This window comes from Osmerus mordax, chromosome 25 (genome assembly GCF_038355195.1).
Source record: "Osmerus mordax isolate fOsmMor3 chromosome 25, fOsmMor3.pri, whole genome shotgun sequence".
In the NCBI taxonomy this organism is placed as follows: Eukaryota; Metazoa; Chordata; class Actinopteri; order Osmeriformes; family Osmeridae; genus Osmerus; species Osmerus mordax.
The window spans coordinates 4630655-4702743 of NC_090074.1; the positions used below are offsets into that span (position 1 = coordinate 4630655).

The 72089-nt window shown below is 48.2% G+C and overlaps 2 protein-coding genes across 2 annotated transcripts; one reads left to right on the forward strand and one right to left on the reverse strand.

The window, feature by feature from the left end:
• Window positions 1-1664: 1664 nt before the first annotated feature.
• On the reverse strand, window positions 1665-6488 carry yipf5 (Yip1 domain family, member 5). Its single transcript, XM_067228952.1, has 6 exons — window positions 6419-6488; window positions 5744-5854; window positions 5378-5550; window positions 4686-4831; window positions 3712-3893; window positions 1665-3573 (listed from the first exon to the last, which is right to left on the reverse strand). The coding sequence occupies exons 2-6, from the start codon at window positions 5842-5844 to the stop codon at window positions 3411-3413; spliced, it is 765 nt and encodes a 254-aa protein (XP_067085053.1). The 5' UTR covers window positions 5845-5854; window positions 6419-6488; the 3' UTR covers window positions 1665-3410.
• A 7086-nt stretch (window positions 6489-13574) lies between these two features.
• Window positions 13575-48273, forward strand: kctd16b (potassium channel tetramerization domain containing 16b). Its single transcript, XM_067228635.1, has 2 exons — window positions 13575-14418; window positions 47786-48273. Exons 1-2 carry the CDS (start codon window positions 13575-13577, stop codon window positions 48271-48273), a joined length of 1332 nt encoding a protein of 443 aa, XP_067084736.1.
• The last annotated feature ends 23816 nt before the right edge of the window (window positions 48274-72089 follow it).

Genomic DNA, 72089 nt, shown 5'->3' on the forward strand with positions numbered 1-72089 from the left:
CATACACGGACTGTTTGAATGTGGGCTCCTAAGACACCTCCGGTAAAAAAGAGTCTCCGAAAGTTTCCAGTGTTTCCCTCCATCGCTCACCATGGCGGAGAGAACACGTCAACAAAACACCGCTAGCTGCCCAGATGGATAGGGTATTATACAACGCTTAGATAGCATGGCCTACATACTCTCCTCAGCCAGCAAGGAGTGGAACGTCACGTCGACAGGGCCGTTCACGTCTCAACGCTGACATCTAGTGGTACACTTACAACCAAGCAAGGTTTCGAAGACTTGTTTTAAATCGTTTTTTTTTTTTTTACTACTACACAGCCCGAACGACAAAAACTCTCAAAATAACATCTGACTATGATATCGTGTATTATTAAGACCGTGCCTCGTGGCAATCGTTCTGAGATGTTTGCACAAGATGTTTCTTACGCCATCGTGACCTGAAACAACTCAATGACGCAAAGTGAAACTCGATTACATTTACATTTTACATTTAGTCATTTAGTAGACGCTCTTAACCAGAGCGACTTACAGTAAGTACAGGGACATTCCCCAAGGCAAGTAGGGTGAAGTGCCTTGCCCAAGGACACAACGTAATTTTGCACAGCCTGGAATCGAACCGGCAACCTTTTGATTAGTAGCCCGATTCCCTAACCGCTCAGCCATCTGATTCCCTCCCGATTACTCAGCAACAACAGAGGAGCACGACCTTGGACTCCTGCCCTGGTCCTCTTGGCTCCTGGTCGGGCACGCCCTGGATCACAGGGCTGAGCGCGGGGGCCCGGGGCCCAGGCCTGGTCCACGGGGAGGTGGGTCAAGACTTAGGGTCTGGGGGGGGGGGGGGGGTCAGGGAGCTGGAGGTGAGGGCTCGGGGGCCACCGAGGGCTGCCCAGGGCAACTCAAGAGGGCTGCGAAGGGGAGAAGAGAATGTGGGGTCCTGAGTAGATCCAGATGTTCGGACCTCTCAACCAACTCAGAACAGGCTGGAGTCAAATATGTAAGGGGGGTTTGGAAGGTATCATATGACAACAGAATGTTTTCTCTTTACTACAACCTCCTCACAACCTCCTCCCCCCACAACCTTCCGCTTCCTCTATGTGAGTGAAGGATGCTGTGAAACACACTTCCTGAAACATTCCTACAGCCAACCAGGAGCATACTGTTGCAGCAATAAATCACACTGCAGGGTTAGTGCTTCATACACGCGACAGCTGGCTGCATTTCATGTAAATAATGTCTTGAAATGCGAAACCTCTAAAAAGGGACACTTGGGTCCAGATTACAAACGCCTCATGTTTTCAGATACGACTCCCAAAGCTCATCTGTCGGACAAGCCGGTCCATCGGACGTCAGTTCGCTTCCACTCAACAAAATGGAGGATTATTTCTTGGGACGTGATGGTCCAAGCCGACCCCAGTGAAGCTCCACTGATGTGGAGAGAAGACCTGTCTGTCTGTCTGCCGGTCTGTCAGTTACTGTCAACTTCCTTATAGGCCCCACGAGCCGTCTGACCCACTTCCTGAATTAGGATCAGACCTAGGATTCGCCATCTGACTTCATTACAGCTGAGCATCTGTGCTTATTAATTGTTGTTCGTAAAAGTATTTGGGTGGAGTATGGGAGTATTGGTCATGTGACTTTCGCAATGACAATCAAACCAGGAGTTACGACATAAACGACCAATACTTTATTTCGATTGAGTGGCTAAGACGCCCATCCACAAGCATGCCTACCGGCCTCCGAATCGAGAAATTCCACATGACAGAAAAGAGTTGGACTTATTTCGATGTACAAAACAAATGATAACAATTGATATAAATACTTGGCCATCTTAAGGGTACTGTGCCTGCTGTTGTAAGTTGTCGGGAAATGCTAAGTGGTTCCTTAAGGACATGTTGGATTAAAAAAGCACTTCGCTTTCACATTTTGCATTATTCATGACTCCCAAAACGGAACATCTATGTGAGGATGTCTTGTACATGCTTTGTTCCGGTGGTCTAGCACACTAAACCATTGCACAAAGGGAGAAGTCACTGTCATAACCACAAACTTGTTATTATTATTCTCCCCAGAAAAAAAATTAAGTCAAGACTTCTGCGAAAATGTCAACCTTTAAGCAAAGCAAGTCTGGATTCATTGCGATCCTGCAATTTCAAGGAACCAATCAAATCGATCAACGCCGAAGCTTCTCTCTGTGCACTTCTACCACAGGTGTGGCAACACTTAAGTGAAACTCAACAGTAGCTCAGAAAGACGTCAGACGCGGCGTCGGGTTAAAGGTTTGGGTGAGCCGTGACAAGACCGGGACATGTGACAATGGTGACGTTGAGGCGAGCCGTCGAGTCGATTCAAATGCATGAGGAGATGAGGGGGAAAGAGAAGAAGGAAGAAAAAAGTTGTGTGATTGTGTGTTTACAGCTGTGGCAGCCAGCAGGCACTGTTTACTGACCAATGTTTACAATCACACAAGCTGGTAAACATGTTGCCAGGTAACGGGGACCCATTAAGACCCGGAGCTGATCTAGAGGAGCAGTGGATTCTGGGAGATGCAGTGTGTTTGCCATTGCCACACATTTCCCAGCTCTTAACAGGTTAATCACATGATGCATCAATAAAAACAGTTCTGTTATATGCGGGGGGGGGGGGGGGGGGTCAAATGGAGTGGACGCAATTCCAAGATTAATTAACCCACTTTGTTCCCATGGGCGACAAAAGATAGTGAGACTGTGCTTTATAGGTTACCCACTTGTTTTCAAGTCTCCAACCTCTCATTCAATCTGCTTCTGTTTTTGAAGGTGAGAAACGGTCCCTGCGCAAAACCATTTTTCTCCGAAGGCCTCGAAGCTCAAACGTATCTCAGGGAGAGAGAAAAAGAAACCGAAAACATATCACAGACAGCACAGAGGACAAGTCGCTCCTACACTGAATAAGGGGGTCGAGTGTGCCACGGTTCATGGATGGGTCCTCCGTCCTGGAGAGCGTGGCGGGGGTGGGGGTGGGGGGGCGACGCCGGGTGGAAAACGTGCCGTGCGGAGCCTCCCTCCCTCGTCCTGCAGTTCTGTTGGTTTTGCCGAGGTGCCGCCCGGCGTCCGAGTCTGTTCTGTCCGTGCGTCCCGATACTCTACTCCTGCATCCAACGTGCACGTGTTCACCCCCCCTCCCCCCTCCCCTCTCTCAACTCATCTGATTGGTGTGGAAGCCAAGCAACGGGCTTGGAGGTCGTTTCAAGCGTCCGACTGGCGTTTTCACACCGATCCTTTGGCGTTTCAACCCATGGGAGGGGGGGAGGGGGTGAGTGAAGGAGTGCACACTGGGGCTGGGGGGCCGGGGGAGAGGGCAGCAGGGGTGGGGAGTGGGGGGTAGAGGCTTGGGACTCGGGGACAGAGGGAGAGGGGGCGCGTGGTGACCCTTCAGAAGACGGAGATGAGGGCGAACACGCCGTACAGGAGGGCGCAGGGGTACGCCACCAGCACCTGCTGGCCGTCCATAGCCAGGGCCGAGATGAAGATCTTGGAGGCGGAGAAACTGCACCAGCCGATGATCGCGGCCGTGATGACGATCCCCATCATGCCTCTGGAAAGAGAGAGAGAGGAGAAAAACAAAACCAAAAAAAAAACAACGACGGTTAATCGAACCCGGGAGAAAGCGGGGGGAGAATGTCAGCGACCCCGGGATGACGGGACGGGGGATGGGCGCGCCACGCATACGTACTGCAAGGAGATGACCACGCCGAAGCTGGAGAGGAGGATCATGGGAAGCAGGCAGTAGCCCAGGACGCTGGCGACGCAGCCGAAGGACACCCCGGTCATGCTCATCAGGTTGAGCAGGCAGTACATGCCCAGGCAGCCGATGGCGCTGATCCCGTACACGTAGCCAAACTGGATCTTCCCTGTCTATGAGGGGGGAGAAACAGAGGAGAACATCAGCCAATCGCTACTACCGCTCCTTGTGCTCTAAAACGAGGGAACTGCGGAAGGACGCAATGTTTACGGGTCGAGACGACAGCTTGGTGATGCGTTTGGTCAAATACAGTCCCTGTATACGGGTTGTTTTATTTGGAGCCGTGGGTAGATTTGGTTACTTGGGCACTCCAGGGTCTCCCGCAGCACTTTTCAGTTAAGGCGGCCGCCTAAGCGACACACGCCCGCCGCCTTAACTACGTCGTAATTTTGTGATATCCGCCGTTGTCCTGTTTTCTCACTTCCATTCCAAACATGACTAATGCCAGCCTCCCTTCTCTGCAGAACTCATTGGAGGAAAAACTTTTGCCCCCCCCCCACCACTTTAACGGACACATTTTCTGGGGGAAACCCTCTGCACTTACTGTCGATACTTTTGATTTTCTGCTGCACTTAATGTATGCACTATCTGTCCGTCGTTAGAATAAAAGTGTCTATTCAATGTATGAATATGGATGTGTAGCACTGTGCAGAAGTCTTAGGAATCCAAGATTTTTCACTTCAATAGTGTTACATTTTGACCTCCTGTGTTTGAGCGGCAGAATAAAAGTGGCACGTTCGTTCCGTCTATGAATTTCACCGTTTCGTCACGTTTTTTGTTTTTTTTTGCATTACTTCTCGAAAACGTTTGAATCGTGCCTTTTGGCCCAGAGCTGGATCCGGACGCGCCGTGAACAGCGTGTGGACCGAGTGTTCCACGCAGACGACTCAGGAGACGGTAGTTACCAGCAGTAGCGTGGCCCCGAAGGCCAGGCAGAAGACCATGGGGCCGGCCAGGTCCGTCTCGTTCATGATGCTGCCGTCGGCCACCTTGAGCGGATGCAGCACGGTCAGCGTCTTCTGCCAGATGTGGTCAAAGTTGATGCCCAGCTCTGCCGCGAGCAAGCGAGGGGGGGAAACACAGGAAGCCACACGTCAACAAACGGAGATTTAACTGGAGGAGGCCATTTATAGACTAAGCAGCTTTGGCCCAGAGTGAGACAACACATATACACAGGGTTGTCGGGAGTTCAAGGATTGGCCCCCTCAATTAAACCAGGATTTAGCCTGGGTAAGAGCATCAAAAGCAGTCACTAGCCTAAACGGGCCGGACGGTTTTAGAACACGGCTTGTCGTTTTAGCATCTCATATCCTTTTTGCCTTCCCAAAAATCATAAGTAGGCTAATGTAGCTGTGTCATACACCACCGTATGAATCCTACCCAGGTTGGACCAAGTAAAAACTCAATTCACGTCAGCATAATTTTAATTTACCGGCCCGTTTAAATGAACACTTAACGGCCAGACTTACCCCTAAATATAAAACCATTTCAATGAGGTGACTTGAGGTGCACATTGACCTCTGTATTAAGAGGCTTATCGAGAGTTCTTTATCATTTCTCCCCAACACACCCACACAGACAACCAGGTGGTCCTTACCCTCCAGCAGAGGTGGTTCGTCCTCAAAGCTGCTGCTGTACATGGACTGTGTGGGGGTGGGGGTGAACGTGGGGGTGGGCTGGTATATCTGGCCCGTGTAGGGCTGTTGGGGAGTCATCACCCCTGCGGCAGCGTAGCCCATGGGCTGGGAATAGTCATACTGGCCATATTGCCTGACAGGACAGAACACGAACAGAAATATCTCACACAAGCATTGCGTCTTTGGAATGTGTACATGTAATTTAGCGCTGGGAGTAGTGAGAGCGAGATGCGATAAGCATTTTGGGGGTACTCTGCGGTCCACAGATATTTTGTGATGGTTGCGTTTTCGGAGCGAATAAGCTTGTTCGCTGAATTAGCACTTACTTGTTGTAGGGGTCTTCCGAGTTGCTATAGCCATATCCAGCTTGGCCTTGGTCGTCTACACTGTAACTTGACTGGTAGAACTCGTTGTCAAACGCTGACATTTCTCACCGTCTGAGAAAAACAGAATGCTTACTACAGTAGCAGTAACAATACAGTTGCCTCTAACTATCCCACAACAATTACAGTTGTTATTATTATGAGCTAGTTTTCTATCTCGCACTACCAGGTACCAAATTGTATCGGCACCTGGCCTTAAGCTAAGTAACGGTACTGTACGAGTAGTACAGTATACCAAGCTAGCAGCGGTAGGCTATTAGTTATACAATTATTTAGCCAGTGTCAACAAGGCAGAGGTAACTGGCTTTTTCTTGAACTAGTTGGCAATATTATCAGCTTAAGATCACAATAGCAAGTACTAAAGTTAACGTACTAGTGAATGCTAGCTAGCAAGCAGGCTAATTTGTACAAACATGGGGTCCGGTCGGCGAAGTTATCTAGCTGGCTAGCTGTTGAAGCGCAGATTATGGTAGGGTTAGCTAGCTTGCAAGCTAGCTAGCCTAGCTAGTTAAGAGTACATGTAACATAATGAACATGCGGTTTAAAAAAGACGAATCAGTTTTGAATTATACATATACAGTTCCATGCAAACTTATCGGACACCCTGTTAGTTATTACCTGGAATGTAACACAAGTTAACTCTGTACTATGCCAACTCCGTTGCTACGTGTCAAGAGAAAAATAGAACTGTATTTTCCGGAGGGTGCAACGTTGCATACGGGTGGGACAAAGGGACAAATTGGTATTTTACTTTGCGAAATAATAATCTAGCTCCCTCCTAAGGCAGTTTACAGCACTGTATGATACATTTTCTTACAGGCATTTCTAATAAAAACTGTATACTGTTATTCAATAATGTTACCGTTTTGAGGTGGATATTAATGTATTTTTATATTAATGTTTCCTGTTCCCTGAGGTGTAGGCATCTGTTGTGCCATTATTGCCACCGTTGCATTGTCACTATTGTCTCCCTCTTATAGTGCAGTTTTTTTCTGAATGGATCGATACTCAAAAAGCAACACAGGAACAACAGCATCAAAGCATATGGGTAGGAATACAAGCAGCCATGGTTTGATAAAAGATTTTCCCTTGGATAGGCAATGACAGACAATACTCAGGGTCAACGTAAAGTGATCAATTGCTCTGTTCAGGGGGATTTTGAGGGGGTAAAGTGAGCATGTGATTTGGGAGGAAAGGGAACCCCTGCAGACTGTGGGTGGATACATATTTGACGATGTGAGACACGGTGAATTAATGACCTGGAAGCAGGAGTTTGACAGGAGACGTTATACAGCAGAAAGATGACAATGTGGAGCCAGAGAAGGAGTATGAGAAGGAGGAAGAAAGAAAAGGCAGCGATATAGGGTAATACAATTGAAATGTGTTGATGACCTATCTGGATAGAGGTACTATTTAAAGGAAATGATGCATGCTCTCCCCTCTCTGTCCCCCCCTCCGCACATCCCCTGTGGTGTGGGGGGTTTGAGCTGTCAGCACCTGCCTGGTCGTCGGTCTGCCAACGCTGGACCTGTTCGTCAACAGGAAACCGGTCTCCATGACGGGCAACAGCGAGTTTCCCGGTCCCTTCCTACATCTACCAAGTCGAACAATAGATTTTGGTGTTTCAAAACCCATTGACACTTCCCTGCTGTATGACTATGTTAAGCCCGTGTTCCGCTCCTCTCTTTCACCAACCGTCTCTGGAGGAGGGGATCCCTCAGTGAATTGCTCCTCCCAAGGTCTCTTCCATTTTTTCTCCTGTAGTGAGTTTTTCTGGGAGTTTTTCCTTGTCTTCCTTGAGGGTTTAGGTTGGTTGAGGGGCAGTTCTATGGGCGTATGTGAAGCCCTCTGTGACATGCTTGCGTGTAAAAAGGGCTATACAAATAAATGTTGATTTGATACACCACTGAACCACTGGTGTTTATCGTACCGTTACTATGTTTCCTCTCAAAAAATCTGAGGTGTGTTGCTCTTAATCAGATATCCCTGTTCCTAACCAGCAACAACCTACAAGCCTGTTAGCTGAGATGTGGTGACTGTTTGTGCACTATTTAAACGTCGCTTTGGATAAAAGCGTTTGCTTAATGAATACAAATGTAAACATTTACACCCAGAAGGGTCGCCCCAAACAATTTCAGCGCAATAAAAAATAGAATTCATCAGTTCCTATTAGCTAACCTCTGAAGTGTGGACCAAGACACGGATCACTTCTCTTCAGGGATGGAAGAAATCAATTTACGCTGATTCATTTGCCAAACACCCGTGACTAATCTCAACGCTAAAAATGAATCTGTCTACTAATCATTTTCAAACTTTAAGAACACTCCTCTCTTTTATCCACTTAATGAGAGAAAATTGAAAACTGTCAGAGAGACTGAAAGGGAATCTAGGTCAATGCATTGCTATGCAGGAATAATTACCTTCTGCAAAAAGTGTTTGCTTTAATCCTGTGTTATTGCCTGTTTCCATGAGTGGATTACAACACCCTTTTTCAGCCATCATCACTCTCCCATTCCCTCCTGTTCCTTTTTTCTTTCCACATGCACCAAGGCAGTAGATATACACCTACTGTATAAATAATGACATTTCTCTCTGTGAAAAATCTGTGTGCAATGCGGCGGCAGGAACTGTACATAATTCACCAAGAAAGGGACAGGCCGACTTTCAATCACAGACTTGAGCTGTGTCCTTTCATCCATTTTTCAGCCCGTGTAGGTGCACGGACGACGAATGAATCGGCGGTGACCCAAGTCAAGCCAGAGGCACTCCACGGGGGGTGGGGGGGGGGAGATCCTCTGACTGCGGACAGTTGCACATTCACAGACCAGTCGCCGTGGGTTAGAGGCAAACTATTCCTGTCTCTCTCAGTTTACCGGCTGACGTGACAGAACCGGTGAGAGACAGGCTCCTGGAACCTGTCACAACCCTCTGGTACATCTGTCAGGAAGACAGGGGGAGAATGGTAGATAAGAAAAGAAGAGGGATGCACCTTCCTGGGTGTTCCAGTTTCTGACAGCTGGCAGCAGGAAAATTCCAGGGCTGACTGAAACCCTATATCCATTCGACATTCTCGTTTCAACTTTCTGAGCATCCCTCTGCCTTTTGATTCACACAACACAAATTATTTACAGTCGTTCTCCCACTGGAAACCGTTTGCGTGACGTCACGAAGAGAGACGCGAGCCTCAGACGAGAGCTGTTTCGAAGGGAGCCACCGTTTTCTGTTTAATTATGGAGGTGCTCTCATGTTTTGGTGGCCTTTAGACTGGTGGTTTGGATGTTGTTGCCGTCTGTAAATTCATGCACGTATATTTAGGCACTTGAGTTCAAACCGGTCCACCTGGAGACTCACTGAACCCAGAAGACCGGCGGAAAAACATGCAGCAAGGGGGAAAGAAATGGGTGGAGAGCCAGACCGTGAGAGAGCTGAAGGAAAACATGGACCCGTCCTGCAGCAGCCTACACTGCCATATCCCCCTGTGGGCCCTAACACACCTCCCCTGACACACTCTGAGCGGGCGCTGCTGCCTAGCAACATCTCATCTGCATGATTCGCCGAATCAACAGGGTGAAGGTCCTCGAAACGGGGAGGTTGCACGCCGAGCCATCCACCAACTTCAGGCTCCACCATCTTCCACAACACAATGGCAACCGGCGACCTGTGTTCGGAAAACGAGATGGAAATGCCAAACTAGAGCATGGCCTATTCATGAGGTAATGTTCAGGGCAAGGATTCATTCAAAGTGTCTAAAAAAAGAAAGATTATACATGAGTTTCCTGTCCCTGGAGAGGTAGTCGTGCGTCGATGTCATTTCACCATTCAAACAACCTCAAAACACTGCTCATAACTTACGAAAGGGAGAGTGGCTGCTGAAGGTATAGTGTAAACCTGCTGTCTATAAGAAAATAAAGCTGAGCAAACACAATCCTGAATTCAAAAGCAGGTCTACCGTTGAATGCAAAAGACTCAAGTATGCAATCAATATCCTGGGATTATAGGGAAAGAAGCTATGGTGTCCCATTAATGGGATAAAGTGGTATGGCCATTTTTCTTTTTGGTATAATCAACCATGCATCAGCAATCTCTGATCTTTCCCAGACTCCCCATGATGCAATCAAGCTGCACAAAGGCGAGCTCTCATCCATGAAACGTTCATCACAACTCGCCGAAGAAACCATCAGAAGTTTCGAGTTCCTGATTAATGAATCGTATCATCCGGCCAAACCACAGATGCAAATGATCGTTGGGGGAAAACGATCAGAGGCAAGACCAAAGGCCCCTGGGCAGAGATGGATCAGGTGGGTATCGCGCAGCCCGTCAGCGGTGGACATGTAATGGTCTTGGCTCTCTATTGGTTTCCTTCCCTCCCCGATCTGGCCGCTCAGCGCACCTGCAGCAGCCAGCATCATCATTAGTCGGCGGGATGATAGCGTCCGCGGCGCACTCGATCTGAATGGGGCCGCTGGCAAGGGAACAAGCGCTCAAACTCCTCCCCCCTCCCCCCTCCCCCCCTTCTCCCCTTCAGCTAGCGGTCCCACTTATTTTAGCTGCAGGAGCATCCTGCCAGGCTGCTAAAGCCCTTAATGTGCACTCGTGGGCTCCCTGTTAAGGCTGCTTCTCTCCGGGGGGGGGGGGGAGACACGGACCTAGTTCAGCAGAGAAAACAGCCGTGCCTCGTGAGTGAGCGTCCATAGAGCCACAGAGCTGGAGGGCAGGGAGCAGCCAGACTATCACACTCACGCTCATCTCATACCATTAGCCCAGGGACAGGCCCGCGTGGGCCGGGAAGGAACACTGAGAGAAAGACATAAACAAGGACCAGGAACGAGATGTGCAGGACGCGCTGTGTGCCGCTGAGCCTTACTGACGCCGTCCGATTGGCTTATCTCGCAGGCACAATCCTCCCAATGACTTCCTATCATCCCCCGCTGAGAAGGGCTATATAAAGGGACGGGCTGCCATCTGCAGTATCCGCTCCTCACGTCTGGAATCGGCTTCCCACCCGAATCGGCCCTGTCTCTCCACGCCGTTCAGAGCGGGCGTGCGGGGAGCGAATCGGATCGCATGTGGCCGGGCGGCGGAACCCACTGGTCCGCGGATGTACTGCGTGATACGCACGGCCACACAAGTTACAAAACACACGCACGCGCACACGCACGCAAACTCTCTCTATCCGACGCACATATACACCACGTGCACACACGCGTGCTGTAAATGAAGAAACCATCCTGGGTGGATGCTGAGTCCCGAGGGAGGTGGGATGAGGGGGTTGGGTGGTGGTGGGGGGCGGGGGGGTGGGGGGGGTCACTCTCCCTGAGTCCCTGTGGCCATTAAGTCCACTCTGGGAAGGGGCCGGCATTTGACAAGGAGCCAGTAGCAAACCTGAACCTGGTGCCTTTCCTTGGTTGCCGCTGTCTGATGAAGATAAATGGCCTACGTCTTAGTTTGTTTGTCTGTAGTTAGGACTCACCTAGACTTGTTCACTCATTCGTTACACTGCCTTAGTCTCTGCCGCCCGCTGAACAAATAAATAAATAAATTAAGGAATGCATGAATTTATGTGTCAATGAGTGTCACTTCAATGGTTCTGATATACATATTTCGCCACACCGTGTTATTGCTGGCACAGCTCTATGAGTGCACTGTTTTCAAAAGCCTGTGCGATGACCGTCTAAATTTCTACCCTCTGCAGTATCAAGCCAAACGGGTGGTCAACTTGTCCAAGCCCCTTTCAACACCAGCTCACAGGCCAGTGTAGCCGGTGTGTGGTGAAACTCACTCCTCAAGTATGTAACCGGCCACCCGCGTCGACGAATTGCTAGCTTTTCGTCGGCGTAGTTGGTCGAGGTTGCGCTTGGAAGTCGAGGCAGGTTCGACTCCCGTTGGGAGCGATCATTGGCCGGTGTGCCTCTGACGGAGCTTGCAGGATCACGTCTGTTACACCAGGCTGAATGCATTTATGATCCTATAGCCATGGCCTACTTTCATGTCAGTACACAAAGGTCCTTTGCAAGGCTCTCTCTCTGCAGATCCCCTATAGCATAGTTGCCAGGGCATCACAGGCTGACCAACAGAGATACTGTGAAAACAATAGGGGGATTCTGTAGATAGAACCTAATCATGACAGAAGAACCATTTGAACACATTTAGAACCTAAAGGTCACATGGATCTCCTTATGGTACTGGTTGTCTGGCCTTAATTATCATTCAATTGTTATTATTATTCAATTGTTACAAAGGGTTTTGTATAAAGGAGCATTCTGTTGTTTTTACGATGTATTAACATCGGCGCTGTATACAGCAGATTATCGACACTGGTTTGGAAACGTGTTGATGAAGTAAATAATTTTCCTTGCGGGTTTTGAAAAAGCCACAAAACAATAGTGTCTCCATGCCGAAGGCCGAAGAAAAGCCTTCTATTTAAGTGCATTGAACAAACAGCAAGAGGCGCTGTTGCATATTTATAAGGACGTGAAATTCGAAATGTGGAAGTTGGCAGTTTGAGTTTAAACAGTAGGCAGCAAACAATGGGAGAGCCTACCTGAGTCGGAATGCCTCTTTACGCCCTTTCATGATCCCACTATTTAAATAAATTAAAATGTAGGGCCCTATTGTAATTAGGCCTCAAGTTTAGGCGTATCATAGTTTGATAATTAGGTTAAATCGAAATAAAAAAATCGGTAATTGTGTTGTTGGGTTGTTAATGGCGTCCAAGTATTTTTGTTTGTTTTTAGTACAAGATTATGCCTATCATCCAATCAACTGTCATTTGAAATGTGGGTAGATTTTCAGCCAGTATACTCCTTTAAGATGATGTAATTCTTTATTATCCATTATGGTTTATCCCTGCACCGCCAAGGCAACATCAGCAGAGACGGGTTTTTTTCTTTCTATGAGGCACCACCCAACTCGTAGGGGACCAGAAGAATCGTTTCAGCACCTCGGACAGCGCCAGCCATCTCGCCGCCGGCGCGCGCACGCCCAGGACCCAAAGAATTGCATCCAGAACCCTCATACAGACAGAAGAATCTTTGGAATTCGTCAGGAGGAAATACTGGAGAGATTCCATTTCTTTTAGGTTAAGACTTCTCAGTGATAAGCTACACAACAGAGACTCTCGGATGTGCAACCTCTGTGAAGTTACTAATTAGAAAAATCTTGTATTCGGATTTCCATGATGTTCAAAGGGAACATAGAACTAAAGCAACACCATTGACTAGCACACCTCTCCCTTTGGACAACATTAAGTTCTTGCTGGACTTCTTATTTGTTGCAACCTGGATTTTTGCATTGCATACGCTAAGAGCATCTATTCGTTTTTCTCGGGGTAACAGCAAAGCAAGGAAGCTGATATCCGTTTTTTTTTGACGTTTTCTATTTGATCTGACCGCGGCACAAATGAACTCCCGATTCTTTTCTCGGTAGGGTAATAGGTGGATTCTTTCCCTGAGGAATATGGAATCTGGGCAACGGATGCACCGCTGCAAAGTGCAAGCCTTTCAAACATATATTTGTATTGTCTAGTGTGTAAACATTGTCTGTCATTTGGAAATACATTTTTTGAGTCTAGTGGAGAGCCGCCATCCACAACTCTATCCGGCGACTAAGGCGACTGGTAGGTGAATGACTGAGTTTGAGATTGTACATTTTTATGAATGTTGAATGTGTTAAACTGCTGTCTAATTCGAATTTCAAGCCATCCACGGCGCATCCTCTGTGTATAACTCAATATTGAAACAACTTTTGGACATACATTCACTCCATTTCGTTGGGCATGACGGAAACGATGGCACTGAGCGGGAATTGTAGGACTAACCCTACGCCCAAAGACCAGGGATCTGTTCAGAATAGTTTCCCAGATGTTGTTGAATTAAACGTCGGTGGGCAGGTTTATTACACGCGTCATGCAACACTCGTGGGCACCCCAAATTCCTTGCTGGGCAAAATATTCTCACCCAAGAAAGATGCCACAAACGACTTGGCGCGTGATCCTAAAGGACGGTATTTTATTGACAGAGATGGTTTTTTATTTCGATACGTACTGGACTACCTCAGAGACAAACAAGTTGTACTACCCGACCATTTCCCGGAGAAAGGGAGGTTAAGGAAAGAAGCGGAATACTTTCAACTGCCAGACTTAGTGAAAATCTTGACGCCCGACGACTTAAAACACAGCCCAGACGACTATTTCCACAGTGATTATGAAGATGGCTCTCAAGGCAGCGACCAAAGGATGTGTCCGCCGTCATCGCTTGTGCCCGCTGACAGAAAAAGTGGGTTTATCACAGTTGGGTACCGTGGCTCATGCACGACGGGCCGCGAGAGTCAAACCGATGCCAAATTCAGGCGGGTCCCGCGGATTCTGATATGCGGGAGAGTTGCCCTAGCCAAGGAAGTTTTTGGGGAGACGTTGAACGAGAGCAGAGATCCCGACAGGACACCTGACCGTTACACTTCCCGCTTTTACCTGAAGTTTAAACACCTTGAGAGATCCTTCGACATGCTGTCGGAGTGTGGTTTCCAGATGGTGGCCTGTAACTCTTCAGTCACGGCTTCGTTGGTCAACCAACACACAGAGGACAAGATCTGGTCAAGTTACACTGAATATGTCTTCTATCGTAAGTGTTCAACTTCCATCATCAGCACCACTCATCTTTGAAATGAACCCAACAGTGGACACTTGAAGTAACCACTAGGGGGCACACGTGTTTTCCATTCATTCCTCATAAAGTTACCAATATAACACACACACGCACACACACGCCCTCCCCACCACACACACACTCACACACACCATTTACGGCATCTATCTTTAAGTAGTTCTGAGAAAGACCACATAATAGCTTTGTAAATGAGCAACACAGGAGTGGACAGTCGATGATGATCAATTCAATCCTAGGATCAATGCACCATGTTTCGATATTTATCACTTTGTGATAGTTGTCTCTGTGTACCCAGAAAGGGCTAGATGTGAGACTGCCCTGTTCACCTCCCCGGCAGTGAGTCGGATATTTCAGCCTGCTTTTCCCACACTCCTCTCAGGGAGGAGTGTCAGAGGGAAGACGCCTCTTTTAAAGTCTCTCGTAATATTTTATGGTGCGACAAAAGAGCCCATCCTTAGCGCTGACAGTTCATGATTTGGTGCTGAGCTGCAGTCTAGTAGTGCTGTTTTTTGGAGCTGGGAGAGGCTGCCTCACATGGGCTGGTCCACGGTTCCAGAACCATCCAGGCAAGGCTTTTGCTTGGCGTAAAACCCAACTAATCTGCCCTGTCATGTATGGGAGAGATGAGGCTACTGCCAACAGTAACATCGTAAGTCAGTGTGTTGAGCACGCTATGAAAGCACACTCATCTTCCTCGTCGAGAGATATACAACTGCAGTGGGCAAGGTTTTCGAAAACGGTTTTTTAGAGGGGGGGGGGGGGGGCAAAGATGATCCAAAACCAAAAATACTCGATTCTCCATCTCCTTTTTTATGTATCTGTGAGACTATGCACCCAGTAGACTTCTCCTACCCTAGGATTCAGCCCCATATTTGGTCAACACACACACTGTGTATAGCGGGTCTGTGCTGAGAAGCGGCCCGGAGGGATTGTGTAAAGGTTGAAGGCACCCAGTGGAATCAATGAAGTGTCTGACAGACAGTCTCTCGTTTTTTGGCCTGCTGGCTGACTGCCTGCCTGCCTCCTCACCTCCCTTCTCTCCTCCCCTTCTCTCCCCCACCTCCCCGCCTCAAGCCTCTCTCCCCCATCCTCCCCCATCCTTCCCCTCTTCCCTCTCCTCCAGTGCAGTTCCGTCTCCCCTTCGACGGTAGATCAAACCAAAGCCGAGGAAAGGGGACAGAGAAACAGAGGGAGATTAGCAGGCGCCGAAGCAGTGTGTCGTCGAACACAGTCGACCGGAATAGACGGAAGCACAATAACAGCAGCACCAGTCGCTGCCGTTCGTAGGCCCTGGCGCTCTGTCAGGCCTGTCTGCTTGCCTGGTTGCCGGTCTTGTCTGTGCGTTTCGCCTGCCTAGCAGCGATCCCCAAATTTGTTTACCAATTTGTCGCCCGGTTAGAGTGATTGATAATCGATCACGACAGTGACAGACTGGTTGGTGGACTCCCAGCTGGACCCTCCCGAAGGACGACTGAACCGCCCCCCAGGCAGTGTGGCGATGGCATCAGGCTCCCAATCATCACCAGCTCATTTAGACCACGCTCCATTTTCCTGACATCATTGTTATCTGATTATGTTCCCCGAACAGTCTGTCATTGAGAACGCCCTCTCATATGTGGAGAGGGAGCCACGCGTGAACCAGTTCGCCATTAGACACAGACATTCGCTCGCACGCTCACTCACACATAACTGAATGATTCTCCTGTGTCCGGTAATGTGTTGTGGCAGGTGGGAAAGAGTGGGGTTACGGCACATTAGTGACCCCACACATCCCAGGCCTGCGCACAGAGCGGCAGCCAAAACACAATGCCCAGGTTTCAAGATAAGAAATAAGAGCATTCATTTTGGAACAAATCAGGATTAGGGTTAAGATTTCTACAGGGGGGGGGGGGGGGGGGGGGGGGGGGGGGCAGCTTTTCAATTTGAAATCACACCCTGAACTGACTGACAAGGGAATTCTTAGCCACGGTTGGGAGGCGCTGCCTCTCTGAGGCGCTGCCTCTCTGAGGCGCTGCCTCGCTGAGGCGCTGCCTCTCTGAGGCGCTGCTGGGGCGACGGAGACCTGTCTTGAGACGTGGCGTGATGCCGGTGGGGAGGGGGGCTGATAGGTGCAGCTGCTCCTCGTCTCCCGCACGCCGAGAGAACCGCCGTTACGGCCTCGCATCTGTATAACTCACAGAGGGGGGGAGGAGGGGAGGAGAGAGGGGAGGAGAGAGGAGAGGAGGAGAGAGTGGAGGAGAGAGGGGAGGAGAGAGGGGAGGAGAGAGGAGGGGAGGAGAGAGTGGAGGAGAGAGGGGAGGAGAGAGGGGAGGAGAGAGGGGAGGAGAGAGGAGGGGAGGAGAGAGGGGAGGAAAGAGGGGAGGAGAGAGGGGTAGAAGGAGCGAAGAGGGGGTGAGGGGGGGGAGACAGAGAGTTGTGTGTGTGTGTGTGTGAGAAAGAGAGAGACGGACAGAGAGAGAGAGCGCGGGCGTGTCTTTGCGAGAAACCCGCGGCGGCGTGCGTGCGAGAGAGACGGAACGTGCGAGAGAGAGAGACCCATCTTCAACTGATTCAACGATTGATTCTCTCAAAAACGTCCATCGACAGGACGTTTTTGAGAGAATCAATCGTTGAATCAGTTGAAGATGGGTCAAGTATCAGGTTCATTTGAAGTACGACGTATACATAATAACGTTACCAACATAACGTCATCGACACACAAACATCAGACAATAACACAAAGACAATTCCATACAGCTCCATCTAGAATGTAACCGGAGAGTCCAACAGACACCAGCACTACCCAGCTGATGGCCCTGAACCCCCCCGAACGTCCTTCGACAGACCATTTTATAGCACGCAGTTCTCAATGGTCATTGGTCCATAATACAGACATGCAGCTATACCAAATCTCTTCTGCCATTGGCTTACTCCTTAAAACAATACAGTTGAATCCACATTGTCTCCAGACCAACTGTCTCTCCCCTCCAGGTGACAAGACCTCTTCCAGGTCAGGAAGTCATAACTCCAGGGGTCATTTACCCCAAATTGTCACCTGTCCCTTTTGGAAGGGTCATTCCATTTCAGAGTTAATTAAGCCAATTTACCACAAAAAAAAACCCTCAAGTCATCAGCAACACCTTACAATCCTTTGAACGCCACTTAACGATCTCCCCTTCCTGTATAAGCAACAGATGTCCGATCAAATTGTCTCTTACCAATGAACATAGAAGCTTACAATTCAAACCACATTTAAGATACATACATTTTACATACACAAGCCCCAAATTTCCATCACAAGAGACAACCAGCAAGAGAGAGTTAGAGAGCGAGAGACAGACGGACACTACAAGAGAAAAAGTATTATCTACCAGCAACAATCCTCAACTCCAAAGGCAGGCTGGACAAGAGCCAAGAGTTTTACAGATAGGGGCCTGTTTGTGAGAGAGATATGGGGGGGGGGGGGAGAATGTGAAGTATTTCCCTGTTCCCAGACTGGTGTGCATGCGAAGTGATGACCAAGGTTGTTCGTGAAATGTGTTATGTTGAGGCAGGATAGTGGAGATGAGAGTTTTAAGAGATGCTCTTCACCAACGCTGCAATGCTGCAATGCATCAAACCATCGTAGGGGCCTTTGGAGCAGGATCTGTGACCACCCTGAAAGCTTGCTCACAAAAACAAACCCACGATCACCAAATCAGAGCCCCGTGGAACGCAATGTATCGGTTGTTGCATTGGGGAATAGAACCGCACTTTCATTCTGTGTCAGTGCAAACGGTTTAGGATTCGTTTGGGGGGGAGTTTTCAACCGAAAAAGAAATGGCGAAGAAATCGCTTGTTTAAGCGGCAAATTGTGCTCTTTGGTGCGATGCTTGTCCTGGAATGGTATTTAGGAGGGCAAAGACAAATCCAAGAAAACAACACCAGGTTCATCAAGGACGTGCCTTTCATTCAGAAGGAAAATCTCCTCCCTGCTCATTGGAAAACATGAACTTAATCGAGCCATTTCCCCCAGCAAGCAATATTTTTGCCTGCTAAGCGCCTGTGGAAAGCTTTCAGAGATTGGAGGCCTATTACTCATGGTGGCCGCCTTCCAATTCTGTTGAAATGGTGCAGACAGCAGCCTTGTGTGTCTTAGCTGTGTATGTTTATCATGTTTAAAAGATAAGTATAAGCATGTTTGTCAGCATGTGTCTCCCACATGTATTGTGGTTTACTGAAAGCCTTGTGTTATTACCGGTTCTGTGGAGCCGAATGTAGCCTATTGAATGGATTGTATCTGTGATATTGTCCATATACTGACGTTGTACTGAAGTAAGACTATAGTAATCCTGAGATTGTATTGCAGCTGTGTATATACCCAACCCTACCCTACCACAACATACCATACCATACCACACTGTACTAGTCTCCCTGTGTCTAGAGTGGTAGGGGAGAAACAAACCCCATTCCCATGTTTTAACCACTTGTACAGTGCAGCTATTTTAACGTACGTCAGCCAGGATATTAGACGTAAAAATATGTGATGTGTATGACTGTTTGAAAGGCAAACTGCCCGTCGAGTTCACGCTGACATTAGTCCTGAGAGTCTGTGCGGCTAGCTGTTACATCAGCCTTCACACAGCTGACAGTAGAGCTCAAGCTTGTTAGTATTCAAAGAGCTGTGTGTGTGTGTGGCCTATATATGGGTGGCCAGAAATGTGAGTGAACGTGTGTGAGTAGCTTGTGTGGTTTGTGCGGTTGTGCAGTGTGCGAATCCGTGGGAGCGAGAGAAGGCGAGAGAGAAAAAAGGGGTCTGAGTAGTCACTGTGTGCGTTTCTGCATGTGTGGGCGCGAGCGGACCGTGTGTTCATATGTGATCGTGTGCACTTGCGTGTGTGTGGGCAATCGAGTCCTTATCTCGGCTTGTGCGCGCATGTGTGTGCGGAGAGTGTGCGCAAAACGGAGGCTAACGGAGGTAGACAACGGTCCAAATTAATCACCCCGAATCTCATTCTCGCCAATTAGCATCGTTCTCTGTTGACACGTAAGACAAGCGTCTCCCCTTTCATCCTGACCGGCGGCGAGCCTGGGGAAAAAGTCTAGAAATCCGGTCGAGGCCTTCGCCAAAACCTACCCTACAGCCCAGAAAATGAGCTCCGCTGGATAACCGCCACGAGCGCAGGAGTGATGGCAGGTTCATGCGCTCCCTAATGGTGATTCAGCTCTCGGTTCGACCTCGTCTTCCTGGCAAAGTGTACATGTGCTGTACAGCTTGTCGGTGTCTCTTAACTTGCCTTGTCTTGAGCTGCAACAGTCATTGTGTGGTCTGCCTCATGTCTTATGTAATAGAGTGGTAGACACTGGTCTGAGGAGTGGGATGTCTAGCGCGGTCTAGAAGGCTATTGCTCGTTAGATGGACACCGCTAGATCTAGATGGCATTAGAACATACGAGAACACCAAATGAAGTGGTAAGTAAAGTCAAGTTTATTTGTGTAGCATTTTTCAAAACAGTGTTACAAAGTGCTTTACATGAATCAAATACAACAAACACAAACAATAAAAGGAAATGGAAAAAAATAAGTAAAACAACAACAGGGTAAATCCCCATAATACAAAGAACATCTTCAAGTTCAAGTCTTTTATTGTCAGATGCACAGAACAACACAGGGTCAGACTGGTCACTGAAATTCTAAAGACAACGCAAAGCAACCTGGCATAACATAACATATACGTACACAGAACATAGATTACATCTATGATAAGCTAAAATATAGTAAACCTCATATACAAATAATATACAATATTCAATGCAATATACTAAACCTCTAAATACACATACACATAATAACCTATACTAACCTTATAAACCTATACTAACCCAAGACAAGTGAAGTACAATAGTGCAATATTGCAGATAGTGCAACCAGTAGCTGAAATAATCTATACTAACCTTATAAACCTATTCTAACTACGCTAACTATCTTAAAGCAATAGTAAACAACAACAATGAATAAAAGACAACAAATTTAAGATGGGGGGGGGGGGACTATTCAGTAAAAGTGTGTTTTCATTCTTGTATCATACAGTGACTAACAGTCGGAGAGATTACCTAAAAGCATTCAGGGACTTGTAGTCTGTTTTGAGGGTCGATAGCGTTCCGGCTACCTGGTCAGTCGGGCAAGGCATGCTTAATCAAGCACAGCTAAGTGATTTGAGGGGATTTCCAATGGACTTGGAGGCATGTGGACCAGGAGTGTGCAGGAGCGGGCCTGTTCTGTCAGGGGAGCTGGGTATCCATGCAATTTCCTATCACACAGATTGGCTTGTTGTCTCTGTAGTATCTGGAGCATGAAAGTGCTCTGATAGCATTCTCTCTCTGTGTGTCTGTCTCTGTCTCTCTCTCCTCTTTCTGTCTGTCGGTGTGATGGGAGTGAACTGCAGCAGTCTCATTGATCGGGTTTACCTGAAGCACTCAGGAGAGCTAGCCGTTCTGGCTGTTGTTTTTGCTCTGCACCATCTTACCCCACCTCTCTCTCCCTCTTTTTTACTCTCTTCCCATCTATCTCAGTCACCCCCCCCCCCCTTTCTTTTTTTTTTTACTCTGAACCACGTGTCTCTGTCTCCTTCTTTCTCTCCCTCTCTCTTTTCCTCTACCTGGGTTATCTTCAGCCTGCTGTAAGGTGAAGTCTCGGCCAGTGTCACAGGGCTGCTGGGACACTGATGTACCCAACACACCTGCTCAGGGAAAAGAAAACATCGTCTTTAACTCACTTCCTCCCTGTCACACCTGGCACGGAGACGTGTTCGGCGTCGGTTCCCTGGAGCTTCCTGTGTGTGTGTTTGTGTGTGTGTGTGGGTGAGGGGGGGTGAGGGGGGGGGGGTGAGGGGTGACAGTCTACCCACATGTGGCCCCTCTTTTCTCGCGACCTGCCCGTGACACCGGAGCAAAAGGCTTCCTGAGAGTCATCGTCAATCACAGGGAAATTGTCACCCTGTCTGTCTGCATCGGGCGGAGACTGAATGACTGTTGAAGAACGGCTGTGTTTGGACGGCTCATCTTGGCACAATCAAGTCCCATTACACGACAGCCAGATGGGACAGTGGGTGGGGCCCCATACACACACACACACTTAGTTTGGATCTTACAGCCATATAGCTGGCTAAGTACTTGGAAGTGATGAGCTGTTAGAGTTGGTGTGGCGTCAATGTGAATAGATGCCTTTCATATGGGTGATCTGAATCTTTGAATTGCAAAGAATAAATGAGTTATTGCAAGTGACTTACTGAGCATTGATTTAGCAAATGGCGTTGATGATGTTCGGATGAAAATAGATATTAAGCATTGTGAGCTCGATAATGGAAAAATTAATTTCAATTAGAATGTTTTCCAATGTAACATTCGACTGCATAAATCACCCAGCGATTGCCCAACTCCACGCTGGTGAAGATCGGTGCTCGGCTCATTTTGTGGATGTTTTTATTGGCAAACAATTGTTCGGTCCCTACTCCTTCTCTCCTAAAGCTGGGTTATGTGGTTCATAAACTAGCAAGGTCACATGGCTCAGAAAAGTAAGCCATCTCACCCAGAGTCTCTCCACTCATATTTCCTCTCCTCTCAGGAGCTTTCCTGGCATCTTTAGAGGCCAATGGATCATCGCAGAGTACCGCTCTCTGACAGGTTCAGAGACGGGGCTGGCTGATTGCCCGAGCCCCCCCCACCGTCCCCGCCCCTGAGGGGCTGCCCACACGCACGAACCAATCCGGGTTGAAACTCCGTCGACACAGAGACCACAAAGGGCAGGCGCACGCCCGTGTATCCCTTCTCTCCCTCTTTGCCTCATGTTTATTTCACACTCCTCTGCTCGGAAAAAAGACAAGTCTGCCCATGATCTGTTGTTGGGAGTTTATAACCCTTAAAACAGCATTGACAGTGCGTGCTGTCATCATGGGCCGGAGCCCAGTTTAGGAAATACGGGGTGACCGGCCTGTTCCGAAGCTTTGACGGATGTCGGTATGTGCTTTCGAGGAGGTGAGCCAGGTCTGTACGTGTCTGGTATGGGCTTGAGAGGGGGGGAAGAGGAGAGAGGGAGGGAGGGAGGGTGAAGGGGTGAGAAAGGTGGGACAAAGATAAAGAGAGAGAGAAAACCGGAGGGGTAAGGGGGGAAACAGGAAGAGGGAGATCGAGAGAGAGAGGGAAGGGGGGAGATGGGAAGAGAAAGAGGGAGAGGTAGAGAAAGGGAAAGAGGGAGATAAGCGGCGAGAAAAGAAAGGCGCGCGGGGAACGAGGAAAAAAACACAAAAGGAAAACCAAGTGGTGTTTCATCTCCAGGAGAGCAGGCCTGACTCTCTCCGAAGTAAATAGCCTTCTTGCCTTGAGAGTCTCCCCGCGAATTTGACCTTGACTTTGAAGGGAAAATGACTTCCATCCCCACTCTGCCGTGCCTTTGAAGTCCAGATAGGCTGGTCCAGAAACACACTGTTTGTCTTTCCGCATGAGAGTGAGGGGCTGTGAATGAAAACGTGGAATGAAAAGCCTAACATCTCGGAGGAAGGCAGGTGAAGATTCCGGCACAAAGAAGGGAGGGATGGATTTAATTCGGATTTTTGCCGTGCTCAGCTTTGGGTTCCCCCCCCCCCCCCCCCTTACATTCTACAGTGTTGTAGAGAGTGGGAATGCCTCCTCCTGCCTCCTGTCTCTCTCTCTCTCTCTCTCTCTCTCTCTACCTCTCTCTCTGTCTCTCTCTGTCTCTCTCTCTTCCAGCTTTGACGAGCCGTGACAGGCACGCTGTAACGGAACATGAAAGAAACGTGCGCCGAGGCGACGGTAATTTAACAAACCGCAATTAAGATCCCCCCCCCCCCCTCGTTAAACATGTCCAGACTTTTAATTTAGTCTGCCGTTACAATTCATTTATGTAACATAAAATATATATATTCATCTATGTAACATAAAATATATGTTGCAATGCTCATTGGGAAACTAATGAACATTAATGGATCCGGTGTGTGAAATGAAAATCTGGTCATTTTTAGGGGCTGGGACCGAGTCCCTGAAGCCACAATCACGAGGGTCATCTCTTCTGGGAGGCACGCGAAAGCTTCCGCGAACTGCTCCTTTATCCACCCCATCTCCTCTCCTAGTCTAACTAGTCCTGAGGTCAGAGAGAGACGAATTTCAGTCGGAGTGAAGCGAAATACCTCGAGACGGGTCCTTTCTGGTTCAGGACTGACTGGGGGGCTGGCATTGACATTTGGTTTCTCCAGTCACTTAAGTTTGGAAGCCACACTTGCGCTGGAGGTAGTACTTTTCGTCTTCAACTGAATCGCTCCACTGAACACCACTCTTATATAAAGAAATCCCTCCCAGTCAAAACAAGCCGGTTAGGGAATCGGGCTAGTAATCAGAAGGTTGCCGGTTCGATTCCCCGTCGTGAAAAAAACAACGTTGTGTCCTTGGGCAAGGCACTTCACCCTACTTGCCTCGGGGGGGGGGGGGGGGGGGGGGGGGGGTGGGAATGTCCCTGTACTTACTGTAAGTCGCTCTGGATAAGAGCGTCTGCTAAGATGACGGCAGGAGTCAATTTAGCAGCTTCTTCAAATCCTAACAAAAGGATGCCAGCCCGTCTGGATGATGAACCGAACGGCCCTCCTTAAATAGATGATCTTATCTTAGAGGACTCTCGTTGTCATACGAATTATGCAGATGAAGGACGGCGCAATTAAGGTAGAATGAAAAGTCATCTGTTCTCATTTGATTTTTGACAACGTCCTCCATTCATGGGCTCTGTTTCACCGACAGTGAATTGGCTGGCCGTGACACCGCTCTGAAACCAGGAAGAGGAACAGGAGAAACATTGAATGTGGGAATATCTTCTTCGAGAACTTGAGAGGTCATTACTGATAACCCCAAGAAAGATGTTCCTGTGATGACATGTTTGATATGCACTCCGTCTTGTCTAGGAATGAGTACAAAAGGGAAATGTTTAATTGCTCGAAAAACCTGCCACATGCACAATAGCGAGGTCATGGAGGAAACCGCTTCCATTTTAGCATTCATGCCATCACTCTAAATTAATTAGAAACCGCTATCCAGATGAAAAGAAATAGAGAGGTATTGGAGGCAAGTCATAGAGTCTTTTAAACCAAATGCCACAGCGAGCGAAGACTTCACGGAATCCTTACTTGGACAGGACGTTGGCTGTGTTGTTCCCTCAAACCCTTCTCTAAATGTCATGTGTGGGTGCTTGCAAAAGAGGAGCCGCTTTTCCTGGAAATGTTGGTGCGCCTCTCAGTCAAAGAGAGTTAAAGAGCAACACAGAAGCGTCTAGAAGCACAGAGACGTGTGTTGGCGCTGCCCAAAGTTTCCCCCGTCCCAGTATTTCAATATCAAGGTGTCCGTCTTACATTTACATTTAGTCATTTAGCAGACGCTCTTATCCAGAGCGACTTACAGTAAATACAGGGACATTCCCCTGAGGCAAGTAGGGTGAAGTGCCTTGACCAAGTACACAACGTCATTTGGCACGGCCGGGAATCGAACCAGCAACCTTCTCATTACCGTCTTAATAATTGTGCAACGCAATCACACGGCTCCCTTACTAAGACTGCCAACTACCAGGTAAAGAATATATTTCCATCCCGTATGCAAGTGCGCATTTGGACGTTGACAAGATTAGGTTGGCGCTTCATGAGCAGACAAACGCCCTCCTCGGTGCCGTTAGAAAGGCTGAATCGACAAACGACAGGATTTTTGTCTCACCAACAGTTTTACCAGCGAGCTCAGCACAGCAGAACAGCCCAAGTCGGGGGGCCGGAGCTAGCCGGCGCCGGGCGCGTTCAGACCGACGTGCGCCGGGTGATTGTCCGAGGCGCTCCCGGAGGTGCCGGAGCTGGTGCCATGGAACAACTCAGACGAGATGCGCTCCGACATCTCCGGTTTTTGAATTCCGTCACCTTGGTGATGAGGAGGGGCGGGAGGGGGGATAGAGGAGGGAGGAGGAGGGGGAGGTGGAGGGGGAGGAAGAGGAAGGATAGGAGATGGATGAGTAGGCAATGGAAGGAAGCAAAATGAAGATTAAAGGAGGAGGAGGAGGGGGGACCAAGGGGCACAGTAGGGGGGGAAGGAGGCTGAAGGTTGAAAGGTAAAGAGCAGGGAGAGCAGGTAGGGGTGAGGAGATGGTCTGTGTGGCGGAGTCTGGGTAAACAATGGGCGAGGAGCTGAACGCTGGTGCCCCGAGGAGTAGCGCTGACTGGCAGGGATGAATATTGTTTCCGAGCAGTCCTCAATGACGGCTCCAAGTTCTCCTAACTAGGCCGGCAACAGGGGTTGACGTGGGAGGGAGTTCCTTCAAGGGAAAGACAGCGTCGTCGACTTCGCGAAAGGGGGCGACGATTGCCGACGAGACGGAAGAAGCCGGACACATTTACCTTTTGAGTCCGAGCGTCGATTGAACTGTCGACACGCGTCGACGTTTGAATGTTTTCACGGCCCCCCCACCCCCAAAATGGAGAAATGATTTCATTTCATTTTTCCGATCGTCTTTCCATCGTCTTCCTCCCACACACCATTAGGGAAGTTTGCACTCGCTCTTCAAACGACTCCTCCACATGCTTGAAGCCTTTGGAGATGGGTGAAGTTTCCAAGCGAGTCTTCCAGACATCAAAGCACAGTCAGGTTTCAGAGAGATGTGTGTGTGTGTGTGTGGGGGGGGGGGGGGCGGAAGAGGAAGAGGCACATCGGCAAGACTTTATTCGGATTCCATATTCACGAGGCCGCTGTGGAAATGCACTATTCCCGGACGCTCTTTGTAATGCTGCACTTTAGCTCCCTCACGCAAACACTCCTCCCCCCCCCCCCCGCCCCTTCCCCCCCCGCCCCCCGCCGCCACACGGACATATAGGCGCACCGCGCACACGTACGAACACGCACACCCACCATTTAACTGAATGAACTCTGCAGCAAAGCAAAGTCGCACATCAGCAGCCTTGGAGAGAGAGAGAGGGATGAATTGGGGATCGAGAGAGAGAGAGAAAGAGAGCAAGAGAGAGAGAGATGGATGGATGAAGACGGAGGGAGGTATGAAAAGAGGTCGAGGGAAAAACACGAGAAAGACGACCCGTACGGGTTTTTCGGAGCCGTGACGATTTTGTGCTTTGAGGAGTGGTGGCTTGATGACACAAACACCCTTTCCCACACCTCGCACACACACACACCCACCCACACACACACCCACACACCCACCCACACAAACACTTCTCCACCCAGAGGTCCTTAACCACACCTTTATGTCTCCTTTCCTCCCTTTGGTTCCAGTTGGGTCCATTGCGCTGACAGCCAGTCCTGTTCGGAAATCAGCCAGAATGCCGTGTTTTCGGCCCGGTTGAGAGCTGAGGCTCGACCCACTACATTGTGGCAGTTCGATCGTGGATATAGTTGAAATTGGGCCAGTCCCGAATCAGCAAACAGACCATGAAGCTGAACACCTGAGGGTTGTAGGCGCAGATAAACACAAAAGCCGACGTGGCTAACATTTTCTATATTTAATGTGAGCTATCTCTTCCGTGTTATTTGTTCCGTGTTCACACGACAATAATAACATTCTCACTTTGTGAACGCTTGTTCACAAACAGCTTCAACACTTTTGCATACGTTACATTTCAGACAGCAGACCCAAGTGTTGATTTAAAATGGTTGATAAAGAAATATGTATTTTGGAGCCCAAAATAATTGATACGTTTGGACCGATTCAAACAGTTATGTTTGGTGGTAGTGTATGGTTCTGCCTCAGAAATCGTTCTCCCTGAGAATGCAATAACTTTAAATGATGAATCAAAGGCAGGGAGCTGCACTATATCTATCATCCCCCAGACAAATAGAGTGAAACAGTGGTGTGCTGGAGGCAGCAACCGACAGCAGGATGAGATAGCCATCTTTTACTGTAAATAGAACGTCCCAGGAGGCTCAGTGTGTGTGTGTGTGTGTGTGTTTGTGTGTGTGTGTGTGTGATGATGAACCGTCTGACCGTCACCTGGTGCCCGCCACGGATGTCATCAGCTTGAGTTGACCAACGGGGAGTCAGGTGGCTGAGCGGTGAGGGAATCGGGCTAGTAATCCGAAGGTTGCCAGTTCGATTCCCGGTCATGCCAAATGACGTTGTGTCCTTGGGCAAGGCACTTCACCCTACTTTCCTCGGGGGAATGTCCCTGTACTTACTGTAAGTCGCTCTGGATAAGAGCGTCTGCTAAATGACTAAATGTAAAATGTAATGTAACAGGACTGATGTGAATGTGCAAAATGTGAAGGGTAGTGGAGTCTAGAATGAAGCCAAGGGGGGGGGGAGTGTTGGTCAGGGCGTTCAGGCTGGCGTTGGAACGTTCCGGGCGGTACCCGTGCCATCTTGCCATCAGAGCGCTCGGGGGTGGGGTGTGTGTGTGTGTGTGTGTGTGGGGTGGGGGGGGGTGATCAGTCCTCATTCTCCTTCCTGCACGCTCAATATGAATGTGATTAGAAGACTCCAAATTGCTTCTGAGCAAAGCTTTTAGCTCCTCTACCCCAACCTCCCCCCCCCCCCTCTGGCCCCCCTCTCCCTCCGTCTCTCGCTCGTCCGAGTGGTTGTGTCTCCACCGTTCAGCCATTAGACTGTTAAAGGTCTGCTGGATGTGGATTACCTCCATCGCGAGGGACCGCGCTACTCCATTTTCACTATCACCACCGATATAATCATCATCATCACCATCATTTACGGATCCATTCGGACCGGCCCCTCGCATGCCAAGCGAAGCCGTAGCCCTCGCTAAATGCGTGCTGAGCAAGAGTAAATGTTGCAGCAGGGGAGGTCGCACGTCAAGACGAGTAGCCTCTTAGGTGCTCGGTGGTGTGTGTGCGTGCGTGTGTGTCTCTCTCTGAGTGTCAGGGCCTGGAGAGGTCAGCAGTCTGTCTCGTCGCATTACAGCGCGCACGCTGGACGTCGTCGTCGTAGGCATCGCGTTACCGCGTCAATTTCCAGGACATTATGCGGGCCGCTTACAGTTTGACGTAAGCAACGTCTCTTTCTTTTAAAGGGTGGGGAGGGGGGGTGGGGAGGGGGGGGGGGAGGGGAGGGTTACGCAGAAGGGGCAGATCATTACTTGGCCACCTCTTCTATGCTAATTCCTATTAAGGAGCCTTGACGCTGATGCGGGTGCCCTGGCTAGCCAAGGGGGCTGAGAGAGCGGGGGGGGGGGGGGGGGGGGGGGGCTCCAGCGCCGTGGCGCTCTGCGGCCCCAGTGATGGATCTGCTCCGCATCGACCCCTGACCCCGGGATACTGCGCAGAGCCACTCCAGCCCCTCCCGCTCGCTGATACGACACACACGCGATAATGCCCGAAGGCACATACAAATCCAGTGCGCGCACACAATAATACACACACGCACACACAATATCACACACGCACACACAATAGTACACACACGCCCACATAATAATACACGCACACAATAATACACACACAATAATACACACACACCCACACAATAATACACACACAATAACACACACACACCCACACAATAATACACACACAATAATACACACACAATAATACACACACACCCACACAATAATACACACACAGTAACACACACACACCCACACAATAATACACACAGTAATACACACACACCCACACAATAATACACACACAATAATACACACACGCCCACACAGTAATACACGCACAATAATACACGTACACGCAAACGTCCAGAACGCGCGCACACACACAGCGGACAAAGCAGAGCTCTAATTTATACATGCTGATATGACACGGCGTCTTCACAGGCCGTCGTTAATCACTGTCGATAACGGTCGTACTCGATCAGTTTTCTGTTTCCGCAGTCAGAGCCTGAGAGGAGAGAGAGCCTGGCGGAGTCTCGTCGCGATAACAACCCGGGAGACAATCTCACAGCCCCGGTCAGCTCTCAGAGCCCATGTGACCATGTCAATTAAGAGCAGGGCGCGTGATGGACGGCACAACCCCCCCTCCCCTCCCCCTCCCCGCAGGCCTGCGAAGTCAGCTCAGGGAGAGGAGGAGCGAGGGCGGGTTGGACGATACGCCGGCGCCCGTCAGAGTGCGACACGCCAACGCGGCTCAGCTCCCCCAGCTTAGCCCCCCCTCCCGCCCCTCCTCCCGCCCCCTCCCGCCCCCCCCCCCCCCCCCCGCCCCCCTTGCCCCCCCCGGGTCTGGCACACCATGTAGCCGCGGTGCGGTTGGGCACGGTCGAAGCTCATGCCCGGCCCCCCCTCGCGGGCACGGGGGAGGCAGCGCGCAGGTGTGGGGGGGGTGGGGTGGGGGGTGGTGGTTCGTGCGTGCAGCGGCGTGACAAGTGCTCAGCCCCGGAGCTTCACCGCGGCGAGCCTGTCACTCGGTCGCCGCCCCGGCGACACAGGAACGAGGGGTGGGGGGGCGGGGAGGGTGGGCTTGTGGATTGAGGGTCGGGGGGGGGGGGGGGGGGGGGGCAACCTTTCTCTCTCTGGAGCCCGCCAACCTCCCACCAGGGAATCCAAAACACCACCGCTCGCTCCTGCACGGTGCGGTCGTCGTGAGCGAGATGGTGTACGCACCGCGGCTCCATCGAGGGGTCGGTCCTCTACAGGGAAACCTTCTCTGAGGGCCCAGCCCGAGACAGACAGTATTTCATTAAAAAAAAGCCCTCTTAACATTTACATTTTGTCATTTAGCAGACACTCGTATCCAGAGCGACTTACAGTAAGTACAGGGACGTTCCCCCGAGGCAAGTAGGGTGAAGTGCCTTGGAGCACTTCAAACATCATTCTGCGGTGCCGAGAATCGGACCGGCAACTTTCTGACTTCTAGAGATACAGACAAGGACTCCTTCCCCCCCCCCCCGCGCGTTTGTGTCGGGTCGCTGAGAAGCAACTTCATTATAAAGACACAGTTTCAATTAGATAAACAGTGATTTGTGGGCCCGTGGAGTTCCCCCGCCCGTAGTGAGTGGGCCTCCTGTTGTCGCAGTGCTCTCATCTAATTGCTTCGGTAGACAGTAGGAAATGAGGGGGGGTCAAGTGCTGCCGAAAATAATCCCCTGCACCCATTAACCCCCCTCCCCTTCCCAGGGATGTGGGTAATGGGGGGGTCCCAACTGTGTCTGGGCTCGATTCTCTCACCAACTGGACGGCAGACAGACTTTCGATACCCCAGTGCTCCTCCATGTGGAGAATACCAGCTGCACGCCCTGGGTTAGTCCCCCAATCCCAGCCCCAACCCACGATCCCTGGACAGAGACCCGGCCGGTGGGGGGGTCTGGCGGTAGTTGAGCTCTGGTCTTGGCGAGATACTGGAGAGGTAAGCAACAGACGGTCTCTGAGGGGCCGGATCACAGTATCAGGCAGCCTCCGTCTTATAGCCAGTCAATACCTTCATCCCGTGGCGCTTGTGTGGGTCTCTCTCTCTCCTCTCCCTCTCTGTACACACACACACAGCACACACACACACACGTTTGGCACACACACGGCCCGCTCTCCGCCTTTCGCTATCTCGGCCCACTTCTCCTCCTCTCTGCTTCCCTCGCTCTCCTCGTTCACCCCCCCGGAGAAAGAATACCGCCGTTTCCGAGGTGACTCGTTTTCCCACAAAGTTATTTTAATGTTGGAGGAGGGGAAGGGGAGGACCGTTCATTACATTTCCTAAATGTCGAGCCCATTGATCGTGGCCCGGGCCAGTCACTGATAGATGGCCCAGACATTCGCTAAGCCTGAAGGAAGGGTTCGTTGTATGTTTAGCAGTTTTATGGGACAATACTTTATGGCGCTATAGGCTGCCGCCATGGCAATATGGTTAGCAGGCACCGGCCTTCCGAGAGTACGTTTGAATCAGGAAGCGATACTTGCAATCCTTCTTGATGTGGACGTGTTTATTTAGGATCGCCTGTCATTGGCAAGCGTGTGGATGCTTCGTTTTGGTTTACCCTCGTGACTCGGGATCGAGCTCGCGGGAATGCTAATCCCGTTTTCCGCCCCCCCGTTACCTTTCGCAGCGACGTTTTCTTGCCGTCTTTCCAGATGGTTCCGTTCGCGTTGGTTCCTGGCGGTTCAGGCTCGCTCGCCTGTGCTGCTGTGTGTTCGATGCGGACGGCCGAGACCGGAGGCTGGAACATTAGGTCAGGGTTCCCTCGCTCACAATGAGCTAAAACCTCCACGAGTTGCATAATTCAGCGGCGTTTACGCCGTACACGAAAGCCCTACAGCTACAGGAAGGTCCACGTGACGCCATCCCCACCGTCCTTCCTCGCGACCCAGGGACCCGATTTCGCGGTGTCTGTGCCTGTCAGGAAGAACCACGTCGTGCAGACGTGAACATTTTGGGTCTTCGTCTGCCGATGTGCGGGAAGCATTGTTCAGAACCGGGGGGGGGGGGCGGTGTGTCTCTTAGTCAGTGTGCGGGGTTGGGTTCAGGGTGTGTCTGTGTGTGTGTGTATCTGGTCCACTCAGACCAGCGGGGATGAAGACAGGGCTGTGACTCCTCCCTTCTGAGGGCTTCTCTCTTCTGCTCATGTGAACAAAACACTGTTTGCATTGCTAATGAGGGGCGCTCCGAAAGGCACTCTGTGGTAATTGCTGAGGCGGGGGCAATGCACATAAACAAAAACACCACTGGCTGCACCCCCCCCCGCCCCCCAAGCCTCCAGCCCCCCCTCCCCCTAATTGCAGTTAATGTGGGGCTGTCTTCCCCCTGCATGGCCCCAGCTCAGAGAGAAGTAGGCAGGGTAGGGACGACCAGTAATCCGTCAGTTTCCGGGGAAGGTAATTAGGGTAGCACATCTCAATATATACGTACATTAGCTAAGCTCATTCTGAAGGCAAATATAGGTAATGGAAATATCATGGAAATAGATGGTAATATCCTGGAAATGTATAGTGCAATGCAATACCTCCGACTTATACAATGTATACAATGTACCATAATATATGGTGGCACATGCCAATGTATCAGCTTAGCTTATTCTGATTGCATCCAATGAACACTTGTTCTATGGTGGAACCACAGTAAACCCAGAGGCACATGTACCGGGCCACCCAGGGCCCCGGCAAGTTCTGATCGACTGAGAATCCGTTGCGACAAGACAGTAAGTTAGAGGAGAGAGTTGTCATTTCCAGTCTATTTTCAGCCCCATGTATAATTTAGCATCGAGAGCTATTTCCAGGACATCTTGCAGATGCAGATGGAGAGAGATGGAGAGCAGAGAGGACGAGCGAAAGAGAGACAAAGATGGAGGGTGGGGGGAGGGAGGGTGGGGGGAGGGAGGGTGGGGGGGGGGAGGGTGGGTTGGGGGGGGTGGTTTGCGAGATTGGTGATGAGGAGGTAATTCGACATTGCAAGCCCTTTCTGTTTTTCATTCTGAAACCACGCCATCCCTCCCTCCCTCCAGCTCCCTCCCTCTCTCTCCCTCTCTCTCCCTCAGTCTCTCTCTCTCTCCCTCTCTCTCCCTCACTCTCTCTCTCCCAGTCTGTTTTCCCATCTGTATCGGGGTGTGCAGACAGGCGCGGAGAGGCCAGTAAGCTCGTCGCCACCGTGTCGAAAGAGGGAGTAAATCCCCAAGATACGTGACAGCAATCAGATTGGGCCACCCTGCTTGGGTCATCAGCAGTCACCTTTCTGTATGACATCTCAACTAGCGCCTCTCAGCACAGCTGGCATAGGTGAAATGACGTCGAGGCCAAAAATAACAGTTCCTACCAACCCGCCACAGATATATCCAGCCTTTCAAGCGGATAGCTAGCACTCGCCTCCAACTTGGACGACGTTTGGCCGGAGGATGTTTTTCCTCCGCTTTAGTCGAACTTCCGTTTCAGGGTGCGTGACTAACCGTAGCCCCCCCGCTATGAAAATATCTGAAATGCCGACCTCTTGTCTGTGTTTGTCCACACGGGGTGAGCTTCTGAGTGTCCTCACCGTCCGCCGGGGCCCAAGCAGAATGGAGACAGGACGTCAATAGTGGAGCTAATTGTCAGTTCTTGGTGGGAAGATTCCTGAGAGTCCACATCCCCTTAGTCGACCCGCCTCAGGTGACATGATTTATGGAGTTCCCCCTGAATAAGTTATCAGCTTCTGCAAACGTCCCTGCGCGAGAGAGATGGAGGGAGCGAGGAATGGGGTGTCGGGATGGGGGGTGAGGCTAGTGGAGGGATGGAGGGAGGAGCGAGAGATGGTTAGATGAATGGATGGGCTGAGGTGGAGGGAGGGAGGGATGTGGGGAGGGGAGGGAGGGTGGGGTTAGTGGCTGGTGGAGAAAAAGAGAAGGGCGAGGGGAAACAATGTGGCGGGCGGGGCGGGGGTCTGGATGGATGGATGGAGGGAGGGATGGAGGGAGGGAGGCATCAGCAAAGACGGATGGGTGAGGCAGGGGAGATGGCGGGAGGAGGCAGGGGAGATGGAGGCAGGAGGGTTAGAGGGAGCTGCGGTGCGAGGCGACGCCTCATTACCTCCAACAGGTCAAAGGACTGATGGAGCCAGGTCTCTCTAGTGACTGAATGGGGCTGCTCCAGTGCCCGCCATCATAAATATGAAAGCGCTTCTTCACACACGCACGCACGGATGCACACGCCCACACACAAGCACACACACACACACTTGAGCGCATGCACACACAGACACACAGACACACACACACACACACACACACACACACACACAGACTGTGTGTAGAATTATGAAAAACTCTGAAGTTCTCTGCAAGCTCCTAGAAGTTCTGTACTAGAGGGAGATAAGCATGTCTTTTTTGTGGGGGTGTATTTCCATTCTTTTGAGGTTTTTTCCCCAAACCCTAACTCACCACATAAAACCTTTCATTGTCTCTGTTCCCCATATCCTGTGTGTTCACACCCAGAATGTTACCACGGTAGCAAGACTGATATGCGTTGGCCTACGTGCTCGGCGCTCCAGGAGGCAGTCTTCATCCGTACGGCGTTTCACAGCGAGTGATGCTGGACAGGCCATTACGCTAGCTGGAACAGTGAGGAGGGACACGCCGCCAAGATTGCGTGGCTAGGCGCACGCGCTAATAGCTAGGTGGAAACGCACCTAATGCTCCCGGCTAGCTCGTCCGCTCCAAATTGGACGTGGTTAAGCTGGCTTTCATCACCGGCAAGCTGAGGGATTGGGCCAGTTGAAAAGTTTCCTCGGTCCCTTCACCCCCTGCGGCGATAAAATAAATAAAAAGGAGGTCATTTTGACATTGTCACTGTTCCCGCCTGGCGGTGAAACAGCACAATGTAGAGACAAGCTCCAATACAAATGCCCCAGAGGAGCACCTTCTGCACAAAGGGCAGACTAAATCAAGTGCACCTCAGGTGTTCCGTGTCACTTATTACTTTAGGAGCATCGGGATGATGGTAGCCATTTTGGAAGACTCTCATTACGAAGATATAGATACAATCAGTTATCGACTGGATAGGTCTTTATGGTCCTGTTCTAGCTGTTGCATTGAAACCAAATTGCGAATAGCTTCTTGGATAAGCAGGGCACACCGGTCAGACATAAGTCGTTTGGTTGCCTGTTCAATGAAACGGATCCCGTTAATGCGACTCATCTCATGCCGTGCATATTCAAGAGCAGTCTTAAAAAGAATACGGTATGTCATGTCTAGTGTCGAGCAGTGGTTTAGGGAAGGTTCCAGCAATGCCCCATTAGCACATTAGCGTGTCATCTTAGGGGACTCTCAAGAGGAAGGGAATTATTTGTAATGTTTTTTGTCTTTTCTTCAGCCAGCTCTGGTCTTTTGGTCCATTAAGGCGAGTTAATTCAACCACCCAACAGGATTACTGACCTAGGTCTCACACATAACTGTCATTATTGAATACGACCAGCTCGGTGCGTGAAGGAAACAGAGATAAATGGGCGAACACACAGAAATGCACACCCGTCTTTCCAGACCACCCACACAGCCTGACCCGAGACGACACCACCACCAAACTGAACAACGGAGGAAGAGGCACCTTTCATCTCCTCCACTAGAACAAATAGATCCCCTTTTTTTTCCTTCTATCCACCTTTTCTACTTTATAGACACGCAAAGCACTCTGGGAAGGCTTCTGTGATTTTTTTGGGCTCCCTTCGTCTCACCCACGTTCCTTCTACTCTGTCTCTGACACATACACACGCATACACACGCACACACACAACACATACACACACGCTCACACACTGGTGCTAGAATCATAGCGGTGAGAGCTGCTGTGTTATTTTCCACTTCTCTGGCTCATCTCTATTCAATATTCTGGTTGGGGAAGATATTCATTTTACAGAACCAGGTCACTGCCTAAATCAGGTCACAGGAATGGAGAAAACAAAGCAAAATGCAACAACAGTCGGGAAAAAAGAAGGTACAAAAACAAACAAGTCAAAGGGGAAGCTCCATCGATGGATATATACCAATTTTTGGGTGGTGAAGGTAAAGGGTGGTAAATGGGAGGTTGTTTTGTTTGTATGCCACACTTTGTCACATATTGCCACGTACTGTATTTCCTCACTGTTGAACTGGTAATCTGCGTATTTATTGCGACGCTCTGTCCTTGTACTGTCCTTCTACCAAGCTGCGGTGTTTGATCTAAGGAACTGATTATAGGAATCAGTGTGTGTATGTGTGTGTGTGTGTGTGTGTGTGTGTGTGTGTGTGTGTGTGTGTGGGAGGGGGCAGTGTGTGTGGGCGTGTGCGAGGGCTCAGTGTGGTTGTGTATGTGTTCAGGATAGATCAAACAAAAGAGGGAGTTGAGGAATGATTGCAGGGAAAGAAGCTGAGGATGGTTACAGACCAGGAGAGGCGGAGGACAGCCTGCAGACTAATCTGAGTGAGAGAGAGAGAGAGAGAGAGAGAGAAAGAGAGAGAGAGAGAGAGAGAGAGAGAGAGAGAGAGAGAGGAGAGAGAGAGAGAGAGAGAGAGAGAGAGAAAGAAAGATTAGGAGGCAATATCAGCCTGTCCATCAACGTCACAGTGCCTGGGTCCAGTAAGCCGTCTCATATATCCGTCTGGAAGGACGGACAGACAGACGGACCACTGCTGTCTGCCTGCCTGCCTGCCTGTCTGGGCTTTGATTTCACCCCTCATCCCACCACATCCTGTCTCTCTCCTCAATCTAACTCCAGAGCATTTTGATGATCACGCTGTGAATCATTTAGAGGTGCTAAGTTTAACTCAGTCTGGCTGATCCTAGTGTGATTAACAAGGACATGTACCTTGCTAGGTATAAGCCCTTTAGTCAGACGTTTGTAATACCAAATAATTGGCTCTCTGCCCGCTATGCTAATGAATCCAGCGTTGAGGAGTTTGGGGGAGAGGAGAAACTTAGGCCGACTCTACCAGAGGGGGCCTTGAAGGCTCTTCCACAGACTCCTTCTAATTGGTGGATTCGAATAAATGCCTTTTAGGATATTCCGAGTTCAATAGAGCAGAGCAGACCACCAAGCTAGACCAGAACACAAAACAGAGAGACCAGGAAGTCAGACCTGGAGACCAGCAGAGAGACCATCAGACTAGAGAGACCACCAGACTAGAACCAGGGAACTGAGGAGAGAGATCACCATGTTAAACCAGGACCCAACAGAGATCTGGGCCAGTTAAAGACCAGTAAGTTTATGTGGAGTGGAAAAAAAAATATTTGATGGATCTAAATGTGATGGATCTCAAGTCAACCATTAGACCAAGAAAGCACCCTCATATATTTGCATGTCATGCATGAGATTGTGATTCTAAGTCAACGCAAGAACATGGACGCAATACTAGTAGCTCAACTCATTGTCAGTAGATTCCGTCAGTTTTTCCAAATGGTCTTTTTGCAGAACGCGTGTGACACTTCAGTGACGGAGGGTTTAGCGGTGTCAGTGCAATTTCGTGAAAGTGACTGGCTATCTGATACCAGGTAAATAAGGGGGGGGGGGGGGGGGGGTATCATTTCCATTTTCTGAGACAACCTCTTGTCCTTCAATTTATTTTCTTGTCAATGCTGACATTCTGTGTATCGTCTTGTTCTGGGGTGTTTGATAGAAAAAAATCTAAATGGCACATTGCATAATGACAACAGTCAGTTTGAGATGAAAATGAAGGATTTAGACACATCCACAGATCTCTTCTGCGGGTGGCTGCTTGAAGATGATGATGATGACGATGCCAATAAGGAAATAGTATGATTAATTCTCAATCCCACAGACTTTTTTCCAAGAGCGATTCGTCCGCATTTCACTCCGAAATAGGGCCTCAAAATAGAGTCGGAGATGTCTGCAGTCCGTAAATTATTAAAGGCAGCGTTTTTAATTTGACTAAATGTGCTCTTCTGGCTCCTTATCAGAAGAAGTTTCTCTGGAAGACCCATCTATCTACCTATCCAGCAACTTTCTCGAAAGATATTCCAAGTCCCCCCCCAAAAAAAGCTCGAAACAAAACACAGCAGAACATTCAGTCCCAAGTCGTGATGAATCATTTGGGGAGGGGATTGGGCACGCAGAAGACAATTGGCTCAGAAAGCAGTGGTATCGATTTACCTTTCTGCTCACGATTGACAGAGACGTGGAGGAGAAGTTGACAAATCCAAGTCCCTCAGCAAGTCGGGGGGGGGGGGGGGGGAGAACCATAACACGCTAACCGTGACAAATGGACCGCGGCCCTATTTACGTTGGGCTAACTATGGAGGGTGGACTAGAGGGGCTCTTCCACGGCAGTCGAAAAACCGAGGGCGTGACACGTCATTTAGCATCGCGCCTCCATCCATCTCCTCCGCGATCACTTAGGTCGAGGCAGGGACACTATTAGGAAGGGAAGTTTAGCTGGAAGGGAACTGTCTGCGATATTGATATGGATGTCTCCTAAAGAAGTCAACAACAACATTTGGATGGGGGAGGTAAGTTTTGGCTCCGGTCCAAAACATTTACCGATGAAACCGAAGGGAGGAAACGAGATAAACGTGGGTGAAGAGGCGATAAGGGGATTTGGGGGGAGGGGGGCGGGGGATTGGCTGAGGGCCAGAATAGAGACCAGGAGCGTCAGCATCCGGTAGCCTGCGTGAGAAGGGAGAGCACTTTTTCCAGCGGGGCTGTCACGCAGCGCCGCGCTGGGCCGCGCCGCGCTCGGAGTGTCTGTCAAGGGGAGCGGCAGCTGTTCTCAGCCGTGCGTCTCCACGGCGATCGCCTCTTACACACCCGTCTACCTTTATGGCTCGTCGGCATCTGCTTCCTCCCGCACTCGCAGACTTGACGAGCCTTCCAGGGCTGACATTCTTTCGCAAATGGAAAGGCATAAAACAAACCAGGAGAGAGCCCCCCCCCCCCCCAGCCACGCACCAGTAAACCCAACCACGGTTTGCCGGTGAAACAGAAACAAGTTATCCTGTTTTTTTATTTTTTTATGAAGCCCAGAGAGACCCTTGAAGGCGCACAGAGAGGCGGAACTCTCCAGATGGAGGCCGCGTTACGACAAGGATGACCGTTTGCCTTCAAACCCCCACCTCCCCAGCGAATGACAAACCACCCATTTGGGTCGATCGTCGAACTGGTCTTGCACCTGCCACACTTCTATGTCCCCCCCCCCCCCCCATCCGCTGAACGTGTTACTTTCTCTTCGCGGTAGAATGAGCGAGGTGCTCCTGAGAGGGAGGGTATTGTCCACAGAAGACCTGCAGGACACAGAAGACACTTAAGTCTATCGATAGGGGCGGCCGGTGGGTGTGCATGTACAATAGAGGCCTACTTTGTTGGAAATCGTTGGAAGCACACTGAATATTGTTGATTGTCGGTGGTCGTGTTGTATCAGGGTGTGAGGTCTCTTGACCCCCCCACAGGTGCCGCACAATGTTGTTTTTCGTCATCGTGACCGGAACATTCCTAATCTAACATTCCGAATTCTCTCTGAAGAAGATGTGGAGACACGTTCCATTTGGGTACAGGAAGTTCTATTCCCAGAGGCACTGTGAGTGGAGATGGAATGCCTTATGGTATACTGTGAGACACACACACGCACTCTCACACGCAAGCCAGCATGCATGTACGCACACACACATGCACAGACACACACAAACAAACTCCCAAACAGACACACAAATACGTCAGCTGTGTCGAAAAGCCAGGGAACTTAATGATATTCCGTTTTTAAGAAACTCCGGAGACAAGTGTGAGTGTTATGATTACCAAAGTTGTCATACATAATGATCCAACTCTCTCTTTCTTTCTCACACACACACACACACACACTCACACTTACACTTCCCCTAGATACACACATTCATTGACTCCGTTTCCAACTCATCGAACAGGCGCAGAAGGAGCTTGTATCAAATTTAATAGTGTTAATACTGCCAAAGGGGGGGGGGGGGGAACTGAAAAAAACTGTGCAGTGCTAAATATTGAGAATTCAATTAACCACATCGGCTTTTGAGGCACAGTACATCTAAACACAATTGCACGGACATTGCCAAGCTCCTTCTGTCTCCCTTGGTCTTAACTTGAGGCATTCATATGCGCACACCCTTTAAGTCACAGCAGTAAGCTTACCAACACGTCTTTATTTGAAGCTGAATTACCATACTGTCTTATCCAATATGTGCGTGTGTGTGTGTCTGTGCGAGCATGTGTGTGTCCTACATTCTCAGAGCCGTTTGCCTTCCATCCTACCCAGCATGCACTGTTCGTAATGAGGCCCCTGGGAGCCGGTACATTGATTCCCAGACTGTTCCCAGCGCCGTCTGACTCTCAAGGCCTGCGTTCTGGCGAGCGTGCCAGGACGAGAACAGAGGAGGCCCAGCGTCATCGGCTCTGTGAAGTTCGCAAATGTATTCCGTTCTTTATCCATCCTTCGGTCCGGAGGGGTTCAGGGGGCGCGCGTGCCATCCTTTGTGACTCACTCACGTGAGCGCAGTCACGTGAGTGAACGCTGGAAGCCTTCCCGCACGGCCTGTTGTGACAGGGATTTGTGAGTTTTCAAGCGGCTGTTGGGAAGCCGTGTTTTTGCGACGGTAGCAGCATCTGGCAGAGTGTCCATCCCACATTGAAATCCCGAGGGACTAAACGCTTCAAGTTGACTTCATCTTTTTTAGGCTCTCATTTCATTCATTTAAAGTTTATTCCACTGTTGTAACCATCAATAAGTTCTTTTTAGTGATGGAGGACAATTAAACTGCTGACTGATGACACGTCTTGCCAACGTGTCAAAATCCAAAAAAAGAAACGAGTGAACTAGAAACCAAAGCTAACGTTCAACAATTCTTTACCCCATTCAAGTCAGGGTAATGTAGAGGAGAGAAGAGAAGGTTCATTCAAAGCGCTGTTTGAAGAAACACTGACAGTCGCCGGAACCACAAGGCTTTAAGAGCATCAGGCCAACTGCTGTCTGTACAGCCACAGAGATAGTCAAAAACAGTGATATAGAATGGTTTAAAGTAGCCAACTCAATTAGCCAGCCAGTCAGTCTTATATCAGGCTAGCTCAGGTTATCCCAGCCTAGCCCAGCCCAGCCTAGCCCGGTCTAAACTATGACTGGTTGACAGACTGACTGACCGACCGAGATCTGATTCATGCAGCTGGACACACAGCTGCACGGATCCCTTCTTAAAAAAAATCCTCCGATAAGCATCTTTTAAGACATGGAACTGCAGAGGGGACAAATGAGGGGAGACAGGGAGGAGGGGGCCAATCAAGTTTGAAAAAAGGGGAATAGGTAAAGTGAGGGGAACAGAGTGAAGGAGCAAGGAACAGATCGTACGACAGATAAAGAGATTAGAGGGAGAGGTGACCAGAAAGTGGGAGAGAGAGAGAATGAGAGATAACAGGAGGATTTCAGTCCGATACAGCCTATTGATCTGACACCTTTCAGTCCCGCTGCCTTTAGAAAGGAGCGTATCTCTGAGATGCCGACGGCTTGGAAGGCTTTTCTTCCTCTTCTCCTTCCTCTCCAGGAAGCGCAAACGGCCAAGTCAATTGTTTTCATTACAAAAAGGAAGGTGGAGGAGGTGGCGGGGAGGGAGGGATGGAGATACAACTGGAGCTAGTGCCAGAGGCATCCATTATCACCGGGTCCCCATCTATCACTGGATGCTGGGTGAGGGGGGGGGGGGGGGGGGGGAGGTCCTGTCGTTACGGCGACGAGTTGACACTCTGAATGCAGCATCGACACTTTGCCACTGCGCTGAAGCGGATGGAGAAGCCCGACGAGCGAAGCCATCATGTCCACCGTCCACGAGCCCCGTCGAGAGAGAGACATAGACGGAGGGAGAGAGAGAGAGGGGAGAGAGGGGAGAGGAGAAGAGACAGAGAGAGAGAAAGGGATGACTCCGTGGCCGTGCCGGCGTGTTCGCTGTCCGGTAGGGGGGGGGGGGGGGGGGACCGAGAGAGAAACGGCTTTGATGGCCGTGCAGGCGTGGGCCGTCTGTAAGAGATGCCCGGAGACACGTGAGGATGAGGGGGAAGAGGAGGGCGGGGGAGGATAAAGAGAAGGGGTGAAGGTGAAGGAGAAGGAGAAGGGTGCCGTGGCCCTGAGGGGCCATGTCCTCGCTTTGAGCCACGCTGACCGCTGCGAGGAAAGGTTCCGGAGGGAGGCGAGGCAGGACACACGGAGGCAGAGGAGACAGGACACTGGAGACTGAGGCAGACGAGGCAGGACACACGGAGGCAGAGGAGACAGGACACTGGAGACCGAGGGAGACGAGGCAGGACACACGGAGGCAGAGGAGACAGGACACTGGAGACTGAGGCAGACGAGGCAGGACACACAGAGGCAGAAGAGACAGGACACTGGAGACTGAGGCAGAGGAGACAGGACACTGGAGACTGAGGCAGATGAGGCAGGACACACAGAGGCAGAAGAGACAGGTGACGGAGAGCGAGGAGACAGGAGACAAGGAGACCCCAGAGTGAAAAAGGCGGAGAGAGAGGAGCTGCTATCAGAGGGAAAGGAGGAAGAGGCAGCAAATGGGGGAAAGGGCAGGAGAGGGAGGGAGAGACGGTGGAGAGAGAGAGAGAGAGAGAGAGAGAGAGAGAGAGAGAGAGAGAGAGAGAGAGAGAGAGAGAGAGAGAGGAGGCTGGAAACAGAGAAACAGAGAAGACAGAACGAAAATGAGATTGAGCGAGTGGAGAGGTGGGAAAAAAAGAGTGGAAAGGGAACAAATCAGAGAGACACAAGAAGAGAGTGAGTGAAAAGTAGAGCAGTGCAAGAGGGAGAGGATGAAAGGGTGAAACAGAGAGAGGGAAGGTAAAAATAAATAAAACATGGTTGACACAAAGCCAAATAAAGAGTGGTAGAGAGAGAGAGAGTGAGAGACAGGGAGAGAGAGAGAGAGACAGGAGAGGGAGAGAGGGAGAGGGAGAGAGAGAGAGAGAGGGAGAGAGGGAGCTGGAAGGGGTCCGGCCTCAGTTGATTACGACCATGCTATTGTTTGCAGATTAGCGCACGGCATTTGTGGAGAGATCATCAGTTCCTAATTCCGCCCTGGACTGTGTGTGGATGCATGTGTTTGCATTGGAATCGAGCACGCTTCAGCTTTGGCAAGTTCTTTTCACAGTAGCAATCATCACAAGTCAACAGTGTTGATGGAAAAGATGAAGGGATGTGTGGGGGGGGGGGGGGTCATTTAAATCTTAGAGTTGTGACTCCAACTCTGCTCTACACCTGGGGGGGGGGGGGAGAATTCCATGGGACACAGGGACTAATAGGACTCGAGTGATTCTCGGTAGATTCCGGCAATGCCACGCTAGTGTTTACCCTGGCCTGGGTGTTGTGTCTATTGTATGTCAGGGCCTGGGGCAGCGTCTCTGCCATTGCCACGGCATGCCATTGGAATAGTGTCTACAGTCAGGGCTATCTTGACAGGCGGACGGGTGCACTAGAAGAGGATGAAAGACAGTAGAGTCTGGATCGAATGCATCAAATAGACCCTAAAGTAGTCTAAGGGAGGTTATCGACCATTTCAACTGGGGGGGGGGGCAAGTTACATTAAACATGATTGTTGTCCTACAGTTTTCTTCACTGCATTGCAGGAATTAGCAGGCAAAAGACCAAAAGAAGTTTATAATTATTCAGGCTCTACATTTAGTCGGGCCACAAGGGGGTACAAATCTTGCTGTCACAGGGGCACCGGCTGATGAACTAGTCCCTGGCCGGTTGCATCAGTATGACTCGATAAGGTGCAGAGCTGTCGGGGTAGTTCTCGGGCAGGGCGTGTAAGGTCGGGGGGAAAAGCATGGGTGAGCACGGAACGGATGCTGTTGAGAAGAAGACCAGCAGCCGCGATACATCCACACCACTAATTGGCCCAGTTTACCCGAGACCGGTCACTCGAAATGAGTTTACAGCCCGATATGTAAACTCAAAGCGAACAATACTCTCTCTCACGCGCTCCCTAGAACTGGAAATAGATGTGTCTAATTAAGCTTAAGTCTGGATGACAGGCAGAGGGAGCGCAGTGGGGGGGGGAAAGAGCACCCTGAACGGGGGTCTGTTTCCCAGATGCCCAGAGGCCCGCCACACGGGACGGGAGCGGCTCCTCGCCGAGGCACGCCACTGGGCTGCGGCGCGTTCGGGAGACGATCGCACGCCGGCGCGCGCTCGAACACCGTCGCGCACATCGTACACCCCGTAAGCACCCAGTTTCACACACAGACACACAATGTCCAGACACACACACACACACCAAGAATGGCTGACGTCAGAGAGCTTGTTTTTGCAAGAAGCCCGTGCAGATTATTTGAACAATTTCTCCACTGTAATTGTATCTGGTGGCTGTGCAACCCATGAATACAGGATGTATCCCTCTGCACCGTGGTAATGCCAAATATGCTTATGAACGTCGCGCTACCACTTTGCGCTGAAAACACACCGCTGAATATAAATTTGACAGTACATTTGTACTTAAACAGCCCTTTGAGATTGGAGATGTAATACTCACGGTTATTGGCCTTCTGTTTAACAATAGGGAGCAAACGGAAAATATACAGGGGAAATGTGCGGTCAGCTAAAAGCTTAGAGAACGACATTTCGAATTTGGTTGAAGCCGTTACAAACAAATCCAGTAAACTCACAGCTTCCTCCCCCAAATGAGGAGCACTCATTCAGCCTATTCAGACTCGGTGAGTCGGCGGTTTGCGACGTGGCAATATGAAAGCCAAAATGACAGCAAAGGGGGAGGCCTTATTTGGTGTGTTTTTTTTTGGGGGGGGGGGGGGGGTGGGTTTTAGTTCCACACACGTTTGTTTGTCTTTCTCCCCTCGATCGCCCCGCTACAGCCGCCCCTCCGCGTCGCCACGGGAATCAATCTAGGAGCCGCCGACCGCTCACCTCCACCGGCGCTCTGACACGTGGACATGGCTGGCGGGCGGGGAAAAGATGGATGGAGGGGCGAGGGAGATGGATGGGCTGCTGGATGAAGGAGCAGGGCAAGGTGGAGTAGGGGATTGATCAGACTGTTCTGTGGCAGGCAGAAGGCTGTCTCTAAGTGTGTGTGTGGCAGAGGATGTCGGAGAGGGTTTGAAGTCTCTCTTCAAACTTCTCCCCTCTGAGATCGATACATTAGTGCTCAGAGAGACTAGCAGGAGTGTGTGTGTGGACAAAGTCCCCTTGAAACGTCACAGCTTTATATACAAGTGTAACACAAGACACTGCATTATATGACTCCTCTACATTTACATTACATTTACATTTTGTCATTTATCAGACGCTCTTATCCAGAGCGACTTACAGTAAGTACAGGGACATTCCCCCCCGAGGCAAGTAGGGTGAAGTGTCTTGCCCAAGGACACAACGTCATTTTGCAAGGCCGGGGAATCGAACCAGCAACCTTCTGATTACTAGCCCGATTCCCTAACCGCTCAGCCACCTGACTCCCACATACACAAACACACATACACTGCAGACCATAGAGCCCCGTGGTGCCTGTCCTTGTTGCATCGAGGCTGCTAAGTGACGCAAGCTACATAGAGTCACTCTCGGAGGATTATAGGATTGACGACAATCAAACTCGCACTCTCTCGCTCTCTCTCTCTTTCTTACACACACACCCACACACACACACACACCCACACACACACACACCCACACACACACCCACACACACACACCCACACACACACACACACACCCACACACACACACCCACACACACACACACACCCACACAGAGGACCTGGACAGGCCCGGAGAGACGTGAATCCATATGCATGCCAGACATAAGCCTTGGTATTAAGACATTACATATTTACCCTGTCTAATGTGATCCAGTCTTAGATGAGCTAACTATGTCCCGGTATGTTCACAAAGGATTGGACCAAAGTTCGTTTACCGGAGTAGATGACCAGCAGATGGAACATTCATGGCGTTTAAATGTGCTTGGTGACTGTTGCAAGTCGTAACACACTGATTGGATTGAATGTATGTGCTGTGTGGTGTGATATGACGGCTAATATGTGCCATCTACATGTATTGTATTGTACTGTACTGATCTCTATCGGAGCAACGGGCTGACATCCATGTGGTGACACTGTTTGGCCAATATTTAACCCCCTACACTACACACGCATAGCACATGTCAGTACATGGCTTTGGTTTAAACGAACGAAGGTTGGCAAATGGATCCAGGAAAGGACTCTAGCACGTCATCATCGTTCAGATTCACCACTTTTGTGCGTGCGACCGTCATTCGATGGAGACTGGCAGTTATTCATTAGCCCCGTTCGGGAGGGGGAAGTCAGGGGAAAAGGTGTGTGTGTGTGTGCCGTGTCCTTGGCGGCGAGCGTCCCAGTCCTCTGTGTCCATCAACATAGGCGTGGCGCCGGCTGACAGGCGGGAGACGAACGAGGCTAAGGCCGTAGAACGAACGCGCGCTCGTCACAATGCCGCCCTCATTATGTCGGCACAGCTCCTTCTGTCTACCCCGTTCGTTTTGTTCCGACAATTTCGGAAATTGGCCACTTGGCACATTTAGCCAGTCGTCGTTGAACGTCCACGTCCCCATTTTTCACGGCGCCAATTATGAGGACGCGGCTCATTGATCAAAGGTTCCCCCGTTTCACGCTGAGTGACACAAATTAATTCCGGGAGCCTTGCCCGGACACGTAAATAAAAGGCGATGGTTCCTGTCAGGGTGGAAGGAGGACGAAGGGGGAAGTTGTACCCGGGTGTCTTCCGGTAATCTCATTAAGGAGCCGCTGTGTGGCTGTGAGGGATTGTTGGCTTCTGTCAAGAGTTCTTGACGGTCTGTGGACATTCACTGTTGGGGCACCGTTCTTTTCACTGTCCATTTATAGTTAAGTCAAGCTGAAATGAATCGCAGGCCTCGCTGGATTCCTACCGAACCTAATGAATTGTGAACGATTCCGATTTCGATTTCATTCACCCTCTGTACAGGGTTGGCGGTGGACCAACTGCTGCAGAGGAGAGCAGGAATGAGGTCGTACAACAATCTGAGACCTCTTCCGCAGTACATAACGTCTAGATAAACACCACCGCTGTCAGGTTGACAAGAGAGATCTTTGTTAGTGCTCCACCCCAATAGGAAATGCCAAACCGTGCATGAAAAGGGCGAACCTGAACATTGAACTTGCAGCAGGCATGTCTAGGAAGATAGTCCTGGGAAATAGTCCTTGGGAAATGTAGTCCTCCATAAGCAAACACAATGGATAAATGTAGGCCTCCTAACCAAACAGGAGAAGAATACGTCAGCATTAGATGTTTTATCCATTTTGAAAGAGTTTGCCATGAAACGTAAATACGTTGCATTTCGGTCACACAAGATGATGTACTGATTTGGCTTTGAGTTGTCTTCCTATTAAGCTACAGCCGAGAAGGCCTGAACAGTTCTGTTCCATGCTATCCAATATAACAAGTGTTTGTGTGACGATCTGTTACATAACACGCTACTTTTGGAGGATTATGCGACTTGAGGCTGTCAAACACAAACACACACACACAGACTGTGCACATGCACACACAGTTACAGAGGCTAGCATGCAAACAATGGGTAAATGTCAACGGAAATTTACAGAGGGGCGTCTGTGCTGGTGGGATGCTTGTCTGGCTGCAGCATGTTCAAACACAGGGTTAGTCACAGGCTTTCACATCAGAGGACTCCATCTCACGGCGAGTCGCCTCTCTCACAGCACAGGGAAACATACACGCGTCTCGTCGAAAACCATCCGCACCGACTTCAGACAACTCCCCGTCTCGACGTCCACATGCAGAATTGAATTGCCGTCGTTGTAAGCGGGGGGGGGGGGGGGGGGGGGGGGGTTCTGTTCGTCCCGACGGTTCCGTTCCCTTTGACAGACTGGGGACGTACTAACGAGGTCTTTTCTGTGTTTCTAACGAGGCTCTGCTTTCTGTGTTCCCCCCCCAGGCGGCCCTTCTCGCTGGTCCTCGCCTGCGTGCGACTGCTGCTGCAAGCACCACAAGGGCGGCGAGGGCAAGGGCGAGAGCGGCACCTCCTCCAACGAGCTCTCCACCTCCAGCTCCGGGAGCCAATCCGAGGCCGGCTCCCCGCAGGGCACGGTCATCTGCGGCCCGGTGAGCCGCCAGCCCCTCTCCCACCCCCACGCCCACCCCCACGCCCACGTGCAGACGCTGGACCGGCCCCCGAAGAAGGGCCCCGTGGCGGCCCTGCAGCAGTCGGAGCAGCGGCGGAAGAGCGACCTGCTGCGCACGCTGACGGCGAGCTCGCGCGACACCAGCACCTGCAAGAAGCGTCCGGCCAAGGAGAAGCTGACGGCCGAGGAGGAGATGGACAAGTGCATCCGGGACTTCCGCAAGATCAAGATCCCCGACAGCTTCCCCGAGAGGAAGTACATGTGGCAGGCCGACCTGCTCAGGAAGCACTTCCCCGACTGAGTGCGTGGGGGGGCGGGGGGGGGGGGGGGGGGAGTTGGGAGGAAGCGGAACCCCCTGATTGGCCGGGGGGAGGGGGGATCTGGCTCGAGCTGAAAACTAACCAATGGCACATCGCCTGAGACCATGTTCAGGGGGCAGATTGGCCTTCATTGCTGGATCCGGGAAGGGGATCCGTAGAGGAGATTACAAGCAAGCAGAAGCATAAAACGTCGAACGTGACTGTTCTATGTACATTATGTCTGTGTGTATGCATGGTATGTATGTATGTGTGTGCGTGTGTATGTGTTGTGTGTATAGTATGCATGCATGTATGTGCTCTTGACCACTGCCTTGGACTGCCTATTGAATGCTTTAGGTTCTGAATGACTGCTCTCTATGGACACCAAGAAGATCACCAATCGCTATTATCGGATTGCACATGTTTCATACAACGTCTGAGAGCACTTATGGAGCACAATATTGTGTGTGTGTGTGTGCTGCATGTGGTTGTGTGCGTATGTCAGAGGGAGACCGAGAGATAGTGCGAGAGAGTGAGAGAGCGTTGGATTACACTCTAGGCTGAATTTTGACCCCGTCGTGTAACGAGCGCAGTGGCTGCATGCAGGTGTCGCAGAGGTCGAAGATAAACGTGCATCAGAGGCATAAATAATTCATGGAGTCCCGACAATGCACTTTCTAAAAATATCTGCAGCCAGTGTGGGATAGATACCTGGTTCGATGTGTGCCGAGTGGCAGAGGACTCCAGAGGAAGCATCTTTTCTTTCTTCTGACTGCTGCTCTTGAATTTACTCTCAGCATCGCTCCAGTGGCCAGCTCCCACATGGACTGGCTCGCTCCCACATGGACTGGCTACCTCTTACACACACTGGCTAGCTTTCATATGGACTGGCTATCTTTTACATAGGCTGGGTAGCTTTCATATGGACTGGCTAGCTTTTACATTGGCTGGCTAGCTTTCATATGGACTGGCTAGCTTTTAAATAGGCTGGGTAGCTTTCATATGGACTGGCTAGCTTTTACATTGGCTGGCTAGCTTTCATATGGACTGGGTAGCTCTTACATAGACTGGCTAGCTGTTATATGGACTGGCTCGCTCTTACATAGACTGGCTAGCTTTCATATGGACTGGCTCGCTCTTACATAGACTGGCTAGCTTTCATATGGACTGGCTCGCTCTTACATAGACTGGCTAGCTTTCATATGGACTGGCTAGCTCTTACATATACTGGCTAGCTGTTATATGGACTGGCTAGCTCTTACATATACTGGCTAGCTGTTATATGGACTGGCTAGCTTCCATATGGGCCGACCTAGAACCCACATGGGAACAGTCATGTCCCATTGGGTCTGAGGGAAAGGGGAAATCAGAAGATGTTTGGATGAAAATGAGAGAGTTCCACACAGGATAAATGATGTTGGGTCGTTTAGGCACAGGAAAAACATGGATGTTGTCATATGCGAAAGTTGAAATGGGTGTTGCAGTCAGCGAAAGAGAGAGAGAGACAGAGAAAGAGAGTTGGAGGGACCAGGAATTGATCAGGGGTTCATTTCAGCAGAGGACATATGACATATTTGGAAAGGGAGAAAAAAAACACAGGATAACATTACACTCAGCGTCCCGTGACGAACCAATGACGTCTCCTCTGGCCGTTGACTCGATGGTCAATAGTTATTGACGAAGGTGGCATGAACTCCATGTTCGCTACTCCTGCAGGTACTGATGAAGCTCATTGATGGAGACATGCTGCTCAGCACCAGAAAATGTCAGACTGGTATCCTTCTGTACGTTACGCCAACCCTGAGTCTTATACAATGCTCGATGGTAATATGGACAGCAAAAGTGAGTTCATATTAGGGTTCTGTTTAGAAGACATAGTAAGCATCTTTGCCTTGCATAACCAACTCTGTGGGGAAGGCCACAAACAATCAATGAAGACTGAAATCAGCCAAGCACAATTGTGAACAGATTAAAATGGTCATACAGGTAATAGCTAATATTACATTTGATGTTGAATATCAGGTGGGCTGAAAAGGATATTTTGGGGTTTATCAGTGGTTTTAATCTTCACCAACAATCTTCATGTTATTTTTCTATTTGTAACACATTTAAAGATGTTATCATTTATTTTGTTTAGGATTTCTGTCACTCTGCCTATCAAATATTGAGCAGATAAATGATAAAGTAAAGAATATGAAGCACAATGAATGAAATATAGTTGATAATATTCTAAAAATAGAAATAGAAACTATATATCTTATGAATCTAAACGTTGATTATACGTTATAGTCTGCCAAAACAGATGATTGTGCTCCACAAAACGTGAAAATACACATGCACACACACACACACACACAAAACACCACATTGTCAAAAACAGAGTATGACAAAAACAGGAACCATTAAAGTTCATGAATGAGTACAGCCCTTGTTTTATACAGTCAGTGTTGAATACAAAATAGAGATATGGCGTGATATACTGGTATGGTTTTTTTCAGCCTCCCTCTTTATTTGATCAATCTCTCTTTGTACCTGGGTGGAATATCATTTTTCATCTTTCAGTCTTTTAGCTTGCTATTGGGAAAATGTTTAACCACAGTCAAAATCACATAACGTAGTTATTATATTATAAGTAACCCACAAAAAAAATGTATTATATCTTAAATGTATATAACAAAATTGAAGGCGTGATTACATTTTTATGTGAGGACTGATTACGTAAAGAACAAAGAGATAAAGACTTGTTGAGGGAGGTGGTAAGGGTGGAATAGTAATGGTTGAAAGTTGCAGATGATATGAGTGAAAGAAATTAAAGGCCTCAGTAGAAAAAACAGCCGTCCTACTCAGAGGTGTAATGAACTTTGCTTTCTTATTGACAATTGTAAAATAAGGCCTGTGTTTAACACACGCTTGAGCTAACTCTCATTCCAGGTGTTGTGGTTGCATTTTTAGTACAGCTAGCTGCTAACTAGCTTTTAAATCTGGGAAAGATTACTTGCAAATTTGACGGTGGTTTCCCCAAGTTCCAACAAACTAAAATGTTACTGATGAAACAAAAGGTTGGCTTTCTAAAGCTTCTCTTGAACACAGGCCTTATTTCTGGCTCAATTGCAAACCTGTGTGTCCTAGTTCAAGACGTAATGATAAGCACTGTAGTATGTTCTAAACAGAACACATTTCTGGCATGCTGTCTACAGCCGTGGATACTACGTAAGCAGAGTTACAATAGGATACCTGCAATGGTATGTAGTACAAGTATGTTGTTGTCTTCAAAAACAGTGACAGCACCACAGTGAATCAGGTTATGACTTCAGCAACATAATTCTTCCCTTGCTCAAACAACTTTTACCCAATCCACAAGTTGAGTCTCATGAAGAACTCTAGTTTACAAGTCCATACAAAGAGCAAAGTGGAATCATTAGACACTCGGTGGCCTTCTGAAACAGACTGGAGCCTTTTTTTTGCACAATGTATAGAGTGGAAAACACTCAAAAAGAAAGTATTTGAAAAAAAAACATATATATGTAAATATCCACTAGAAGCACATGCACAATATAGCCACATACAAATATCATAAACATTTATCTGACATTTTTATTTGATAGAGCCAGATATAAACTGTATCTTGTGGTTGGCTGTCTAACCACAGGATGAGCTATTCTCAATGCTTTAAATGTAATAACTGTTTGTTTTTTCCATGTTGATATGAGTGAGGATTGTTCTGTTGTGGATCAAATCTGAGTAGAGCAAGAATCTCGGAGATAAAGGTATGCCATTTCTTATTTCGGTTGGGGCGTTAACGGCTGTGGCCGTGCCCTTGTAAGTGAACACAAGTCCTGTAGTTTTGTTACTATGACAAGCCCTTTCTAATCCACAAGGAAAACCACGTTAGAACGATGCCGCCACCATAGATCAGCACATAGGGAACAAAAAGGTTGTTTGTTTGGTGTTGTAATGATTACGACGAAGGTCCAGAACATTGTGAGCATGTTGGTATACAAAATTATTACAGAGAATTTAGTATGTTCTTGTGAAATTGTCGAAAAATATTTACCAAAAAAAAAAAGAACAAAAAAAAAAGATAAGCACAAAGTTGTGGATAGTGTCCTCTGAAGTTTCTCCACAGTTCTCATGTTCTGAGTAAAAGACCGTCCCACGTCATCAGAGAAGCTTTAGATACAAGCTTAGAGGAATTTTGAAATTGTACAAGTACATCTAATAAAAGAGAAATTATGTACCATGAGCTGTGAGTGAACATTTATTCATGTGTCTCTAAAGGTTTTTACTTCACCCAAGCTTAAATCTGCTTAGGCTTTGGAGAGAAAATGTTATGCATGTGCTGTTTCTGCAAAGGCTTTGGAAAGAAGCAATTGTCAAGAAATCAATACACAGACCTCGCAAAAAAAAACAATAAGATTATCAGTCATTGTTTTGTTAGTTATTTCTTTTTTGCAATGGCAAGTTGACAGGAACGGTTCCTTTTCTTCTCAAACACTCATCCTCCAGCAGAAGGTTTTTTAACTATTAATTTGGAAAAATACAGAAACTGGGGACTAATTGCCAGATTTCCAGATATGAGCTATGAGGTTAGGGCCAAGGATGGGGCTGAGGCTGGAACAAAGGCTGGGACTGAGGCCAGGTCACAGGGGAAGAGAGAGAATGCAAAGGGACTGTCAGCAACCATGCCTTCCCCGGGTAGGACAACATCATCTATTTCAGAACACAGCACAATTCCCCAGATAGGACCACATCATCTACGCATACGAGTGCAAGGTAAAGTAAGCACTTTATTGATCCCCATGGTGATACTAATAGTGAAACACAAGATACTAAATACATTATAGAGACGAAAGCTCGGTATCGAAGTCAAAGGATCAGAGTGTATAATGCTGCTATCAGCAGCAGTTGAGTCTTCTCCGCTCTGATTGGTGCTTGCTGACGTTCTGAGAACACAACAAATGCTCCGGCTTTGCATTCCCACTATAATCTTCAACCCATTAAGGTGACCAAAGCTTTTTGGTAGCACTTTACACGAAGGTTACATCCACAACAATATAACCAAGTAGCAATCCCTAAAGAAACAACATTGTAGTTGCTTAGGAACAGAACAAAAAGAGCAAGACAACGTTGAGTATTTACCAACAACAAGAGTAAGCAGGACCATGGAATTGCAAAATGTTCAGCCCCTTGCCCGTTCCATGTCATCGCTACATGGCTGTGTCCGGTAAATAGTGCATGAATGTGAGTCTCAGAGTGGTGGTGTGGTGGATGATGGAGGCGGATTAGGTTAATCTCCGTGCCACCTGCGCGTGGTGGAGAACAGTAGAGGGTCTGAGACAGACCCTACAGCATCGTGTAGTATGGAGCAGAGCCTGGGAGGAACACCCTAAGCCCCTGCATTCTGGCTCAGATTAAAGGAAGCATCTTTATTGTGTGTGTGTGGGAGGGGGGGGGGGGGGGTCTGTTTCTCAACGTCGCTTTCTTTCACCCCCCTTCGCCAGTGTCTATGAGAGAGCCGATCGCTCACCAAGTCAGACAGCTGTGACTCTAGCAGAGGAACTGGATTTCAGCACCGTTTTTAAAACTGGATTGTTGTTGAATCCCTGAGGGGGCATCAGGTTCTATGATTCTATTCTTCGCCTGTTCTTTTTAATAGACCCCTAGCACAAAATATGCTCGATTTGCATACGTGTAAACTAGAAATACCCAAGGCTTCAGTGCTTGGTGGGTAGAATTGCGGTAGGTTGGTTGAACATAATTTTGTGCCGAGCATTTGGATTGAAAATCGACACTTGTTGCTGTGCTTAGTTCTGACTGATCATACTTGATCCAATTTAAGACACTTTGTGGTCTGGCGTCTGATTACATTACCAAGCTTTTACAGTCAATGTAATCCAGTACACAGCCCAGGCTCCTTGGGCGGGGCCTTCTAGGATGTTCCACAGTCTAGATTGAGAACAAAGGGGAAAGACCTTGGACATCAACGCCATTAAACCCGGGGACGCCTTTACCAAAGAAAATGGGCTTGGGGGTTCAGTGTCGTTCTTTAAGTCAGGGAGTCAGGTGGCTGAGCGGTGAGGGAATCGGGCTAGTAATCTGAAGGTTGCCAGTTCGATTCCCGGTCATGCTAACTGATGTTGTGTCCTTGGGCAAGGCACTTCACCCTACTTGCCTCGGGGGAATGTCCCTGTACTTACTGTAAGTCGCTCTGGATAAGAGAGTCTGCTAAATGACTAAATGTAAATGTAAGTCAGCTTTAATAACATCATCTAAAAACAAAAAGGCTTTTGATTTGTTTCATTTACATTTAGTCATTTTGCAGATGCTCTTGTCCAGAGCGACTTACAGTAAGTACAGGGACATTCCCCCCGAGGCAAGTAGGGTGAAGTGCCTTGCCCAAGGACACAACGTCATTTGACATGGCCGGGAATCGAACTGGCAACCTTCAGATTACTAGCCCGATTCCCTAACCGCTCAGCCACCTGACTCCCATTTACATTACATTTAGTCATTTAGTAGACGCTCTTATCCAGAGCGACTTACAGTAAGTACAGGGACATTCCCCCGAGGCAAGTAGGGTGAAGTGCCTTGCCCAAGGACACAACGTCAGTTTGCATGACCGGGAATCGAACTGGCAACCTTCGGATTACTAGCCCGACTCCCTCACCGCTCAGCCATCTGACTCCCTTCATTCACACTTTTTGTATTTCAAGTGCTTGTTTTATTCGTTTTGATTCGATGTATTTTTTTATTTTATTTCTCCTTTAAATATATTTTCACCATGTGTCTTGTTAAACCCTGTACCCCAAATATATGTAAATTATTGTATTAATATTATTGAATGCCTCAATAACAGAGACATCATTGCTGCAGAATGTAATAGTGCAAAAGGTCTTTTAGGTCATCATTATCGCCTTTCTACACCACACTACAGAAATATTTCATCATACATAATGATTCCAAATATTTCTATTCACATGCAGTGTAAGTAATGCCTATCTTTGTGAATACATGTTACTACAAGCTCCAAAAGAGTCGGTGTCAAACAGTCGGTAACGCAACCTTGTTCCGCTAAACTGCAATACCATGTGCTGTATTTAGAGTACTACAGTGTTCATACTTCAGGTACTGCTCTGTAGTAACAGAGTCATTTCTGTCACGACATCCACCCACCAAAACCACAACACTGCATGTTTCAGCATTGTCGTCCAGACAGAAACATTTGGTGCAGAGCATGTGCAGCTGGTCTGTCGAACACGTTTTCAGCCATCTTATACATCCTTCCACAAGACCAGAACTAGAACACAGGGAAGGCAGGCGTCATATCTCCTGGGCCAAGCAAAGCTGGAACGGCGACTGATTCTTGCTTACAGCATCCTATTAGTCTGCGAGAGGAAAGCTGAATGGATTTCTCAAGGAGGGCATAAAATAAATCTAGTGACATTATTAGTGCATCATGTCTGAATATCTTGTGTTAATTAAAGTCCCTGGAGGGAATACAGGCAAACAGGCATGTATAGATGCATGCAAAATTACGTCTTAAATCTAAATGATGCGAACTCAATCTCTGTATGAGAGTAATACACACAACAACATGACAGTAAATATGTTGCTGTCTAAGTATAGGATGAAATATATTTTCATGTTTTTACAGGGTGTTGTGAGGTTGTAGCTGATGTCAGTGACCAGCTTCCTCAAAGCACAGCCTTCAGAGTGTGAAATGTTCCATCTGGATGGTATGGGATCCTCGTTAGGCATACACTCTTGTTAAAAGAAACATAATATGCAAAATATGTTCCCTTCCACCACGCAAATATCCACTCAATTCAAACCGCCACGGTTGTAGCTTTCAAGCAAAAAAAAAAATGAAAGTAATTTCTCCATTAAATTTCAGAATGACCTACATATTTGAAACATTGCCTTCTGTAGAGCATTCCATGTCGTTTCTATTCAAATTTGAAGGGACCCAGAAAGAAAAAAAAGAACAACATCGACAAATCAATATGTTTTGTTATTGTAACAGAAATGAACAGCTATACTGATGCACAAATGGACAACTCCTGGGGGCACGTGCCGCTCTGATCATCTCAACAACGCACAGCACACCTGCCCTGCTGACCCCCATCTACTCAGCTGAAGGAGGAGGGAGAAGCGACGGATGAAAAGAGAAATGGTAGACCTCTTCACAGTCCAGACAGGGCCAGAAAAAAAGGGAACAAGAGGAAAAATCGACTTGGCCATTTGTCTGCTCGCGTGTAAAGCGAAAGCCGAGCGCGGAGCTAGCAGTCGAGCTAGTGATTGCAGAGAGCGGCGTGAAAAAAAGCACTTTGCAAGCGTCTGTAGCTGGGAGACACAGGTTCTGGGAGGTGAGAGAGGTGAGGGCATGGAGAGATTAAATGAGCACCAACTCCCCCAGCACCAGACCTGGGTCACTGACAGAGGACACACTGCTCTCAGGTAAAGACATGGTTTGCCAACGAGAGTGCATCGAATTGTTCAGTCAAACATTGATTGGTCAAGTCAATGTCATTATCCACGATTCAACATTAGCGGTGTACAAGTAATTTGTCGTTGTTTTAGTGTTTACTTCATTGACCAACCCGAAATAAATATAAAAGTGGTAAATAATGGATAAGGTTCTGGTAGTAATCGTCCATTGAGTTGGTTTGAATGTGTATTAATAGAATAACTCAAGGATATTGTCACATCAGTCAGGATGATGAGGGTCAGATGGGTGACTGGAATTCTCTCTGCACAAGAACAATTGTAGGCTTTGTCAGGAAGATTTTTCAGTGAAAGACAATGTCTAATTCATAAAAAATAACACCTGAAACACAAAACAACCTATTAAAAGTTATTCAATCAGACTAAATATCCATAAGGCATCTCACATAGACCGATCCGGTCATCTGCGGCAGAGAAACCAAAGAACAAACAAATAAAAGCAAGTCACCCGCCCCTTCCGCCTTTTTTTCAGGAAACTGTTCCATCTGTCGAGACTCACGGTATGCTGACTTGCCCACAGCCGATGTGGAGCACCCACCAGGTGTCTGCTCAGTTACCAGAAAGCGCTCGAGCAACCCCTGCCCATCAAGTAGACTGAGGAGGCATTGTAGTACAGTATTCTGCAAAAAACAAGATTTTCTTCAACGTCAACAATATCCTAACGTGACCTGGAATGACAATGGGCATCCTTGCAACTGCAGACAATGGTTGAGGGCACATGGAGGAAGTAGGAGGGAGGCAGGCTTGCTGTAATGTCTTCCCAGCCTGACTGTTTTGTTTAAACGTACATGAAACTTCACGCCATGACTGTGACGGAAACCCGATCAATAAAAAAATCAATAAACATAAAGTTGTCAGAAGTCTTTATATAGGTGTTTATTGAGTGAATCTTTCTGCAGAAAGAGACCGGAGGCCACAGAGCGCACTAGTAGAAGCCTGTGAAGCTCATAAAGAACTCTCTCAACGACGAGCATTTCTAGAAAGTTCCACAACCACCCGGCACACAACAGGCTTTGTTCATATTTTCAGCACACAAAGTTCCATCCGAGTTCCAGCACACAAGACGACAGCTTTCTCAGCAGGTCACTTGACATTGTTGTGCTAAAGGTTCCGACTGTACGATTTTCCACGACAAAGACCCTCGAATATCTCCTTCCAAACGACGTTCCTTTTATACACACCAAATGAAAAGTACCGTCAATTGTTGCAAGGAGACATTTAGGTCCACCAAGATATCGAACGTTGGACATTTACATTTATTCATTTATCAGACGCTTTTATCCAAAGCGACTTCCAAGAAAGAGCTTTACAAAAGTGCATAGGTCACTGATCATAACAACAAGATAGCCCCAAACATTGTGGGTAGCCAAAACATGAAGCATACATTGTGAAAAACCAAATAAGTGCCAAAGGGAAGAACCATAAGAGCATGTTGTTAAACAAGTTACAATTAAACAACATGAACCTCAAAAAGTGCAAGAGTGTACCTGTAAAAAAGCAAGCAACAGTAAAATATTTCACAGCGAGTACAACAATTTAAATCAGTTACAACTAACCCACAAGAGCAACAAGTCTCTCAATAAGAGTCATTGTGATCCTGGAGGAAACTAACATAAGGTCCAGCAAATCATTCAAAAGTACCGTTGTACTCCCGGAACAAGTGCATCTTAAGCCTTTTCTTGAAGGTGGGAAGACAGTCAGTGTCTCTGATGGAGGTGGGGAGATAATTCTACCATTTGGGGGCCAGACAGGAGAAGAGCTTGTGTTGGGACCGGGCGCTCTTGAGCGGTGGGACCACCAGACGGTTGTCAGAAGAAGACCGTAGGTGGCGGGTGGGGGTGTAAGGCTGGAGGAGAGACTTGATGTAGTCGGGTGCAGTCCCATTTACCGCTCGGTTTGTGGAATAGTTCTACATGTATATAATCTGCATAGTAATGTCATCGGTGAGACGCAGACAATCAATGTAATCGCAGGTTGCATAATGGTTGTACTGTACGCAAACAGAATGCTTTGAAGAAGATGTTGCAAGAGTCGAAACTCACCTGGGGATACCCAGGGGAAAAGACAACATCAGATATAACAACATAATACAGAAAAGAAGTGGGAAGCATCGCAAAAGATGAGGGGTTCGGATCTTATAGTGCCTGTTTTCGTACGAATACTAAGAATAATTGGAGAACCGTAAACAAAAATTGAAATCTCGTTGGTGACGTTCGGTTCGAATTCTCTTCGAGACGTGTACAGTGTTGCAACGTGCTATTTATCCTGTTATTTCGAACATCAGCCAACTCATGCCTGTTATTCTCTAGAGTGCCATCTGTTGTGCTTTGTGTCTGTCTATATTCTCAACACAGGTAAATTCCAGATGCCTGGCAGCTAGTTAACACATTTCTGCCTGGAAAATAGAGCCATTTCTCCTGCTCTGGGCCTGGGCCTCCCTCTAAGGGAAGATGGAGAGTTAGCTGTTTGGACATGCCAACTGAACAGCAAGGCAGTGGATAATTGCTTTTGAGCCACTGTATTAGTTTTCATGACATGAGATGTGGCACATAAATCAAGTACCTGTAACAAAGAACCTGAGGGGTGGATATCGATTCTTACTTTGGCTTAATAAGCTTCTGGATTAGTCTCTGTGTGTTCTGATGGAAGGTCCCCCGTCTGAAAACGGTGGGCGTGAGGAGGGAAACCGCCGGGTCACAGTCGCTCGCTTGCTTTCTGTTGGCTCAGTCGCACCCTTTCAGATAACAAGCGGGGAAGAGAATACGGCTCCTTTCTTCACGCTGTTATCAGTGTGATTTATGTGGCGAAGACCTGCGCCATTCGACTCTCCCCTCCCTTCCTCGAGGTAATCACAGATCTAAAATGGCTGGACTGGTGGATGGGGCCTATGAGGTGGAACCCTTGATTTCCCCAGCCTGCTTTGGTCAGATCAGTGATTAGGCCCAAAATGGAGGCAGGAGGGAAATCATATTTTCAGAAGGTCCCTGAATGGCTGACATCCCCCACGACTCTCCGCTCTGTTTCAGCTCTCCCTATGAAAGCGTATCTTTCTGCTCCAGCAAATCTGCCGCGTTCAACCATTGTTAGACCCCAATGCGCTGCTGCCACACAAAGAATAGCCCCCCTCCTAAACCATGCGCTATAAATAGCCCAATTGTATCTCTCCAAGAACTGAAAGATTCTATTGAGATATATCTGCATCCAGCAGCTAAATTACAGTTGAAAGCTGAAACACAGTAGAGAAGGAAGGAAGGTCTATAATATTCTTTTCTGCTTGCAGGTTTAGACCACATCCACCTTGGAGGTCAGCCGCATCCGTGAGAAAGAACACGATATGTAGCCATGAAATATTTATCATGAAATGAAAAGATATCACAGGTTCCACAGCTTCCCGGTGAATCTGGTCTGATGAAACCGAGGAGAAAATGTTAGGAAATTGTTAGAGGAAGGACAATTATTTTTATCTTGACATAGAATACGAAGTTGAGATTGACGTCCTCGTAAATAACAACAAACAATTGTCTCCTTCTGAAAACCTACCAAGCCACGAGAGAATGCAATGCATGGATGTCAAGATGTAATTATACTGTAACTCATGCATTATGGATAACTGAATTATGAATCCTTTTGGGGAATTTTCACTGAAACCATAATTTCTGGAAGTTATCTGTCAATAACCCCCAGCTTATTAAATCAGATTGTCCATTGTACTGTACAGTAACACATTTTTAATTGAAGTAACCTATTTACATAACAATGACTGTTATTCTAAGATGATTGATGTGTACCCGAGTGCATCTCAAAAGCGTAATACAGTCTACCGCACGTGTTTCGCTTCGTGGCGCTGAAAATGCGGGACTCAGAAAAGATCAATGAGATAGTGTACACCTTTTGGCAGTGGATGACAAATACATTATTGCCTTTCGCACAGCAGTCGACCGTCAGCGCGCGCCATTGGTGAGTAAGCTGTCAAGGTGCTACCAGGACGACACGGAACGATAAATATCAATAAGAGAGACCACGCTCCCCTGGGGTGCGCCGCTGGAGAAACGAGAATTAGGCGTGCCAGAAACACGACGGGAAAACAGAGTGTTCTGCTTGTTCTCCATTCAAAACTCGCCTATTATGGAGTGATACATTGCCTCTAATTTAATTGATGGTATAACTGTTAAGCAGTAAGAACAGGTATCCAAGATAACTTGCTAATACAGATATACAGACTATACATCTCTCTGGATGTATGGTAGAGGTACCCAAATATGGAAACATATGAAAGACATTTTGAATGGACTACTCATTGATTATCCGATGCAAAACATCCTCTTAAGTGTATCATTGGTTTGGCCTTGATATCTTTGTCAAAGCAAGCCCTCTTCATCCATTTGTTGTGTTTGAATGATATTACCCACCTCCAAGACTCATTGATTGTGAACTTCCACACAACGCCATGCATAAACAAGCAAATATCAACAACGTCAAGTCAATATCCTACTGTTACTCTGCACAGTGTCCAGACACACGGGCTGCAGTGATGTGTCGAACTTTGACCTCCTCTGCCGTTTCGTCCCGTCCTCTCTTGAAGGTGCAGACAGAACGTGTGGTGGACCTATTTACTGACAAGTTTTGGTTTCTCTAAAGGTTGATGGCTGAGTTTGCCACGCTAGGCTGAGGATTCAGGGTCGGTTCGTGCCAATCACATAAAAATAGCCCAAACTATATCCATTCCATCTGGGTAAAATAAATGGATTAGGTTTGCTTTCGGCACAATGATATTCAGCAGATATCCTGGCCAATAAAACTGGACTGCTACAGGCTGGGAGCAAGATATCTCGCTTGAATCATAAAGTGAAAGGGACATTTCACAACATGTTTTTTTCTTCTTCTCTGTGATGGGGCACAGGGTTGACATCAAGCTGGAGGTATTGTTGTCATTTCTGTGACCAGGGAGTATAACGCTCATGCTAATAAACTGCCTTTCATCCCCTTAATCGCAGTGTTTGCAAAGATATGTGGGGTCTCGCGCAGAAAGACACACTTTGAAATTGTTCCATTTCCCTCTTTTCTTCCGCCTTTCTGCCAACCTCGGTTTCGATATTGTGCGTTTTCTAAAAGCCGCACATTCTAACTGACCCAGGTAATGTTATCTGGTCATATATGTAACCATATCTAATCACTATAAGTCCACTCGAAGTGGATCTTCATTTTATACCAGAGTTAAATGCTAATACTTGCACTGTTGGACCCTGTACTCAAAGTCTCTGAGGATGGAGATTCTCATTGCAGACAAGTTGTGCTTTTTGAATTTTATAGTGTACAGGCCTCAGAACATATTTGAACAAGATGAACTGTCACGTCAGAGCCTTTTGGAAAAAATAAGTTGTATGAGTGGCTGCGTTTGAAACAAATATGCAAATGTTTCCTTCCAACCAAGCTCAAATGCGTTTCACATTTCTGATGTGCTCTTTCCCCAACATCAGACTAAGGAGTATCTAAGGAGTACCATCCACCGTTTTCGAGAGATGGGAAGCGAGGTAGGTTTGGAAGCCTCTCTTTGAGATTTGACTTGAAGCCTGTTAGGTGTTGCGGTGCAGCAAGGTGGATACACTTCGTAAGGGGACTAACTGCTCATCTCTGCCTTTTCCTACTGGGCCGTGGAGGACTACGCAGGAGATACCCTTAGCACTGAAGCGTGGAATCTGTCACCGTTTTTTCCCAATCCGTCCTCTCAGATAGCACATCCCTCGGGGTATAGGACAGACCCAGACTTCGACGAAAGCCCGGCTCGAAACAAGACAGCAAATTAGGCATGAATAAATCATCCTGAGTTGCCATTTTTAGGATGGCCAGAGATCAGAGGAAACTGGAGGTGATTAGTTTCCGAGTTTTACATGAGTTTGGAGCCTTCCACGGTACATTCATTTGCCAAACCTGTTCAAGCTGTTCCCTTGGTCATGACCTCCGCTGCCCCTGCCATCCTCCTGATAATTCTCCTCAGACGCAGGCAACGGGATTCGGAGCAGACTCGTGAAGGCAATTATTCTGGAAGACGGCTTTCATTTGACTTGGTGCTGTGAGGCACGGTCTGCTCCTTCTGGTGCGCAAACATTTCTGAATGTCCAACTTCACAGATCCAATCTTATCATGCAGATATCATTTGGTGCCTGAAGTAGGGGCTTTTATAAATCCTTCTTAATCTTTCTTCATGCAAGGCATCCCACTGGTGCCCTGACAAACATGGACAAAGTAAGAATACATTTGGTCTTATTAGCATTCAAGATCAGTTTTGAGTGATAAGAAATGAGTTAATTAGTAAGTTAATTAGTTTAGCAAGGGCCAATTCAGTCATCAGCGAATTGGCATACATCCCTGAGTCATTAGTGTAAGATTACAACCTTCAACCATTCTACCTTTCACTAAAGAGGGGAACCAAACTGAACCCACAAGAGTGACAAGACTATGGAACTCCCTCCATTAGGTTAAAAAAAAGTCTTATTTACCTCCTACTGAGAGCAGGCCTGACCAATCGAATCTTGAGAGTGATCTACCATGTCAAAAGCTTCACAAAAGAGGTCACAAAAATGCACAATATCTCTCTCTGGCCATAATGGAAAACTGGTCAAACAATTCAGAACTAGGGTGGCAGTGTGCTGTTTGTGTGACAGGTCTGAAGTCAGACTGGGCTCTATTCCCTTTTCTACAAAGATACAAAATATTACACGTTTAAGACCAAAATTACTAAATGAAGTTTTTGAGGGCAAATGATCAATATCTGACTGCATTAACTATCTAGTCAGGTAGGTACTGTCTGTGTGAGTCTGTGAAGGGATCAATAGCCTTGTTCTGCGTTGGCATCAATCAATGTCTAGAAGGCTTTCTTCACTCACATTGCAACATAAACATTCCCTCCCTTAACCCCCCCCACCCTACACACACACACACACACACCCTCCACGTCCTGGACCAATGTATGAAGCATTATCACCAAACTATCCATCTGTGTTCAATCTTTAGCCTTCTCGGATGCAGTAATGGCCACGTCCAGCTGCCATTCTATCACCGTCCCTATCCAAACGTGCACATACGCACGCACACACACACACCACCTGCCAGTCGAAGATAAACTGGAAAGCAGCCCAACAGGGTGTTTACAGACCTACTCTCCTCCCCCATAATCCGGATGGTGCTCCAGCTTTGAACAGCAACAGGCTGGACCGAGGCGTGAAAAAATGGACGCTGGTGAAAATGACGAGCAAACAGGACTATTATGTCACTATGTCAATTGTACCGGGACCAGATAGCTTGTCGTGAATAGTGTTGTAAAACATGGTACTTTACGTAATGTATTCTACTAGAGATTCTGACAGTGACCTCTTTTTTTCTGTTTCCCCCTCCGGGCATCCTCTCGATGTCCAAATTAAACTGGATAACCTCGCTTTCGGCTCGTATCGATCAAGTCTAACCGTGCTCTTGTTACTTCTAGACACGGATAAAGTAAGGGATATGGATCAACAACAAAGAAGAGAGGTTGGCATTGGAAGATACTTTCCATTTGTACTGTACGCATTCTCAAACTGTTGCTTCGAGGCTTTTACTTTGGCCTCCAGTTCAGTCGACGCACTGTCAGAGCATTACAACATTGTTCTAACTCTCGCCTTGCATGGCGGAGCACATTCACTGTAATTTTGAATTGCAGCTTTGTTCTTCACCCCCCCCCCTCCCACCTCCCCCCTCCCCCCCCCACACACACACACACACACACACACAAACACACCCCTCCCTCAATTGTGTTTCAGGCTTTTTGGCAAATGCCAGCCAGCGTTCTGCTGTTTGCTCACATCCCTAGTGTGCCCACCTCTGGCCTTGGTCTGCAGTCACGCACTCATAGTCATGCTCGCTGGGTTTCTGGGGTGCTCTTTGACGGCAACATGTACTCATTGTTCGGTGTGAGAAAGAAAAAGAAAAATGTGAGGAGAAATACAGACGGAGATATTATACCCGGGCTATTTCTCTCTTTTCTCCCAAGTGAGAAGTTCCACTCCTGCAGCTTGCTGGATCATTTTCACCATCTCCACCTTTCCCGACCCCCCGCTACTTTTCGGAGGGAAGGAAAAGGACGACGTGAGACAGAGAATAAATAGAGTCAGGATGCAAATGGTTTTTCAGAGGCAGTCGCGTTATTTTTATTTTTTTTACCTCTGGGCTGGTGATGAAACGACTGCGTCTGTCTCAGAGCGTGCTGCCGGGATGCACACACACGAAGAACTTGGGTGTTGTTATCCGCAAATCCCTGGGAGACTGTTCTCCCCTGTAGCACATCCACCAGGAATCTGAGAGATCATTGGAGTCATTCGGAAAGATTATTCTCCCAGTCATGTCATGATTACTGGTCCCAACGCGAGTTTCAATGGTTGCGGGGCTGACTGTTCTCTCTAGAGGTGAGAGACGTATTCCACACATCTCTTCGAAGATTTAGGATTAATAAAGATATCGTAGAGTTTTAGACAGTAACGTATTCATTGTCAAATTAAAGGGCATGCATGCAACCCCCCAAAAGCCGGCCCTCTTGAACCCTATTGTCGTTTAACAGAGCCAGGGATGCAAAGCTGAGTCATCGAGCTGGACTCAATCAAAAGCGGCATAAAAGGGTTGTCCGTTTTGAACTACACTCATTAGTTCCAATCACCCCAAGGACTCTGAGTCCTGAGAAAACACTGGGTCTCCTAATCACTCGGCTCTTGAGCCAAGCCACGATTTAAACTTTCAGCCCAAGCGCCCAACGGGATGGAAGATGTCAGGCCACATTCATTTATTAACCATGTACAATAGTTTTGGGTTTCGGAGAGGTCATAAAACATCAAGTTGTGTGGCAACAAAAATACTTTTCTGCCAAAGATTGGGTTCAGATACCGTACATGATGTCATTCCCCTGGTTGGGGGATGGGAATTCTAATAATGAAGCATTAACAAAGCAAATGAAAATGACCTGGTAATTCTAGATGTAAAGCCGAAGATTATCAAGTGTCTGGTTGCATAAATGCTGCTCATCCTCCTGCCAAAACCGTAATTGGTCATTGAGATGGAAATCGTTTCCGGACAATGTGATGACACATTATTTCCTGGGGTCAAATGAGGTTCTGTAATTATGGAAATTGTTATGGCAATGTGGGGATGTGTCTCGGGTCAGGTTGAAGGGTTGGAGAGCTTCTGTTAGGCTTCAAGGTGCTGTGAATGTCGACGTGGACAGCAGAATACAGACTCCATTGTTTGTAATTAGTCGGACATCTGAACCGCGTGAAAGTGTTAAGACTATGAATGCCTTAAACACTTGGGGGAGACGAAATACGCAATGAGGCTGAAGATTTGAATGAAGCTTGACTTTGTGTGGGCGCTTTACGAAATGGCCGTCTTGATGAACTCTCTCTCTCTCTCTCTCTCTCTCTCTGGCTCTCTCTCTCTGTCTCTCTCTCTCTGGCTCTTTGGCTCTCTGGCTCTCTCTCTCTGGCTCTCTCTCTCTCTCTGTCTCTCTCTCTCTGGCTCTCTCTCTCAAACTTTGGAGTATTAAATTACAGGAGAGATGGAGCCTAAAAGTCTGTGATGGCAGCGGAACCTTTGTTAATGACCTTGTCATCTTCTGCTTCCTGCGCAGAGAGCTGACACGATGGGCCCCGGCGCCGCCATGGAAACCTCCATCTGTTTCCTCTGCCTGCCACCAGCTCAAGCTAGATACAGCTTGGCCATCTTCTTTGCCTCTCTCTCTCTCTCTCTCTCTCTCTCTCTCTCTCTCTCTCTCTCTCTCTCTCTCTCTCTCTCTCTCTCTGTCTCTCAATCTCTCCCACAAACAAGCACACAAGCACACACACAAACAATCGCTCTCCGTGTCAACAACAAGGCAATCTGTTGTGCCACGTGAACATGTAGTTCCAAACATGTCTGACCCTTCTGCAAGCTGCAGGCCACAATACACAGCATGCCTCTCTGATGGCTCCAAATGGACCTCCTTCGGTCAAATCCCTTCAAGCCATCTAAGGACCCGTAAACATTGAACCCCATAACGTTTTGGTCAAGTCTAGATAGTTTGGTCCCGTTTTTTTCCCTCCACTTTGTCGAGGATCGCTGCTTGAATCTCGGTGTTCCGTTCTGTGTCAGTTCTGTAGGTGAGTCGTAAATAAGCTGAAGAGACCCAGATTGCAGGTCTTCTGGTACCAAATCAACATTTGGACATCCACCCGAGTTGCGTTGAACAAAACGACGTCCCCCCCCCCCCCCCTCCCCCCCTCAGGCTTTCCCCGACATCTCTCCGCCAATGTGAGGAGATTGCAATCCCCGTAGCAGCTAGCGGCAGAGGGGTGACATAACTGTGGAGGGTGATGTTTCAGAACACACAGTGCCGGCCTGCCTCTCACCTAAGGGTTCAGCCAGCTGCTCACCCCCCCCTCCCCCCGAACACCGTCCCGCGACACGACTGTCGCTCCGTCCCCCAGGTAAGTCAGTCACATGACACCCACGTCTCTTATGAATGAGTGGATGTCGCCCGCACGATGAGTGCTGTTTGTTGGAGTCAGTTGGCTGAGCGGTGAGGGAATCAGGCTAGTAATCCGAAGGTTGCCAGTTCGATTCCCGGTCATGCCAACTGACGTCGTGTCCTTGGGCAAGGCACTTCACCCTACTTGCCTCGGGGGGAATGTCCCTGTACTTACTGTAAGTCGCTCTGGATAAGAGCGTCTGCTAAATGACTAAATGTAAATGTTTGAGGTAAATGGTGTTTGGATGTATCCCAATGTACTCTTGGCCTAGCGGTAGACTCTGGGGCAAAAGGGGGCAATGGAGGTTCCCACGGAGACTGATTATGTGTGTAGACAGTCAGGTTAGAGAGGTCAAAGTTGTACTTCATTCGAGGGACTTATCTATGATTAAGGGATCCAGACCTCTGGACAATGGAGGGCTCCACAGGAAGATGAAGATCAGCTTTAGGTAACAGGACACCTAATTATGTTGAGCCATTCTCGAGGCTGAAATCCATGAAATCTATAATTCATTAGCTCCGGAAATAGCATTCAACACTGTAGCAGTGTGACTAGGTGAAAGTCAACTGGTGTTTTTGACTGGTTTGCAATGAGGAATAGATTCAACTTAGTCATTAATTTGTGTTCTGGTGGTATTGAGGTTGATTAGTGTAGATTAAGCATTTTGACCTGCCCAGTACACAGAAACAATTATTCTCAAGAATGTTCGATTCTTCAGCTAGTCCAATGAGGAAGAGATTACAGTTGCAATGTTTATATGTGTTTGCCCTACTCTTGTAAGGCTTCGGAATAATGAACAACCCTTTTTCATTCCCAAATCCATTTCATATCGTTTAACATTCTGTGAAACGAGACATTGAATATGTGCGGGTGCAGTATCTCAGTTGAGGTAGAGGTTTGCTGGGTGTCAGGTCAGGTGGCCAGATGTTACACACAAGCCTTCCTGCCTCACCGACAGTAAAAGGCTTATCTGGGCCAACCAAAATAGACCCAAACACATCTCCTCACACAAACGCCTCATCCTCTTCTAACCCTCAGTTGCGACATAAAAGACACTCGCTTTTTTCGTATACAGTTCAAGGACAAACGGTGAACGCGACAACGTTTCTTTTTCCCCCCCGAGTTTCAAGTACAGTTGATGTAGATGTTGTACAAGAGGATGGCTCCTTTCAATGGTAGTTATGTGAAGAAACAATGAAAATGCTCCATACTGTGGAAAACTAATATCTACCCAGCCAGAAAGGAAACAGAATTCCTATGTAGTGCCTCAGGTGGAGTTCCACTGTAATAGTGAACATGTTTATGAAAGAAAATGACTCTCATCCTCCTATACCCCCCCCCCCACACACACACACCCCTTTTTACTCTGGAGGCTGCAGGCACTTTTCATATTAAACATCGTTCAACAGCAGCGACGGTGGTAGGGGAGGTGTGCTGGGCTGTGCGGTGTGCTCCCAAGGCTTATCTGGGGTATGTCGCGCAGAGTGGTTAGCTGGGCACCGAACAGGTGCCCAGGTGCTCGAGTCCACTGAAGGGACATGGGGGGGGGGGGGGGGGGGGGGTCACCAGGGGGGGTCACCAGGGGTGACACATAACGGTTGTTTCAAAAGAGTTCCCAGATGAGGTCAGGCTCGTTGATTATCTGGGCTGGTTGCACAATGAACAACATGTTTCCTCTCATATTAATGGGCTTTGATAGGAGGTGCCTGTTTGTAATCAACAAACAATGAAAAAGGTTCTTTCTTGTATGGATCCACAAACCAGAGAAAACTTGAGATTTTTGGATGGTGGAAAAAAGTCGAAAATGACTTCAGTAGCAGAAGTAGCAGAAGTCAGAATATATATTCTATTCTTTCTCCTCCTGAAAAGGAATTACCTTAGACCTCCCAGAGGTCTTCCAGAAGTTACGGGTATTACTCGCAATCTTTTGGCATAAGTAATGTCCACCAAGAGAAAGTTGGCTTCATAACCTACAGGCCAGTACTGAGAAATGTTTTGAAAGTAACTTTACCACAGCTTTTCCCTCTGACAAAGATTGAGAAACGTAACTATTGCTGCAGTATACGATTTATATTCCATGTATTTCATCGCAACTTCATCTACCCGGTACCTGGTTTTCAAGATTTCCTTTAATGAACATTGGGGACCTTATGGATAGTCCTGTGAGCCATAAGGTCTGTGACTGCATTGAGAAACGCTCAGTTTGTGACGTCTCTCTGATGGTGCTCTCTAAATGAAGCTGCAATCGATCAGTTGGCCAGCCTACCCTCTGTCCCTTGCCCACACGCACACACAGACACGCACACACAGACACGCACACACACACACACACCTCTGTCTCTCTATACATATATACATCCATCCATCCTCCCTCCCTTCATTTCTTTTTTCTGTATCTGTCCTCCTGTTTCCTGAAACGAGGCTCCTTAATGACCATTTGAATGCATTCTTTGTCGAGGCTGTGAAGTACAGGGTTGTTGATTGCAGAAAAGCCCCTTGAAAAGGACTCGGTATACTTGAGGACCTTTGATCGCAAGTGTGCAGAAAAAGACAGGATTAGTCGCTGGGTTAAATGAAGGGGGAATGTCCTAATTCCAAATGTACGCCGAATGCACAACATCGAGATAGATCGAAACAGGATGCAGTTATGTATGTGTGTGTATGTGAGACTGTGCGGGGTTTACAAGCTGGGGAGACAAAGCGTTGAAAAATGAAGATTGGCAAGGGCGGGGACCTAAAGAAGTGTATAATGTATTCTCCCTGCGGCCCAATCCAACATGGCTAGGTAGGCTGATTGCTTTCTTCCCAGCCAGTGAGTTAGGGAGAGCAATCGACAATGCCTTAACAGAGTGAAACACAGGACAAATATATTATCTGGGGAAGAATGATTTTTTTTCTTCCTACGGTTTATGAAGTGTATTTTCTTTCCATTTCTCATCTCTTCTACAAGAAGCTGCTGCTGAATTATACAGTTGATGTTCAGTTTTGTAACCCTATCAGGGTTCAGTGAAAAGTTAGCTTGTAAACGTTCGCTTGGGTATTAAACTCCCCATGATACACATTGTGACATGTTTCTTTCATTTAACTCTGTGTGTCCTTTTGGTCTTGGTGCCAGATGGTCTTTCAGTAATTGGTAGGCGAAGGTTTGATACTGCAGGTTAAAGAATACAAGGATTAACACACTTCTGCCTATTCTATTGTTTTGGTGTAATACTTACATTTGTCACAGAGCTGTAGGAGACTAAACAAAAGACATGTGGTTCCAGTACTTGCATTTCTTTTTTGGATACAAAATAAATGTATGGCCATTTAGCATTTTATTTTTCAATGTGCTTGTTTTACAGGGAGTAAGTGATTTCAAAGGACACGGAAAGACTTGGAAACAAAAAAGGGGGGGATTCTGTGCCGTTTTACCCTGGACCTTGAGCGGAAATGGTCGATAACAAGGCTTGTGTCTGGGTACTGTTGTTCTGAAGGTCATTAATATGAAACCCAGAAAGGTCAGAAGGTCAAGATGGTAGGTGTGCCTGTTAGGGTCTGTTAGTCCGTCTTCTGTAGAAGCAGAGAAACTATCAAGAACACACAGACGGCTGTTGGACCCAAACCTTAACTGGAAGAAGATGACCACAGTACTTTGCTTAGTTTATCAATCTTTTTTTTTCCTGTTCTCTCCACCACATCCACACGAGTCAGCATTCTATTCAGCTGAACGTTTGGGTCAACTTGTTAATGCAGAAAGCAATAAGCGATTCTTGTTTCTTTGATTTAGGCAACATGCCAAACGATTGCAAATGAGCTTGTGGGCCGGAATTAAGGCTCAGACAAGAATATTTTAATTACAGAATGCCTTTTTACGTTTTCATGCATGCCTACTGGAAGCAATAGGCATGCCGACTCTATTCGCTTCAGTGGAACAGCGTTCCAAGACTAGTCAACATAAAAATGGGCTCAGCAGTTTTAATTGGTTGAATCTTACATCCAATAAGCCTTCCTTTGTTTACCCAATTAGAGCAGCCCAGTGATTGAAAGTGCCTCTGTCTAATATTGAAGTTCCCATTACGCGAGGGGAGGATGGAACCGATTTAGTCGATAAATGATTCATAATAAGCTGGACACTGAATTATTTAGTTTCCTCAACTTTGCAACAACGGTTGAATACTAAGAATGTAATGATATCATATATCATTCCAGCTTGGCTGCTTGGTGCAATGGACTGGAGTTTGCTGCTCCGAGGTGAGCGATCGGGAGGCTGTTGGGGAAAACTTTGCATCCCATGGCATTTACCACTAAATGGTTTTGTTCCGGTATAATAGACGGTTGTGTACCAGTCTGTTTGTGAGCGGTGAAACATCAAGCCCGCAGCCAGGAGGACCAAACCGAGGGGGGATTTTAATTCAAAACGAAGCCCAAAACAATATACATTTAGAGCCCCTAATATAACAAATGGTTTCAAGTTTATGGCACGCAGTGACATAACGAAAGCGCCACTTCTCCAGATGCGCGTTTCGTAATGAGTCGATCGTGAGCGCCCGCTGTGGGGACATCTGTTCTGCCGGTGTGTGCTGGTACTGGCAGAGAGCAGACCCAATGGGGCCACGAGAACACCATGCCGGGTATGACAATTAATTCACATGCCATTTGTATGTTTATGAGGGAAACTCGGGGGGCGGGGGGGGGGTGGGCCGGGGGGAGGGGGGGTTGCTTGGCTACGCTTGCCCCTGCGTAGCTCCGAGCTTGAATATACTGTACACATTCCACAAGCCCATCCTAAGTGTTCTCACAGTGTGTGT

Excerpts from the sequence above, each read along its gene's own strand:
- kctd16b (XM_067228635.1), top strand. The coding sequence starts at position 13,575 with ATGACGGAAACGATGGCACTGAGCGGGAATTGTAGGACTAACCCTACG. Across the intron at positions 14,419-47,785 it reads CACTGAATATGTCTTCTATC|GCGGCCCTTCTCGCTGGTCC; the intron begins GTAAGTGTTCAA and ends TTCCCCCCCCAG.
- yipf5 (XM_067228952.1), bottom strand. The coding sequence starts at position 5,844 with ATGTCAGCGTTTGACAACGAGTTCTACCAGTCAAGTTACAGTGTAGAC. Across the intron at positions 4,832-5,377 it reads CGAACCACCTCTGCTGGAGG|AGCTGGGCATCAACTTTGAC; the intron begins GTAAGGACCACC and ends TGCTCGCGGCAG. Across the intron at positions 3,894-4,685 it reads TCGGGGCCACGCTACTGCTG|ACAGGGAAGATCCAGTTTGG; the intron begins GTAACTACCGTC and ends CCCCCCTCATAG.